The sequence below is a fragment of the Vombatus ursinus genome, unplaced genomic scaffold (assembly GCF_900497805.2).
Source record: "Vombatus ursinus unplaced genomic scaffold, bare-nosed wombat genome assembly UNPS02014158.1, whole genome shotgun sequence".
Lineage (NCBI taxonomy): Eukaryota > Metazoa > Chordata > Mammalia > Diprotodontia > Vombatidae > Vombatus > Vombatus ursinus.
This window is the reverse complement of record NW_020953936.1, coordinates 4,311,519-4,383,607: the sequence shown is the minus strand read 5'-3', so window position 1 is coordinate 4,383,607 and position 72,089 is coordinate 4,311,519.

The following is a 72,089-nucleotide window of genomic DNA, read 5'->3' as shown; positions in this document are numbered from 1 at the left end:
GTCAAGAATTCTGAGAAATGGGTTGATGACAATGCCAATAGAACTGAAGATGAAAGTTCTAGGAAAATCTAGGAAAATAGGAGTGCTTTTTGTGATAACAAAGAACTGGAAACAAAGTGTATGTCCATTGATTGGAGAAAGGCTAAACAAATTGTGATACGTGAATGTAAAGGAATATTACTGTGCCCTAAGAATGGACAGGTATGATGAATACAGAGAAGCATGTAAAATGCTGTAAAATGAAATAAACAGAGCTGGGAAAGCAATGTACACAATGATTACCACAGTGCAAATGGAAAGAATAGCAACCACTAAACAACATAAAATGAATGTGATAAATTATAAAAAATGAGCTTGATCCCAAAGAAGAGATATGAGAAGACAATTCCCTCTACTTCTATAAAGTAATGGTGGTGGTGGAGGTGGGCAGGATCATAGACATGGAACATTGCATATGTCAGATTTTTTTGACATATTGATTGATTTTTTGGATTTTTTTCTCTTCCTCTTTTTCACTCCCCCCACCCTTCTGTCTATCTGTCTCTCTCTCCCCTCTCACTCTGTCCCTGTCTCTCTCTGCTTCTGTCTCTCTGTCTGTCTTAAGTCTTTGTTATAAAGGATGGCTTTCTGGGAGGGAGAGAGCAGGGAAACATTAAGAAACTTTAGGCAATGTAAAAACAAAAAAAAATACAGATAAAAACTTATTTGGAAAAAGAACTTGACACATTGAATGACATTGACGAAAGTAGATGTTGGAGTTTCCTGTGACACTGAACAGTCAGCTAACTTGACCATGGCCTGCTCATTTGTGCCAGAGACAGAACCTGGACCCAGATCTTTCTTACTCCAAGGCTGGCCCTCTATCTGCAATGTCTTACTGCCTTTTGACTTTCCAATTACTGATGTTGAATATGGTTATGAACAAGACATCTCAAAAAATAGGTCACATCTTCAATCTAAGAATCTATTGTGCCCAGTTTATGAAGTAATGAAATCTCATTTTGCTTTCAAGTGGATTATAGCATCACAGAATGTTATCTCAAATAACTGTCAAGAATTCTGAGAAATGGATTGATGACAATGCCAATAGAACTGAAGATGAAAGTTCTGAGACTGAGAACTGAGACAGAAAGACTGAGGACACACAGAGTTTCTCTACCAGAAAATGTATCACTTCTAACTTGTTCTTCTGAGAGTAATTCATTTGAATGTTACAGTAATGGTGGTACTTTATGATTAACAAAGTATTTTATGTAATATTAACAATGGATATTCCTATGGCCCTTCAAGGTTTGCAGAACACTTTACATGATAATAGTTAATACTAATGTGAGGCTTTTTGGTTTGTTAAAGTGTTTTTCATATACTCTTTTACAACACCTCAGTGAGGTAAGTAGTTCAGGTTATTATTATCATGCCCATTTTACAAGGGACAAAACTGAGGTGCAAAGAAAGAAAATAACTTGCTCAGGGTCGTTCACCTAGGAAGTGATTTGCTACTTACAACCTATGTGACTACAGACACTCACAACCTGAGTACTTCATCTTCAATATGAGGCAGCTGCAATATGATGCTCTAAGATGATCCCTGAGGCCTCTTCTGGTTCTCACTGATTTCATTTTATCGTAGAGGTGATAGAGAGCCACTGAGGGCTCTTGAACTGAAAAGTGACTTAGTGGGATGTGCATTTTAAGAAGATTATTTCAGAAACTCTGTGTCAGTTGGATCAAAAAAGGTAGAGATTAGAATCAAGAAGACCAATTAGGACATTCTAGCAGTAGTCCAGGTAAAAGGTGATGTGAATATGAGAAATGTTTTGAAGATAGTATTGATAAGACTTGTCAAATAATTGGGTATGTCAAATGATGGATATTGGATATGGGGTTCAAAGAGAGTATGTAGTTGAAGATGACTTCAAAGCATCTGTGCAAATGGACGGTATTGCCCTCAACAGGGGGAAATTCATTGGAGGGGGAGGGATTGGAGAAAAGATGTCATTTCCTGCTTTGGACATAGAGAGTTTGGGGTGTCTATGGGAAATCCATTTGGAGATGCCAGCAGGCATTTGGTGTTGAAGGGCTGGATTCGTGAGTTATTTGCATATAGGTGGTAATTGATCCCATTGTGGATGGTGAAATCACCAAGAAAGAGGATACTGAGAGAAAAGAAATCTTTGTAATTCAGAGCAACATTAAAAGTTAGATAAAGCTAAATTTAAAAGAGAATGGTGAAACTTAGCTGAAATTCTGAGAAGAAGCCATGTCTCAAGATTTTAAGCCTTTCCTTGAGGATAAGGTCTTCAAGAAGAGCCTGAGATTATCTCATCCAGCCTTCATGTTCTTATCTTCCAAGGACTGATGATCTTCCATTTTTTTCTTAAAAATTTCCAGAGGTATAGATGCAATAATTTTCCTTAGTAACCAATTTTAATATATTATTCTTCCTTATGCACAAACGAAATGAAACCTTTCAAGCTTGTCCCTTCTCACAATGCATTACATTTGGTCCCCTTCTCAAATTCACATGCTCAATATACCTGGTGAGATCTTTGAATATTAAACATAATATTTAGGACACATCCTGTGTTCAAGGGATGATTCTGGTTTTCTGTTGGATTCTGTTATGTTTCTTATTCATATTCATGAAAAATCTAGCCAGTTTTGTGTTATGATGCTCAACTAACTCCAGAAGCACTGGGGTATAGAAAGATGCCCACCTAACTAGTAGCTAGAATACATCGGCCCAAATTCTCACTCAGTCTCTTATTACTACATCTTAGCATGTCATCTAATCTCCATTTCCTCAACTGGAAAATGAAGATACTACTACCACTAGAATGAATTTATGTAGCACTCAGAGGTTTACAAATCATTTTAGAAATATTATTTCAGTTTATCCTTATAAGTTGGGAAGATAGATGCTTTTATTACCTCCCTTTTTACAAATGAGGAAACTGATGCAGAAACAGGATACATGACTGGCCCAGGGTCCATATGGCTGGTAAATATCTGAAGCAGGATTTGAACTGAGATCTTCTTGACTCCAGGTCCTGTGCTCTCTTCATGGAGCCATCTAGCTTCTCAATATTTATTGTTTGTTGCAGGGCTGTTGTGAGATTTAAATGAAAGAATGAATACGAAAATGGGCAGCTAGGTGGCACAGTGAATGGAGCACTGGGCCTGGGGTCAGAAAGACTCTTCTTTTTGAGTTCAAATCTGGCCTCAGACATACTGGCTGTGTGACCCTGGACAAGTCATTTAACCCTGTTTGTCTGAGTTTCCTCATCTGTAAAATGAGCTAGAGAAGGAAATGAAAAACCACTCCAGTATCTGCCAAGAAAACCCTGAAGAGGGTCACGAAGAGTCAGATATGACTCAACAACAACAAATTATTTATATCATCTTATTTGAGCACTGTAGAAAACCTTGAGGTAGATACTATAATGCCTAATTTACAGATAAAGAAACTGAGTCTCAGAAATGTTGACTGAATTGCCCATGGTCACACAGCTAGTACATGTCTAAGATAAGATTTTAACCTAGCTCTTTGTGACATCAAGTTCCAGGGCTCTATTCACTCTACCACAGTATTCCCTTGATAACCAAGCATACACAGAGGGTAAAATTAGGTAGACCTGAGTACAAGTGGAAAGCACAAAGGAAAGATGCCATCAGAGCTGTGCACACTTACATGGCATGTGAGCCAGTGATGATGGGGCTTGATGTGCATCATAGAAACAAATGGTGTGATTATTGCTTTCTTTGGAATGGATTTTTATTTTCATATATATGTCTTTTTTTTTTTTGGAAGAGACATTCTATATGCTTTTAAACTTGCAGACCACTCTCCTCTCCTTCCCAGTTTATGATTCAATTATGTTTTCAAGCTAAAGATCCAAAAAGGAGAGAAGGTTGGAAAGCAATTCTGCATGAGATTGAGGTAATCTCAGATTAATTTTTAACAAGGGTTTAATTTTATTCTGGACAAAATGATATTTTTGATAAATGTAATTACATGCAACAATAGACTATTTGAAGAAACAGTTCTTTTATGATTGAACCATCATAGTAAATGAACATTTACTGTTTAATATTTACTAGATTTATAGAGTCGATCCTATTGTAGCAGGAGTTGATTCTCTATTCATAAATCTCTCTCCTGTTAGCCTGTGACTCCTATTACTCAAATTCCCATCATTTACAGCATGATTTGAGGTAGAAATAATCTCACAGATAAAATTTTAATGATAATTTAACTTTGATTATTCAGGTTAAAGGTATCTTTTTGATTAGCTATTTTTTTTTACTGAAACTGGAAGGATTTTGGTAGCCAAATTTTTATGTGGTTAGTTTCCTTTGTAATGCTATGTATTTTATTTTATGCATTTAAATCACTATTCTGAGAAGGGAACCATAGCTTTACCAGATTGCCAAAGGGGTCTGTGACAAAAAAAGGGCTAAGATTCTTGTTGTACAAAGAAGGTAAAACTGATTTTTTAAAAAATGTCTCTCTTAAGCAAACCCTAGTTAAGGGTCTTAATTGTTAGGATGGTGGCATATGGAATAGGGCCACAGTTCTTTATGGGACTGGACCAGGAGTTCTTAACATAGCGTTTCTGGACTTAAAAAATATTTTGGTGACTATTTCAGTACCATTGGTTTCCTTTGTAATCTCGTGTATTTTATTTTATGCATTTAAATTATTCTGAGAAGGGTCCCATAAGCTTTACCATTCTGCCGAAGGGGTCCTTGTCACAAAAGAGATGAAAAATCCTTGTTCTAGAGCAGAGATTTAGAAAGGGAAGGAACCTTGGAGACCTTTTGGTCTAATGCCCTCATTTTACAAAATAGGAAACTGAGGTCCAGGGATGGTAACTGACTTGACCAAGGTCACACTGGTAATACATGTCAGATGGGATTTGAACTCAAATCTCTGACTACTTTTTCACCAATTCAGGGTGAGTTGAAAAACAAATTCTGTTCAAGAATGGGGATAAATTCATGGAGAGGGAGTGTTAGAATAAGCAGTCACTGGCAAAAGTTATAGGTTGACAAGAAACATACTCAAGGTGCCAAAATTTATATTTGTATTTAAGTATTAATCTAATTTTGTATCATGTTTTTGAGTGAAGTGATCAGTGATGCTGGTTAATGATTTTTCTTACTTTTTTTTAATAATGGGATTTTTGAAAAAGAGTTATGAATATAATACTTTCCCTCAGAGACTCTCTATCACCAACCTTAGTGTTCACCCTATGAAACAATAACTTAAGCACCACTAATTTTAGCTTTTTTTTAAAAGCAAATATGTTATTTAACAAAGGTAATACATTAAATCATTATTCAATTAATACCAATAATTGACAGTGTTTTGAGGTTTATAGAACACCTTATAACCAATATTATCTCATTTGGTCCCCCCCCCAAACAATCCTGTGAGGTAATTCTTTTAGGTGTTATTATCCCCTTTTTCAGGTGGCAGCTAGGTGGTGCAATGCACAGTGTTGGACTTGGAGTCAGAAAGATCTGAGTTCAGATCCAGCCTCAGACATTTGCTAGGTGTGAGACCTCGGCAAGTCACTCAATCACTTTGTGTTTTTGTTTCCTCATCTCTAAAGTGGGGATAATAATAGCATCTATTTTACAGAATTGTAGTGACTATCAAATGAGATAATATATGTAAAGTATTTCACAAATCTTGAAGCTTCATATAAGTGTTATTATTTATTACTTGAGTCTCATAGAAACTAAGTGGCTTGTCCACGGTTACATAGCTAATAAGTCTTGGAGGCAATATTTGAATTCAAGCTTTCTCTAACTCCAAGGCTAATACTCTTTGTTAATTCATGAAGGATTCTGTAAGGGAATGTGACATTGACTAGATAAACACTGAAATAAAAAACCAGGCCACATTCTCATCAGAATGATTGATGAAAATCCAACATATACTTCTATTTGGGAATGATAAACCACTTTTTGTACTTTCTGTAGGCTTGCAATGGAGCTGGAACTAGATGGGGCTTTGTACCAGGGCTCCCAAAATTTAGAAGGTACTCCTAGCATTTAAACTCCTTCTGGACTATGGGAACTATTAAACTTTGTACCTACTTAGCAAGGATAATTAGTTAACATAGGAAGCTATTCCTCTTCCTAATAACTCTGCTTTGGATTAGTGCCTTTTGGTCTATCTTTATCTGTTTCTCTCAATACCATACCCCAGTAGTGGTCTGAAGATGTTCAAAGCTCTATATGCAAAGAATCTCAGTGTTTCTGTCTTCTCAATGTGGCATGGTGCTACAAGATCTCTGCCTTCAACAGGACCTTGTGTGCTGGGGTCTCTGTTTCTCCTCCATGGGGCAGTGTCCAGGAGTTTTGTTCCCCCTTCCTTCATTTGAATATGTCTTAAAAATTGGTTTGAGGGTATATTTTGTGAAGGTTTTTCTAGCCATTAGAAGTCCTAGTTAGAAGTCTAGCTTGCAAGCAAACCACTTTAAAGTTACATCTTTTTAAAATTTTGTTTACATGTAGACTTTATTTTTTGTTTTATTTTTAGGCATTTAGGGTTAAATGACTTGCCCAGGGTCACACAGCTAGTAAGTATCAAGTGTTTGGTCTGAGTCCAAATTTGAACTCAGGTCCTCCTGACTCCAGGGCTGGTGCTCTATCTACTGTGCCACCTAGCTGCTCCCATATGTGCAGACTTTTTTTTTTTAAATCTATATTCCATTGAGCTTGGATTTATTGTAACTATAAAAGAATATAGTCCCTTTAAAAGATATAATCTATGAGGAGGCAGCTAGGTGGCACAGTGGGATAGAGCACCAGCCCTGGAGTTGGGAGGACCTGAGTTCAAATATGGCCTCGGACACATGACACTTACTAGCTGTGTGACCCTGGGCAAGTCACTTATAACCCCATTGCCTAACCAAAAAAAAAAAAAAAGATGTAATCTATATGAGGAAGTGAATATATTTAAATCAAATTTTTGAATTGCAATCATAGAAAGATGATTAATGAGTAAACACAACTATTGTATTTAAAGTTTTTAAAGTAACACCTGGTATCTTGTATTCCCTGTTGGGAAGAGGAATCTTATTGTAAACTTAGACAAATCATTTCCCTTTCCTTGACCTCATCTGAAAAAAGGGTTCGATTATAGGATCTCAAAGTGCCCTTCTAACTTTAAAGTTCTGTGACTCTATGTACATTGAGATTAAGGAACATTCTTCTGATTAGGAAAGGCAGGCATAGGGAAATCACATTCTTTAGGCAGCTGAGTGGAGCAGTGGATAGGGTTCCAGGTCCTGCAGTCAGAAATTCAAATTCTACCTTAGACACTTACTAGCTATTTGATCTTAGGCAAGTTGGTTAACCTCTCTCAGCTCCTGTTTCCTCATCTTTAAAATGAGATTTAATAACCACACTTAACCTTACAACATGTTGTGAGGATCAAATGAGACAATAATGTAAAATGTTTTGCAAACCTTAAAGCTCTATATAAATGTTAGCTATTACTAATATAACATTGCTGTTGTGGGTATATTCTGCGTGGTTGTGATCTCCTGCTTTCTCTCTTTGCATGGAGAAGCTGGGAGCTAGGAGTAAGAAGAAATGACCTCTGCTTAGATCTACTGGCATAGCTGGGGAACTAGACCACTTGTAGTGATGACAGATGGAAATCATCGTCTATTAACTAAACAGACTCTTAGGACCTTTGATACGGCTGGCTCCTGAAGCCCTGGAGACAGTGAAAAGACTTTTGATTGGACAAATAAACAATTGAAAAACAAGTATTCAAGCCCAGGGATGAAGCTAGAATTAAATTAAACGGGGTAATGAAAATTAAATAGCAAGAAACATATCAAAATGTACCTAAGGTTTGTTTGTATTTGTTGGCATTTTGTATCATTGTTAATGTCTCTCTGCCTCTGTTTCTGTCTTTGTTTCTTTCTCTCTCCCCTCTGTCTTTCTCTGCCTTTGCCTCTGTCTCTCTTTCTGTTTCTGTCTCTCTTGCTTCTCTCTCTGTCTTTTTGTCTCTGTCTCTGTCTTTGTCTCTCTATCTCTGTCTCTCCTCTCTTTGTCTCTCTCTCCAGACCTGGCAAAGGGAGCTCCCAGTGAAGAATTTCTTCTATCAATTCAGATCAATACCGTCTCTGCAAATTAGAGTGAGAAAGAGTTGCCTCTGTCACTAAGAGGCTAAGTGACCTGCCCAAAGTCACACAGTCCCTATGTGTCTCAAACTAAATCTTTCTAACTCCCGCATATGTACGCATCTGCGTGGTATAGAGCATAAAGAGCTCATTCTGGAGTCAAGAAGGCTTGAATTTGAATATTGCTTTAGATGCTTATTAGCTATGTGATCCTGGGCATGTCATTTCTCTTCTTCTTTTCTTCAGTTTCACCATATGTAAAATCAGGGGATTGGATTCAATGGTCTCTGAGATATCTTCCAGCTCTCTAAATCTTTGATTCTACATGTGTAAGTTTTAAAATAAAAATACCTTTACTAAGGTACTTATCTTCTTACTAGAAGCTAAGCATAAGTGTTAAAAAGTATTACCACATGGTGTATCAGATTGAAATCTAGCCTCCATCAGGATAATCTGTTGTTGTTGTTGTTCAGTCATTTCCATTGTGTCTGACTCTTTGTAACCCTATTTGGGGTTTTCTTGGCAAAGATACTGGAGTGATCTGCTGTTTCCTTCTCCAACTCATTTTACAGATGAGGAAACAGACAAACAGGGTTAAGTGACTTGTTCAAAGTCACACAGCCAGTAAGGGTCTGAGGTTGGATCTGAACTCAAGTTCTCCTAACTCCAGGGTGGGTGCTCTGTCCACTGGGCCACCTTGATGCCCCAGGATGACCTGAGTCAAGTCCTATTTTTGATGCATATTGGCTGTGTGTCCTTGGGCAAAGCTCTTAACTTCTCAGGGTCCCAAGCAACTCATTGTGGAATAGATGAAGATTTTCATTGGTAGAAGTTGTTTCCTCTTCAGGAACTCCCTGCCCTGATGGAATTATAGGTTAGATAAATGTATTAGAGTGACAACACCTGGTGAGGAGAGGCCTTCTAGGCAGCACTGAATACCAAATGCTTAATGGAAGGTAGCCCTGATGCCATTCATAAAGCTGACTGGGTCAAAATCAGACTGCTCAGTTAGCTTTTACAAAGGACCTTGCCTTTATGTGTCTCCAAAAAAGAAGCAGTCTTTATTTTGTGATAGAGAAAGGAATCCCTGTCAAGTACATTTGACAGTTTTTTATTGCACACTCTTCATAGGGCTGGTTTCAGTGCTTGGTTTCTAAGACCTTATGTCCATATCTAGTTTGTAAATGACATAAATGAACAAATCTATTGAGTAGTGAATTAAACAAAAAAGTTCAAAACATTTTAAATATCAGTGACTTTCCTAGGGGCATTAAGAGGGTAGGTGATTGCTCTAGGCCATGTAAAGGCCATGGCCCTGCCTATAAACAGTTTTCCCTTCTACATTGTGACTTTCCCCATTGCAGTTCTGATCTATCTCCGGTTGCATAAGAAATTAAGTAGGAATTTTGTGGGAGTTTTGTGGAAGCCACAGATAACATGTGACAAAAAAGGTTTCAAAACTCCGAAAAGCATAAAATAGATACATAGTATTGTATAATATCAACATAATTTATCTTTTAATACCATAAATATACACAATTTCTTTTTAAAAGTTGAAACAAGCAAAAAGTTAAAGTTTGTGAAAAGAATGTGAAAACCAGCAGACAACACACAAAGGCTAGTATTTTTTTACTTAACATTGACCTACATCTAGTTTATGACCAAATACTTAACCCAAATTTTACAATAAACTACTGTAAACATCCCATAAAAGAAAAAGAAAAAATTCAGACTTCTTCTCTAATGTGAAGGGAGGGCTAAAAAATCTTATGTGGATTTTCCAGATCGTGGGGCAGCCACGCCCCAACTCCCTTGATGTAGAAGAGATAACTGTACATTACAAGGGAGAGCAGGTCATGGTTATCAGATAAAATTAGAGGGAAAAGTTTGTTGCCTGTGGAACAGAGAGAACCAGAGACTACTACTGACCAGTAGACTTGGCCACACAAGTAATTAGGGCACAACAGTTTCATTGTTTTATTTTTAGGTAATTGGGATTAAGTGACAGCTAGTAAGTGTTAAGTGTTTAGTCTGAGGCCGAATTTGAACTCAGGTTCTCCTGACTTCAGGGCCAGTGCTTTATCCACTGCGCCATCTAGCTGCCCCAGTTTCTTTGTTTTAAGCATACCAAAAAGGCTTTATACTGGTGAGATAGTGCCTGGCACTCCAACTAGATATAAAATTATGCAGTGGAAAGAGAAGGGGTGGCGGGAAATGGAGTTGGGATGGTCTGGCCTCTTTTAGCCCACTGGGTTTCCCCATCCACTGTTAGGACAATGGAGAGACAAGGTAGAGAGACTACCAGAACTGTCAGTTCAAAATAGGTTAATTCACAAGTTTTGATTAAGCTCCTACTAGGTGTTAAGCACTATGCTTATAAACACTTATACAAGTACAAAGAGGAAAGCAATCTCTATTCACAAAAAATTTACATTCTGATAGAAGATAACAATAATAATAACTAACACATATAGTGCCTACTATGTGCCAGGCACTGTGCTAAGAAGTTTATAAATTTCATCTCATTTGATCCTTTCAACAAGCCTGTGAGAAAAGTGCTATTATTATCCTCATTTTGCAGATGAGATAACAGAAGGAAATGAAGATTAAATGGCTTGCCCAGGGACCTGCAAGCACATAAAAATGTTGCTTGTTATTGTTCAGTCTCATTCTTCATGATCCCATTTGGGCTTTTCATGGCAAAAATGCTGGAGTGGTTTGCCATTTCCTTCTCCACCTCATTTGACAGATGAAGAAACTGAGGCAAACAGGGTCAAATGATTTGCCCAGGGTCACACAGCTAGTAAGAGTCTGAGGTTGATTTGAACTTAGGTCTTTCTGATTTTAGACCCAGCGCTCTATCCACTGCGTCACTAGCTGCCCCATGTATAAAATATATATAGCATAAATATAGAGTTAATAAATAAGTTGTATCCTTGATCAGTGTGTGTGACAACTGTATCCTTACAAGCTAAATAAATCTTTTCCTACTCCTTGCTTGTGTCAGATCATTCATTTATTGTCACTCCAACACCTGGGTGTAACCTGATTGCCAGAAGCCTCCTGTGACAGAGTCAGAGGCAGAACCTGAACTCAGATCTTTCTGACTCTGAGGTCAGGCCTCTATTAATTATCCTACAGAGTACATTGGTGAATGTTTATTCTTACCTTTTGAATTGAGCAGTATACTTTTATTTTTAAAACTATAACACACCAGAAAGTATGCTAATCTCTTTCTATGGGGAAAGAATCTCTCTCTTTCTACGGAAGGTCAGGACAGTTAGACCATCAGGCCTTGATGAACTTCAACTTCTACTATGACAAAAACATTACAGGACTGAATTCTATAGTATCATGGACTGACTTGTCTTTTTTTTTTTTTTAAGACAATCTGAGTTAAGTGACTTGCCCAGGATCACACGTATGGTAAGTATCTGAGACAGGATTTCAACACAGGTCTTCTTGACTACAGGGCCAGTGCTCTATCTACTGGGTCACCTAGCTGTCCCCATGAACTAATCTCTTAGAGATAATCATTGTCAAGAATTCTAGCATGGAAGAAAACTTCAAAAGTCATGGATTTTGGTACTTCGCTATCATTGACCTATCCTGTCTTCCACGTGCCCAGGGAAACAGGGATCATTCATAGAATTCAACTGGTCAACATGTTACCATGGGTAGCTGTGGAGAATTTATAGAATCATAGATTATTAGAGCTGGCCAGGGCAGGGAGTCCAAAACGGGAAGTGACTTTTCCAAGGTCCCATGGCTGCAGAGTTCAGTTCTCTCAATTTTTGTCCCAACTTGAATTTAGTTTTCTGTCTTAGTCTTGTCTACTATGTTGCCTGTCTTGCTTTATGGGTCAACATTCCTTGAGTGTTTTTGAATCAATTTCTGGCTACTTCCTTGGCTGAGCACCTATAACAATCCATTCCTAGCATTCTCAATACTTGTTGATGGGTCTTGGGCTCCTGGTGACCATCATCCCTTCGTGTTCTTGAGCTCCCTGGTAACTACTGAAAAGTCAAGGTAAATGCCACCCCACCCTCAGCACCCAGTGTCCAACTATTGACTGCCTCTTGCTGTATTGTCTTTTCTTACATGCTGACCAGTTTTTACCAGCCTTAAGCCAGTCACCACATCCGATTCAGATTGAGAAACAAAAAGTTGGAAGTTTGACACTAAACAAAGCAACTCACAGTCCAACCAAAGTTACCCTTGTTCCCAGGCTGCAGGCACAGAATCTCATGAAAACGTGTCTAAGAAAACTAATGGTTTAAAAACTCACTTTTGATCCTATCCTGGGATTTTAAGAACGCTTTCTTCAGGGATGAAAATCATCAGCTATGATTGATTTTCTTTAACTTTTGCATTGGAAACAAAATTCTTAGGAAGCAAAGAATCAATCGATAAACTTTTATTAAGTGCCTACTGTGTGCCAGGTGTGTACAAAGTTCTGGGGATACAAAGAAAGGCAAAAACCATCCCTGCCCTCAAGAAGCTCTAATAGGCATGCGAACAGTTACATACAAACAAGATCTATACAGGTTAAATTGAAGGTAGTCTCAGAGGGAAAGGGGAAGGGAAGGGAATGAATATTTATATAATACTTACTATGTGCTAGACACTGTTAAGTGCTTTACAAGTATTATGTCTTTTTATACTCACAATAGCCCTGTAAGGTAGGTACAGTTATTATCTCCATTTTACACTAAGATTGAGGAGTAAGGGCTGTTTGTAAGGATTAAATGAGATAATCTATGCAGGGGTGGGGAACTGAAGTCTCAAAGCCACATGTAGCTTTCTAGGTCCTTGGGTGCAGACTTTTGACTGAGTCTAAGTTTAACAGAACAAATCCTTTTATTAAGGAGATTTGTTCTGTGAGATTTGGATTCAGGCAAAGGGCCTCACTTGAGGACCTAGAGGGGCCATATGTGGCTTTGAGGCAACAGTTTCCCCATCCTTGGTCTATGTCAATGATACATAAATGGTAACCATTACATTTGACTTGGCCATTGGTAGAAAAAGTTAGAACGAAGAACTGGGAAGTGAGAAAGGCAAATTAGTTTTTCTTTTGAAAGTCAGAAGCAGATAGAAAATTGTATCTTGCTGAAGGTTTTAAAGCTTCTTTGTATAGAGGAAAAGGTTGAAAAGAATTTGATATCCTAGATGACAGGAGCCCTGGAGTTATGCATAGCCTACAAAAGACTTCACTTCAATTCAATTTAAATAACATTTATTTATCTAGGGGCAATTATGTGCAAGGCATCTTGCTATGTGCTGGGTATGCAAAAGCAAAATTTAACAGTCTCTGCCTTTAAGAAACTCATATTCTACATTCCATGCAAAAATAAAAGGGAGTAAACTGTAAAAGACCTTGAATGGCCAAGGTCTGACAATAAGATTAACAGCTGAAATAAATTGATAACATTTAAGGCTTAATGAAAAAGGTAGCTGTTAGTTACTTAGATGTTCATTTTATTTAAAAGCTTATTATTAAGTATCGTATTTTAAATCTAAAGCTTGGCAATACTGTTGAATGTTGAGGTTTATCTGCTTCAATAGCGAATTCTGGTTTTACAAAACAATAGTTTGTTTTTTATTGCCATTTCAAGTAAATCTAATTTCAGGCTAAGCCTATTGTTCCAAGGAAGACACCATCTCCACCTGGTGACATTTTACTCTAATTACAGTTTCAATTCTTTGGAATTACAAAGGTTACTTGAAAACTAAACATGCATATCTAAACATTTAAAGTGACAACACCATTTCATTATTCATCCCAAGATGATAGTAAGCTTTCCTACGATCATTTTATCTTTGTCAGTGAGGTCCCTACATAGAAGAAGGGCTGCTGGGGGTCAATGGTGACAGATGGCCAAGAAAGCTGCAAGCATCTGGTTCTTGATGTAAAGTCTATGACACCTATTAAGTGCTTCAGAGATTGGCTTGGCAGAAAAGGAGCCTCAGAGTCAGATACTAAGAAAAAATCCTGGTCCCAGCCTCAGAATTTTAATGGGGGAGGATGAGAATAGAAATGACCACTCTCTGGATCTCAGGTTCCTTATTTGTAAAATTGGGAAAATATTACTTGTCTCCAAAGTGGAGGGAGTAGGGGAAGGGTGAAAGAAGATCCATATATCTCTTGCATCAGTCTCTTCCTTCACCCACATTTCTAACATCCTTGTTCAAGCCTTCAACGTCTCTCATTATTATAATTATAATAGACTTCTAATTGATCTCCTTACTTCTAGCCTCTTCATCTGTAGGACCCTCTGTGGTCTACTCCCTCAATTCAGGACTTCTGGTTTTCAGATTGGTATTTCTAGGGGGTCTACTACTCCCATAGATTCTCAGGTATAATCTGTAGCTCCCTCACTAGTGTACTTCACATTAATTGTCATTTAATAAACACAATTAGCACATAACAAAGAAATTTCCTAAAATGGGATAGTAAGACCGGAAGCTACTAATCACTCCCACTATAAACTTGTCCATTCTCTCACAAATACACCCAGTGTCTATAATAAGAGTGGGAATAAACAACATACAGTGTGGGGGAAAATACTATAACTTCAATTTCTATGTATTTTTATTTAAAAAGTAAGAATGAAATTAAACTTTACTAATATTGAATATATAGACTGAAAATTAAATCCTTACTCAGTCCATATGTCAGGTTTTTGTTCTATTGATAAAAGAAGTTTATTTTATCTTTATTGAATCATTTTAATTTGAATTTTGTGTATGTTTTATCACACACAATATATTATTAATTCAGTAGTACATATATAATTTACAAATAAATATATACATATTTAAGTGCATCCTCAAAAAAAATTTTTTTTTACTGATAAGAATATGTGATCAAAAATTTAGTAATCACTGATTTCATATGGTTTAAATTTTCCCCTAAATCCTTCATCCTTCCTAACTGCCCTGTTTCTGTCTAGGGCACTCACAACCTAGGTGACATCTTTAATCCTCTCACTCACTCCATATAACCTAGCTGTTGCCATGCCTTTGAAATATCCCTTGTACACCATACCTTCTCTCCACCTTACATAGTCATCACCCTGGTACAGACCCTCATCCCTGTACTCCAGACTGTTGCACTTGCCTGCTGGTTGGTCTCCATGCTTGAAGTTTCTCTCATTCCAGTTTTTCCTCCACTCAGATACTAAAGGGACATTCCTGAAGCTTAGATTTGACTATTCCTACTCAGTAAACTCTAGTAGCTCCCTATTACTTTCAGTATCAAATATTAAAAAACTCACTTGGCCTTTAAAACCCTTCATAACCTTACTTTTTCCTACCTATTCTGTTTTCTCTACAACAGAGGTATCATACATGCAGCAACAATACCCCTGTCTGGGGTCAGAACTAGATTAACATGTAATTAGGAAATATTTAGCAAAGTAGACAAAAATACAATAGAACATAAATAATGTTAGTCTGTCATTTTCTAAGTCACTGCACACACAGCCCACAAGGATCCTCGTGCAAGATTTAGTGGCCCCTAATTCTGTTTGAGTTTGATATAGCTGCTTTGCATTCAGTAATGCTGGCCTTTGTGTAGTTCCTTGTATGTGACACTTTTTCTCTTCACTGTCTATCTTTTCACTGGGTGTGCCTTATGTCTGGAATGCTTTCCCTTCTCAACTCTGGCTACTGACTTCCTTGGCTTACTTTAAGATTCAGTTCAAATCCTACTTTCTGCAAGAGGGCTAGCAGAACCAACTCTTCCATCCCCATTGCTAGTAATTTTCCTCTGAGATTACCCTGCATTGTTGTTATTCATTCTTTTTCAGTTATGTCTGACTCTTCATGACCCTATTTGGTGTTTTCTTGGAAAAGATACTGGATTGGCTTGCCACTTCTTTCTCCAGCTCATTTTACAGATGAGGAAACTAAGGCAAATAGGGTTAAGTGACTTGCCCAGGGCCACACAGTTGGTAAGTGCCAAAAGCAAGATTTGAACAGTACTCTAACCACAGTGCCATCTAGCTGCCCACCTCCTATTTATCCTGGATATACCCTGGGTATACGTAGTTGTTTACATGTTGTCTCCTCCATTAGAGTGTAAGCTCCTTGAAGGCAGAGACCATGGTTTTGCTTTTGCATTCCAGCATTTAAGACAATGCATGCCACTTATTAATCACTGCTTTGCTAAGGTTTCCTAGCTTCTATTCTAGAAGATCAATTCAATTTTTTATTGCTTCCTTCAGTTTGTTTGTAACCTAGACACAAAAAAAATAATCATTTAAGGACAGAAGCAGCTTCAGCAAATGGCTTCTAGCAGCAAAGAAGATGAATGACTAAAGATTTGAGAGAACGCTAGCACTCACAATCAGAAATAGATGTGCAGAAAAGAGCAGATCTTGCTTTCCAGCAGAGATGCTAGACCCAGACAGAAGCTTTGTGAAGACTCCTAAGGAATGAAAACACTCTAAGGCTCATTCATAATGGAAGAGTAAGTAGTCTTGTCCACATTTGTTCCCTATGTACATGCTTTACTGCCACTGTACGTTGTTTATTCCTACTCTTATAATAGACACTGTGTGTATCTGTGGGAGAATGTACAAGTTTATAGTGGGTATTAATAGTAGCCTCCCATCTTACTACCTCATCTTAGGAAATTTCTTTGTTATGTTCTAATTAATATGAAATACACTAGTGACGGAGTTACAGATTATGCCTGAGAATCTAAGAGAGTAGTCAACTCCCTAGAAATGCAATCCGAAAATTCATGAGTGCTGAGTTCAGGGAGTAGACCAGAAAGGGTCTTATGGATGAAGAGGCTAGAGGTAAGGAGATCAATTACAAGTCTATTATAATTATAATAATGAGAGATGTTGAAGGCTTGAATAAGCATATTAGAATAGAATGGATGAAGGAAGAGACTGATGCAAGAGATATTATTAAGGTAGAATCAACAAGATATGGCGACTGATTGGATTTGGTGAATGAAGAAGGGGAAAGAGGCAAGGGTGACTCTAACATTATAAATCTAGGTGACTGAGGAACGACAGTGTCTTCAATAGAAATAGAGGGGTTTTCAGGAGAGACATGTTTGAGGGAAGGATTATCATTATGCCTTGGACATGTGGCGAAGGTGTTCAGCCAGCAGTTGAGAATGACAAACTGGAATTAAGGAAAGAGATGAAGGCTGACATGGATGTAGATGAAGGATGACATGGGAGTCATCACCATAGAGATGAAAACTGAATCATAATAAATGAAGGTGTCACTAAGGGAAAGTGTAAAGACATAAGATAAGAGGTTTCAGAACAGATATTTTGGGGAGCATCTCACTAAGAAGGAGGATTATGGAAGATAATTTAACATTGGAGACTGAGCTGTCAGACAGATCAGAGGAGAAGTAGGGGATTGCAGTACCTCAGAACGTAAAGGAGAACATCAAAGAAATCTTTGAGGAGAATGACAACTGGGAAATGGCCAGAAGTGGCCAAAGAGGGGCATCTTCATCAGAGCTAGTAGTTAGTAGATTATTGGTAAACTTAGACAGGAGTTTCATTGGAATGATGGGGCCATGGTGGGGCTAGATTTCAAGGGGTTTAAAAGTAAGTGGAAGGAAATAATGAGTAGAGACAATTCTTTCTATGAGTTTGACTGTGAAAAGGAAAAAAAGATAGGAAATGATGGCTTCTGGAATCTGTGATACATTCTCATTTTATTTCAGTTATCCACCCTTGGGACAAACTGAAGTATTTGGCCCTCATAGTCATCCAGCACAGTTCTTCAGTGGGAATAATCAGCCTCTCTAAGAAAAGACAAACATAATAAATGGTGGTAAATGACACACTTCTCCCTGAATAGATAGTTCATTGAAATATCTGGACACTTGGTTAATGTGATCTCAAACTCTGGGCGTTTGGATAAATCCATATACAATTGACTAAAATTTTTGATTTTCATCCAGATGATTGGTGTGATGTACATATAATGGGGGTGACCAATAAAAGTTGAAGGTTTGGAGAGCTAAGGACAAAGACATTTAAATGTAAAGCTGATCATTAAAGAGAAACACACTAGAGGCGACTTATGAACTAGTTTTAGAAGCATAGCTACCTATAGAATCCTAAAAGTAGTAGTATATGGGGACTCAACTGGCAAGTTGGGTCAGTGAGCCCCAAGCAGGAAATATATATGTATAGGCATATGTATAGGCATATGTGTGTGTGTATATATATATATATATACACACACATATAAATATATATTATATATATACAGATACATACATATACACATACAAACATATGTGTATATATACATATATAATTCATTCTGTTGTTATATTAAAGACTAAATCACATGCACATTTGATTTATACCCTGATTACATTATTAAAGAACCAATTAATTTTCCTTGACATGTATAAAGTGTTATACAAATCATTTTATAAATGAAATCATGGAGAACTGGGGGGACAAATTGGAGCTATTTCCTGAATGGTGGTGATGATATTCAGAGCCCAAGTGAGTCCTACAGTATTATGTCTCCCTTTTACTGTATGTCATGGTCTTGGAAAATTAATGTTCTCCTTGGTGAATATCATTACTTTCCCAAAGACAGTCAAATGAATGATTAATCTAGAAGAGGCAATTGCAGAATAGGTAGTGTAGAAGATGAATGAAATGATGATATCAATGACATATTGAATTTCTCTTGAAATAAGAATGTCATTAATATTAGAAAATCATTCATCAGCTGTGAGCTACTCTTGAGACAGGAAAACTGTCAGCTTGAGAAGGCTTTGAGGTAATAGCTTAAAGTAGAGTTGTGCAATAGCAAATCAGTAGATTTATTGGTTTATCTAAACTGAGCTATTATCAGTGGGTTAGTTAGACATTTTTCTTGTCTCCCATCTTCTGTCTGACTCTCTTACCTCTGTTTTCTATGCCAATGTATCTCATTCTCTGACATATCTCAGAAAGCTCATGCATACTGGTATTTTCAATCATTCCCTCTATGTTTATTATTCCCAAATCAGTATCCCTGGTTGTTGCCTCTCACTGGAACTTGACTTCTACATCTTCAGCTGCCTATTGACCAAAATTTCCACTTTGTTTTCCCATTGTCATCAGAAATTCAACAATTCCAAGGAAAACTTATCAATTTCCCACAAAATTACTTTTTCCTGTTAATTTTCTTTTCTTTGTCAATGGCATCACCATTCTTCCAATCATTCAATCTTATAATGCATCTTTGCATCTCTCTTCTTTATCTCTATATTCATTCAGTGAGTCATCAAGGTCTATCAATTCTTCCTTGAATATCACCATCACATATTTATTCTCTTCATTCCTGCTGCTAATATACTAATCCAGGTCCTTTTAGTCCTAATAATCACATCAGAAATTTTTATACACATAACCAAGTATTTTCCCCTCAAATTTTGCCATGTGGGGGAAGTAAATATAGAATCAATGTTGGAAACTACAGCATTTGGCAATATGTTCCACTATACTGGCACAGGGAAGTAATTATTGTAACACATTTAAAAAAAAAATCTGCAGGACAAGCCAAGATGGCACAGTGAGAGGAAACAGTATAGCCCAGTTCCCCTGACAACTAAGATCTTAGAAAAGCACCAGACCAAGTCAACATCTGAAATCTTAGATGAAACCATAGTGGGTCAACTTTCTAGCACATTATTACAATTTTAGTGCACAGGCAAGTAACCAGAGCAGGACCCATGGAATAGAGGCTGCCTGGGATTAAGGACCCATATCCCAGGAGTAGAATGTTGCTGTAGTACAATGTATCTGACCCCAGAGAGGGGATTTAGATCTCAGATGGCACTGTCACTCTAACCTAGGAAAGTGGATCTCAAAACCCTGGGGGGTAGATCCAGGTTACAGTGCTATCTTACTAACCCATGGTAAGAAATCTTAGGGCCAGACTCCAGGAACAGAACAGAGCCATAGCACTGTGACTCCAATTTAGGAGAAGGAATCTATGAGCTAGACTATGGGAGCAGAACAAGCCATAGTGTGCTTTCCCTTTGATCCAGAGAGAGAGAGATCAGGAATAAGAGAAGGGAATAAGTATTTATTAAGTGTTTACTATGCACCAAGTACTGTAATAAGCACTTTATAAATATTATTTCATTTGATCTTCCTGGTGAGGTACTATTATTAGCTCCATTTTACAGTTGAGGAAATTGAGGCAGACATGTTGACTGTGTTGACCAGGATTACACAACTAGGAAGTTTCAAAGCTGGATTTGAATTCAGGTCTTCCTAATTTCAGTCCCCACATTCTATCTATTGTGCCACCTAGCTGCCTTTGGAGGCAATGCTGTTACTGTGAATCTTAAAGCTTGCTAACAGGTTGATGTCAACAACTGTCTCCTAGAATACTCCTACGGCCAAATCTGCAGCTGTACTGCATAGACCCAAACTAGGGTTGGGAACCTGGAGATCTCAGGAAGGCAGGTAGCAGAGTGTGCCCTTGGTCAGACCACACAGGATCCTGTTAAAGTTTATTGCTCCTTGGCCCAAGCCACTCTGGTGGCTTGAAGAATATAGCAGACAGTACTCAAAGAGTGTAGTTGCAAGAGGAAACAGGGGCAGGAGAAAGGGAGGGGAAAAAGAAGAATAAGTTCAGGAATTAATCATAAGCATAATAAACTCTAAAATCAGAAGTGAGAGCATGAAAAGGAAAGAAAGAATAATAACCTGTAATAAAGAGGGGGTAGAGACCAAAAAGAGGAATAAAGTGTAAGAGAATTGAATAGAAGGAAATACTCAATTAAGACTTGTAACTGAATGTGAACAAGATGAACTCACCCATTAAAATGGAAGAGAAGAGCAGAATGGGTTAGAAAGTAGAATCCAACAATACATTGTTTACAAAAACCACACTTGAAACATAAAGATTAACATAGAATTAAAATAAAGGGTCAAAGCAGAATCTATTATGCTTTAATTGGATTCAAAAACACAGATCATGATCTCAGAGTAGGCAATAGCAAAAATTGCCTTATTTAAAAGAGATAAACATGGAAACTACATTATGATGAAAGGTACTTTAGGCAATGATTAATATCATTACCTAAGATATTTGGAACAAAAGGCATAGGATATAAGTACTTGAAAGAAAAACTAACTGGATTCCAGGGAGAAATAAACAGTAAAACTATAACAGTGAGGGACCTCAATGCATCCTTTTCAGAGTTATACAATCTAACCAAAAATGAAGGAAAAAAGAAGTTAAGGACCTAAACAGAATTTTAGAACATTTTAGATACACCTCTGGCAATTATTGAATTAGAATTAAAAGGAATATATATGTGTATATATATATATGTATATAGAATATGTACATATCATGCATATGTATATGCATATATGTATATATACATATGCATATGCATATATATGTTTCTTAGCTATAGTTTTAAAAATTGGCTATATTTTAAGGCATAAATCTTATAAATAAATGCAGAAAAGCAGACATTTTAAACATATCCTTTACTGATCACTATGAAATAAAGTGATATTTAAAAAAGAGCTGATGAAGAAAGGATTGAAAATTAAGTAAAACTAAATAATGTAATCTTAAAGAATTGGTGAGTTAAAGAACAAACAATAGAAATGATAGATAACTTCATTGAAGATAATTACAATGTTAAATCATATCTATATAAAACCAAGAGCCAACATTTTATGGAAAGGGAATAAATTAAAGTCCTTTCTAATTACTTCAGAAGTAAAGCGAAGCTGTCCATTCTTACCCACTACTATTTGATATAATGCTAGAAATGCTAACTGCAGCAATTAGATAAGAAAAAAGAAATGGAGGAAATAAGCATATGCCAAGAAGAAATAAAATCATTTATTTTTGCAGATGATATGTACTTGGAGAATCTTAGGGAGTTAACTAGTTTAAATAATTAAACTTCAGCAAAGTTGCAGGATGTAAAATAAATCTACATAAATCATCAGCATTTCTATATATTATCAATAAAACCCAGCAGAAAGAGAAATTCCATTTAAAATAACTATAATGTACAAAATATGAGATTCTACCTACTAAGATGCATCCTAAAAACACCTTTTACACAAATACAGACCTAAATATTTAGAGAAGTAGTAAATGCTCATGGATTGACCAAGATGATATAATGAAAATGACAGTACTACTCAAATTAATCTATTTATTTAGCGGTCGTACAAATCAAACTACCAAAGGATTACTTTTTTTAAAGTAGAAAAAAATCAAATTCACTTGGAGGAATAAAATTTGTTCAAGAACACATCAAATGAATGAAAGGAAATGAAAACGAATGAAAAAAAGTGGGAAAGAAGGGCGTCAAACAGGGCCAGATTTCAAGCTCTACTACGAAGCAGTAATCATCAAAAGTATTTGGTATTGGTTAAAAGATGAAGAACAGATTAGATACATAACATCCTGAAACAAATTATCCTAGTAGTTTGTTATTTGATAAACCCAAAAGGGTTAAGGTTTATCTCTTTTAAATGCTGGGAAACTGAACTGCAGTTTGGCAGAAATTAAATTAAAACCAACCATTCACATCACATACCAAGATAATCCCCAATGGGTATATGATAATAGACATAAAAGTTCAAATAACAAAAACAATTAGAAGATAAAGGAAGAAATTACCTTTCAGGTTTATGGATAGGGAAAGAATAAAGACCAAACAAGGGATAGGGAAAGTCAGTCACAGGAGATAAAATGAACATTTTGATTACATAAGATTAAAATGTGTTTGTACAAACAAATCCAATGCAGCTAAGATTAGAAGAGAAACAAATAGCTGAAAAATCTTTGACAGAAAGTTTCTCTGATAAAGCCTTATTTTCAAGACATATAAACAACCAACTCAAATTTATAAGTCTGTTTCCCAAAGTGATTAGGGATAAGGGAAAAGGACCTCTATGTTCTAAAATGTTTATAGCAGCTCTCTTTGTGGTGGCAAAAAACTAGAAATTGCAGGGATGCCCAACAATTGGAGAATGACTGAACAAGTTGTAGTATATGACTATGATGGAATACTACTGTGCTATAAGAAATGATGAGCTCAGTGATCTTAGAAAAACATGGAAAGACTTGCATGGAATAATGAAGTGTGAAATGAGCAGAACCAAGAGAATGTTGTATATAGTAATAGTAATATTGTTCAAAAGATAACTATGAATGACTTAAGCTATTCTGAGTATTACAAATACTTAATTCAACTACAAAGGCCCTGTGTAAGAAGATGCTATCCACCTCAAATGAAAAAACTGATAAATAAAAGTATACATAGTATGGTTTTACATGTTGATTGATTGTGGCAGAATGATTAATTGATTTACAGTGTCCACCTGAACAGAGGGAACAGAGGCACAGTTCAAGTGCAAAATCTGGAATCATTTATTGGAAAGTACAACATGCATGCATAGGGAACAGTAGAACCTAGTCTGCTGCTCCAAAGATTGGGGGTTTAGGAAATGGTTTATATGGTTTTATAACAAAGGGAGGCAGGAGAATAGGAGGAATACAGAGTAGCTGGCACCAGGATGTTTGTGCAAGCTCAGTCCATTTGGGGCTGGTGTGGACCAGTTTGAGCCAAGCCTGTGGTTGCTGGCACAGCAGAGACATTCCAGGTTCACCCAGTGGACACTGTAAAGGATCACTGGTATGTCAGACTTGAGCAACACCCATTCTTCTTCTTGATTGGCTGGTTTTGATTCCCAGGTCATTTCAGCCTCTCCTGGATAATAAGGGAGCTAAAGCAAATCAAGGTGATTAGCAAATTCATTATTTATTCTATTACTATAATACATATGCACATATACATATGTGCATACATATATGTTTATGTGTGTATATATGCCTATCTATCTATCTATCTCAAATGGTGGCCTTCTCTAGTGTGGGGCGGGGGAGGGAGGGAGAAAGACAGTTTGGAAGTTAAAATGTAACAAAAGAATTAAATAAAAAATTAAATAAAATTAAAAAAAGAATACCAATATGACATCTGTGGGTGTGATTGGAGAAAGGAGAGATTGGATGCAGGGAGACAAATTAGGAGGGCATTGTAATAGTTCAGTTAAGACATGCTGAGGGCCTGAACTGTGGAGGCTCTGAGGTGAATAGAGAAAAGAGTAAATGATATGGGAATAACTCATATTCCTACAGATTAGACAAAGTTCTTTAAATATTTGAGATATGAGACTTTCATCTGAGAAAATGTCTATAAATTCCACCCCCCCATTTTATGCTTTCCTTCTGATCTTGGCTACATTTGTTTTATTTCTGCAAAACCTTTTTAATTTAATGTAATTGATAAATGGTCAAAGGGTAAGAAAGAAATCCAATGAAGAAATCAAGACAATTTATAGTCATGTGAAAAAATGCTTTAAATCATTATTGGTTAGAGAAACGCAAATTAAAATGATCTTGAGATAACATTTTACACCTATTAGATTGGCTAAAATAATTGAAGAGCAAAGTGACAAATGTTGGGGTGTGTGGAACAATTGAGCTATTAATTCATTGTTGGTGGAATTGTGAACTGATCCAACCAATTTGGAGAGTAATCTGGAATAGCGCCCAGAGAATTATTAAACTGCCTATACTTTGACCCAGCAATACCACTACTATGTCTATTTCCAGAAATGATTAGGGAAAAAGGAAATGAACTTATATGTTATAAAAATTGATAGCAGCTTTCTTTGTAATGGCAAAGAACTGGAAATTGCAGGGATGTCTATAAATTGGGGAATAACTGAACAAGTTGTGGTATATAATTGTGATGAATTCAATGATCTTAGAAAAACATGGAAAGACTTACATAAAATATTGAAGAGCAAAATGAGCAGAACCAAAAGAATATTGTATACAGCAGGGGTTCTTAAACTTTTTCCACTCCTGACACTCCTGACCTTTGTGTGTTTTGGCAGCCTTTGTTGGCATTGCGTGGCCTGAAAGCATACTCAGTGCAGTGTGCACATGTGTGGTCAGAACCAAGGCTGCAATGAAGTTGCATCATGTAACATGGGCAACTGCTGCCAGAAATTCCTTGAATGCATTACATGTTTGATTTTGAATTAATTTTTGGTCGTTACATGTTCAGAAATGTTTTGCTGTTGCCAATATGGGTCACATGCACCCTTTAAGAGGCACTGGTATACAGTAACAGCAATGGTGTTTTAAGGACATCTTTGAACAAAAAAGTCATTTTAACTATTGTAAAGACTCAAATTAACTACATTATATTATATTTTATTTTATTCTTTGGCAATTGGGGTTAAGTGACTTGCCCAGGATCATACAGCTAGTAAGTGTCAAGTGTCTGGGCTAAGGTCGGATTTGAACTCAGGTTCTCCTGACTTCAGGGAGTGCTCTATCCACTGTGCCACCTAGCTGCCACCCAAATTAACTATAAAGGACATATGAAGAAACACATTATCTACATCCAGGGAAAGAAATGACAAATCGCAATATATAGAATAATTTTACACATATACTTATTTGTGTCTAATGGTAGCTATCTCTGAGGCAGGGGGTGGGAAGAGGGGAGAAAAAAAGAAGGGGAAAAAAGAAATTTACAAGATAAATTTGTTGTGTGTTTAAAAGGAATAGCAAGTTGTATGTAATAAATTTGCAGTTTCATCTGCAATCATCTTTTTTATTGTGCTATGTTTTTGAAATGCTTGTTTCATTCCATAAATTAAATTTTAATTAATTAACTAAAAAAAGAAAAAAAGAGTAAGTGATTAAGAAATGTTGAGAAGTCAAATAAAAAAGACACAGCAATTGATTGGATATATTACAGTTGAGTGAGGGTAAAGAGTGGTTGTGATTCTGGATGGCTGGAAGAATTGTAGTACCCTTGATGGAAATACAAAAGTTAGGAGAATAATGGATTTATTCTCAATAATGGATTTATTCTCTTATTCTAATGGATTTAGGGGAAAGACAATGAAATCTATTTTGGACTTGTTGACCTTCAAATGGCTAAGGGCATCGAATTGGAGATGTTCAGCACAGTTAGACATGCAGGACAGGAGCTTGGGAGATGGATGAGGGTTAGATATATAAATTTGGTAGTTAATAGCAAAGTCATAATCTGCAAGGGCAGAATTAGTTTCTTTTTAAAATTTGTGTCCCCAGATATCAGTACAGTGCCCAGAATGTAGGAAATTAATAAATTAACCCAATAAATTAATAAATTTAGGTACTTAATAAATTAAGGCACTTATTAAATTACTGTTGAATAGAATTTAATATCATATAGCGGATTTTTGTTCAGGGATAGATCAGACCAGTCTTTTTTTTTTTTTTTTAAAGGCAATTGGGGTTAAGTGACTTGCCCAGGGTCACACCCCTAGTAAGTGTCAAGTGTTTGGACTGAGGCTGGATTTGAACTCAGGTCCTCCTGACTTCAGGGCCGGTGCTCAGACCAGTATTTAAGGTTCTTCCTAACTCTGAGATTCTGTGTGATTCTGTGTGATTCTATGAAAATAATTATAGGAGATGAGAGGTTCAAGGGAAGTCCAGCTGATATGCCAATCCAGTGCATTGTTATTTTAAGATGATACTAAATTGTGGTGGTTGCTTTGCTGATAACTCACCCACAATATTTCAAATCATTCACTTTTTTATCTCTTCCCCCATCAGGAAATTTTATGTTAGAGTGGGGTCAGCCACATGCAATTAGTATATATAGTGTAGCAAGGCAGATGTATCTAGTAGGAGGCACTCACATAACAGCTTACATTTCTCTTGTCTCAATACCCTCTCTAGAGTGTTCTGATCATGTTCTGCCTTGCTCAAAAAGCTTAGTGGCTTCTTATTATCTCTAGGATAAGCTACAAACTCATCTCTTTTGCCCTGAAAGCCTTCCACAATGTAGTTGTAACTTACCTTTTCTAGGTTATTTATATATTACTCGCCCTCAGACACGTTACCTTACAGCCAAGGTGACATTCTTGTGGTTCTCTAAATAAGCATTCCATCTTCTACCTCTATGACTTAGCAATCTATCTGTTCTCCATCCCTCAACTGCTCTCCCCGTTCACTTTTTCATCTTGAAAATTCTAATTCTTTTCAAGGTTCAGTTCAAGTACAATATCCTTTAAGAGACCATTCCTGATTCCCCCAGAGCCTCCTATTCCTAAAATTACTTTGTATTTATATCTTGGAGTTACTGTGTGTACACACACACACACACACACACACACACATAAAGAGAGAGGATGTGTGTATATATATATATGATTTCTCCCAGTAGAATTTAAGCTCATTGAGGGCAGGGTTATTTTGTTTTTGTCTTTGTATCCTCAGGAAAAGGTATAGTCCCTGGCACATAGAGGTGACTTATTGGATTCTTGAATTATACATGTCCTGAGGTATAAGGGTCACATTAAACACCTTTCCTGGGAGAATTTGAGGTAGTGATTGACATAAAGTTAGAAAATGCTCTTAATTATTGATGAATTTAAAAATGAACCATGGGGCCACACTGATCAGCTCCTCGATGGGCCTCAACTGTGCTGTAGCAATTCTTAGGTGAAGATAAAAGGAACCCTGGCTGGTGATGTGACAGACTGGCACCTGTCTTTGTTTTATCTTTTATTTTAACATCTATACATCATGACTGAAAGCTGTATCTCTTGCTCTCCCAACCCAAATGGGCTATTATGCAATGCTTGCCTGGAAACCTCTTGCCATATACATTTCAGGTCCATATGTGATATGAATACGGGGGACAGGAATGACCGCCACTCCTTCAAGCTGTTTTTTCCCCATTTCTTTAACAAATACTATGTGATTGGCAACATTAATTATGGCTTGTTATGTTAAAAAAAAAAAGAAGAAGGTAGCAGACACCAAGAATAATACAATCTTCTTTGCCCTTGTTTCCTGGACAACCTGAACTCAAGTTGTGAGCACCAAACATTTCTACCCATGAGGGGTCAAAAGCAAGGGCAAGAGACATCCCTAGGATCATCTCCTGAATGTTCTGTGCTGGGTTGGGTAAGGTAGATTGGAGAACAGGTTTAGTTCAGGGATAATGGCCATGATATATATTGAGATTCTGAACTAGTTCCTGCTGTGTGGTACTGGACAAGTGGAGATGGGGTTAAAGATGGTAAATTGGGCAAATCTAGTTGGCAGCACTCAAATGAATACATATATATACATTTACACACACATATATAATTTTAACAAAAGAATCCATTATATGTGTATATGTATGTGTATATGTGTATATACATATGTATATATATACACATATATATTTCTAACAAAAGAATCCATTTATGAAAGACAATCTTTTGTTAGATACAGAAGTAAAATGTGAGAAAAGCCATCTCCACCAGATGGCTCCCATTTCTCAATTTTTATTTTTTCCTCCTGATGCACTAAAGCTCAGTTTCTGAAAGGAAGGCAGATGTTCATTAGTGTAGCAATTCCGCACTTATCATCTAGCATCCCTGAACATGCATGGAATAATAGTGAGGGACAATACAAACATGACAAACACTTTCTATCCTTACCACCTGAATCAATCAGTGCCTTTTCTTCCATTCCCAACCCTCCACCCCTTCACCCCCTCAAATCCTGGCAGACTTCCAGACAAGCGCTGCATTTTAGAAATCTAAAATACTCACATTAAGTGTTTAAAGCAAGGTCTTGAAATAAGTTAGGCAAAGGGGAGAATTCTTTTATCATGAAAATGAATAGCATCCCATTATCTGACAGAGACCAATGATTGTGATCTCATTTGTCCACATACCCTGTCATTTTCCCTAAAAGCCTACCATTCTCCCTCGACTTCTCAGGATGATTTTCTGGCCTATCAAGCTAATCTTATCCTTAATTGAGTGCTTTATCATTAAATGCACATAGTGGACATGTTAGCTTCATTTTCCCATAAAAGCTGGATTCAGTATTTCATGAATCTGAATTTTTTGAAAGCTGGGGAGGGACTCTCTCTTTACCTTACCCTATTTCTTCCCTTAGAGCTGAGTGTGCTCTCAGCTCCAGGAGGGAAAACCATCTAGTTGGGGTAGCTAGCTCATATACGTTCCTGTTTTTACCTGAGATTCCTGAAAAGAAGATCATATTGAGTTATTACAGGGCCATGAGGTTTACCATTCCAAATACTGGGATGTACACAGAATTCCCAAGCTCCCCACACACAATCCAAATGAGGGACAGTATTACTCTATGACAGTTCCAGAAGTAGGATCCCTATTCCTTACCTAATGTAAGATTTTAAATAACTTAAAAAATTTAGTCCGGCATATAAACTATAAATGGGAAAATCAAGAAGATCAGTTTTTAGAAATACTTTTATTGATAACTTCTATTTTTGTATCATCTATGCTACTCAATAAATTCATTGAGAATACATCTCAGCCATCCCAAAGAAGAGAAAATAAGGGAAAAAACAGGGCAAAATGAACCAACATATTGAAAAAAAAACCCTGACAGTATGTGCAATGTTCAACATTCATGATCCCTCAACTCTGAAAAGAAGCAGGCAGAAGCTCCTCCTAGCATCTCTTTCTTCAGGTTGTTCTTGAACATTATAACTTTGCAGCATTCAAGTTTGATTGTTTGTTGTTGTTGTGTCCAATTAGATTGTTTTCCTGGTTCTGCTTACTTTACTTTTTGTCAATTTATATGCCTTCCAATGCTTCTCTGCATTCATTGTATTTATTCTTTCTTATAGCACAATAATATTCCATTACATTTATACACCTCAGTTTGTTTTTCCATTCCCCAGTTGATGGGAATCTATTTTGTTTTCAGTTCTTTGCTATTAGAAAAAGTGCTGCTATAAAGATTCTGGTATATATGAGGGCTTTCATTTTATCATTGATCTTCTTGGGGAGTCTATGTGTAGCACTGAGATCTCTAGATCAAAGGGTATAGACATTTTAATCACTTTCTTTGCATAATTCCAAGTCACTTTCCAGAATGGTTGGACATATTCGCAGTTCTGCCAACAGTACATTAGTACCCCTGTCTTTCTACAACCCTTCTAACATTGATTATTCCCAACTTTGTTTTAATCTTTGCCAATCTCCTGGGTGTGAAATAAAATGTCAAAGTTATTTTGATTTTCATTCCTCTTATTTTAAGTTATTTGGAACATTTTTTCATATAGTTATTAATAATTTCCAAATCTCATTTTGAGAACTGATGTTTCATATCCTTAGACCATTTTTGTCCTAGGGCATATTTTTAGGTCATACATTTCTGTTGGTTGACTAAATAATTTGGAATTCATACCCTATCAGAGATAATACAAAGATCCTCCTCCAGTTGATTGTTATCCTTCTTGTCTGAGTTGCCTTAACTTTTTGTGTGAAAGCTTTTCAATTTTGCAAAATCAAAATGATGTATTTTTTTTGTAAATAAGGCAGGTTTTTTTTTAGAATTAAAGAAATATGAAATGAAGCACGGCAAAGTGAATAAGAGTCTATCCATAATATAAAGAAGGTATGTTCAGTTCTTGTCTCAGACATATACTGTAGTGTGTCTGTTTCTCTATAGTCCTACCACCACTGACAGTAATCTTTTTTGATTGTTTTTGTGAATTTCATGAGTGTAAGCTAGTTCTTCAGAGTTGCTTTAATTTACATTAATATGATTATTAGAAAATTTGAGTTTTTGTGGTAATCAAAAATTTGTGTTTATTCTTTCAAGAAAACAATCATATACAAATACATAGCACTTTTAGCTTTACAAGGTTTTGTTGTTTCAGCTTTACAAGGTTTTTGTTGTTTAGTTTTTCTGTTACATCTGACTCTTTGTGATCCCATTTGGGTTTTCTTCACGAAGATATTGGAAGATTTGCCATTTCCTTCTCCAGCTCATTTTACAGATGAGGAAATGGAGGCAAACAGTGTTAAATGACTTGCCCAGGGTCACACAGGCAGTAAATGTCTGAGGCTGGATTTGACCTCAGGAAGATAAGTCTTCATGATTCCAGGCCAGGATGCTACCCACTCTACCACCTAGCTACTTAACAAGGTACTTTCCCTAAATTATTTTTCTTGATCCTCAAAACAGTCTGGCTAGGTTATAGGATATATTAATATTATTTTACATATGAAGGAAAAGAGGGTCTGATTCATTAAGTGACTTGCCCAAGACCACTCAGCTATTAAGTGTTAGAAACAGGATTTGAGCATCACTAGAAGTCCACACTCACTCACTGCCTGTTGATGGCCTTTGACTACTTATCCATTGAAGAATGAATTTTATTCTTATGAATTTGTTCCAATTCCTTATAGCTTTTGGATTTCAGATTTTTATCAGGAACATTTATGTTGAAGATTATTTCCTCATGATGTATCTCACCATTTGATTTTTAGATGCTTTTTCTTCTCGGTGTGCAAAAATTATTTATTTTTATGTCAATCAACAAGAATTTATCAAGTGCTGACTGACTCCATGGCAGGGGCCAGGTATACAAAGACAGAAAAATAAAACAATTCCTACTTTTAAGGAGGGCAGTTTGATGATGCAGTGGATGAGGTAGGAAATAAAGTGTTGAGGAAGCTAGGTGGTGCAGTGGATAGAGCACTGGACCTGAAGTCAGGAGGACCTGAGTTCAAATACGGCCTCAGACCAAACACTTGACACTTACTAGCTGTGTGACCATGGGCAAGTCACTTAACCCCAATTGCCTAAAAATAAATAAATAAATAAAGTGTCATAAGTGAGGAATGACCATATAGTTCAGGAAAAGGAGTAGTACATAATAAGACTGGAAAGATTGGGTGGAGCCATGTGATCAAGGGATTTGAAAGCCAAAGAGCAGAATTCATATTTCATCCAAGATGCAATAAGGAGCCACTGGAGTTTATTGAGTAGGGGAATAACATGTGCTAAAGAAAAATTACTGTGGTAGTTAGGTAGAGCATGGATTGAAGAAAGGATAAATGAGCTTGGCAAGGAGACCGATTAGAAATCCATTGATATAGTCTAGGTAGGAGGTGGTGAAAGTCTAAGTTAAGGCCTCTTGTGATTTCTTCTATTTATTCAATAGAAAATAATTTTCTTCCTCTCTACAATTGTTATAACTATATTATTGACCTACACTACACATTTTGTGGCATATTTTAAAAGTTAATCATTGATCCACTTGAAATTTATTGCACTATATTCTATATGATGTCTCTCTAATCTTATATCTTGACAGACCAATCTAATTTTCTTAGCAATTTATATTGGACAATTATTCCATTTTCTAATGTTTTATAATTTTGAATGTATTCTATGCCATTGGTCCTAATTCTGGATTATCTATTCTGTTCCATTGAGCTATTTTTCTATATTTTAAATACCATATGATAAATCAAACAAAAAATAAACAAGGAAGAAGTTACAAATTTGAATGAAATGCTGCAGAAATTGGATGTGCTAGACATATAGAGAGAAATGAATGAAAATATGCATACATGCATTCAAAGAAGTTGATCACATATTTTGGCATGAAGAAACTAGTGATAAATGGAAAAAAACAGATATTTTAAGCATGACATTAATAGATCATAATGCAATAAACAGTAACAAGGAAAACATGATGAAAAGATGTAAACCTATAGACAGTCTAAAAAATGTATTATTGAATAATGTTTGGGCTAAAAAAAACAAATTATAGTAACAATAACAGATTCTGTTGAAGATCACACAGCAAGAGAAATATGGCTTATCAAAATTTGTGGGATGTAGCCAAAGTAGTACTCAGAAGTAAATTTATATTCCTGAATGTTGATGTTAACAAAAAGGAAAGAGAGAGACTTGTGGTTTACTTCGCAATTAAAAAACTGGAAAATCAACAAATTATTTCACAAAAAGCAAGAACTGATAAGGAAATCTCAAAATAAAAGGATAAATTTGTAAGATGATGATTGAAATAACAACTGAGTTGATAAATACACGACAAAAAGTTGGAAGAATAGGGAAATTAACAAACTAAATTTAGAAAAAGTAGACAGAATGAAGAAATTACTGAAACGAGAGGTCAGAAACAAATACAAAAGTAGCATACTTTTGGAGGCTGCTATATACAGTTGCATGTCAAAACTGAGACTATGAAGTATATGAATAAAGATTAACAAAAATTTAAAAAACCCAATAGACAAAAAAAAATAAGTAAACCAATTTCATGAGGAGAAATTAAACTGTTCATTAATGAAGTGCTAAAAACAGCTCAAGAATCTCAACAGGACCAGATGGGTCCATGGGTAAATTTTATCAAAGAACAAAGGATACTTTATACAGAATTACAGAAAAATTATTTTTAAAAATAGAAAAAGACAAGACAGGGGCAAATGTTTTGTATCCTTAAATCTAGCAAAGATAAGGCAGAATAATAAAAATTTAGACCAACTTCATTAAATATCATTAATGAGTATTGCTGCAAAAATATTGAATGAAACAATGGCTGATACAATGTTGTAATTTGAGGGCAGGGAAGTGAGGCAGCTTGGTGGTACAGGGTGTACATCAAGCCCTGAAGTTTGAGTCAGGGAGAATGGAGTTCAAATCTAGCCCCAGATACTTACTAGCTGTGTGATCCTGAACAATTCACTTAACCTTTGTCTACCTCAGTTTCTTTATCTGTAAAATGGTGATAATAATGGCACCTATCTCCCAAGCTTGCTATGGTATAAAATCAGATAATATTTGTAAAATGCTTTACAAACCTTAAAGCACTATATTACTATTATTGTTGTTGTTGTTGTTGTAATTATTATTCCCATGACTTCAATAGTAGAGAGAAATATCTCTACTGATACAGATTGGCGCCTAAAACTTATAGCCTTAAAAAGTTGCTTTGAGGCACTGAGGTGTTAAATGATTTTCCTAGATCACCCAACCAATATGCATTAAATGCATTACTTGAGTCTAGTTACTTAGGGGCCAGCTCTTTTTCCACTACATCAGAAGTATCTAACATTATTGTAGCACTGTGGCCTGAAACACTCTGGTGTGCAGCCTGAATCAGATTAAAATATAATTGGGAAATATTTAGCAAAATACATAAAAATATAATAGATTAGAGATAATGTTAGTATGTAGCTTTCTAAGTTAATATGTGGCCTTCAGGGATCCTTATGCCTAGTGACCCTCCTCCCATTTCTATTAGAATTTGACGCCATTATACTTATGTCATGTTGCCTCTCATGCTTCATATATCATAACAAAAATTATTCATTATCATTCAGGAGTCTTTATTTCTTATATATTTTTATTCACGACCTTCTTCTTTTTTAAGAACCTAGCACTAAGCTGAACATAATGTTATTAGATAAATTTTTTGTTTTGATAATAAATAGATAAGCTATTCATGGACAATGGAGATTATTGTAGTTGTTATTCAGTCATTTAGTTGCATCTGACTCTTCATGATGCCCATGGACTTGTCCCCTGGGTTTTCTTGGAAAAGATACTGGAGTGGTTTGACAATTCCTTTTCCAGCATTGTCCCTGTGACAAAGGGTGGATGAAGAACTGAGGCAAATAAGGGCTAAATAACTTGCACAGCGACACACAGCTAGTGAGTGTGTGAGTACAGATTCGAAGTCAGGTCTTCCTAACTCCAGGCCCAGTGTTCTCCCTGACGCACCAACTAGCTGCCCCATGAGATTATTACAACATGTGTTAAACAACAATAACTCACATTTATATAATGCTTTAAGGTAATGAAGTCTAATCCTATACATTAATGAACAGAGGTCTGAGTAAGTGGCTTATCCAGTCATCTTTTGTTTTGTGGGTTAAAAAATACTCTGGGCAACCTTCAAGACTGTTACTAGAGGTGTGAAAGACAGAGCAAATGACAGTCCTTAGGTCCTTCTACAATTTACTTGGTTAAACTTTAATATTTCAGAGGAACTGTGGTAGATAAGTGGCATGGTGAATAGAGTCCTGGGTCTGGAGTCAGGAAAACATGAGTTCAAATCCAGCCTCAGACACTTATGATTTGTGTGACCCAGGGCAAGTCACTTAACCCTGTTTGCCTCAGTTTCTTCATCTGTAAAACTGTAGAAGAAAATGGCAAACCACTGTTGTATCTTCGCCAAGAAAACCCCAAAATGGAGTCATGAAGAGTCAGATGTGAGTGAAATGACTCAACAATAAAAATGACCTCACTGTTGTGGGTGCCTTCCATTAGATCAGATTGCAGCCTGCTCTTGGACTGTTGGGCAGTTCTTATCCAGGGTTTCCAATAAATACTCAACAGAGGTTCTAACCAATATGCTTGGACTTCTAGATAATTGTACATGTTAGGAGTACCAATGCAGTATTCAAGCTCATTCTTCTGGTCACATGATCAGTGAACTTTCTTTTCAAGTCAATCATCTATGTCCCTTCTTTTCTATGATCATAGAGGCAGCCGGACAACTAGCTAAAGCTTTGATTTAGAATCCTGTCTTAGACACTTATTAACTGTGTGACCCTGAAAAAGTCCCTTAATACTTTCAGCCTCAGTTCCTCATCTATAAAATGGGATGAATGATAGCACCCATCTCACAGGGTCATTTTGAGGATCAAATGAGATTTTATATAGATATATGTATATATATATATATATATAGTCAGTCAACAAGCATTTATTAAGCACCTACTATGTGCAGGCACTGAGTTAATCACTGGGGATGCAAAGCAAGGCAAAAGACTGTCCTTGGTCTCAAGGAACTTGTAGTCTACTGGAGATAACATTCAAATAACTATGAACAAACATGTTACATACTGGATAAATTGGAGAAAATCAACAGAGGAAAGAGACTAGTATTAAATGAGATCAGAAAATTATTCATGGAGAGGGTAGGATTTTAGCTGGAACCTGAAAGAAGTCAGGGAAGCCAAGAGGTGGAGACGAGAAGAGAGAGAATTCTAGACTGGGAGACAGTCAGTGACATCGCCCTTGCCTGAGGAACAGCAAAGGGTACAGTGTCATTGGATCACAGAGTATGTGGGTATAAGTAAGATGTAAGAAGACTGGAAAGGTAAGAAGAGACCAGGTTAGGAAGGGCTTTACAAGCCAGAGGAGTTTATATTTTATCCTGAGGCAAAAAAGAGTATCTAGAGTTGGGTTGTCTGTGTGTGTGCGTGTGTGTGTGTGTGTGCGTGTGTGTGTGTGAGAGAGAAGAGAGAGACAGAGACAGAGAAAGAGACAGACAGAGAGAGAGACAGAGACAGAGAAAGAGAGAGATGAGGGATGGAGAGAAACAGAGGAGACAGAGAGGCAGAGACAGAGAGACAGAGACAGAGAGAAAGACAAAGAGACAGTCAGAGAGAGAGATAGAGAGACAGAGACAGAGAGAGAGACAGAGACAGAGAGAGACAGACAGACAGACAGACAGACAGACAGATGGTCAGACCTGAAATTTAGGGAATTGGATATGAATGAAGATGATCTATGGTGAAGAGACACAGCAGTTATCACTTCCACATCTCTGGGCATAGGGTTGTGGTGCCCTCACCATCTGGAGAATCTGCACAAATTTTTTTGGCCTTCTCTTAATACCAGAGAAGAGGTCTGAATTAGTGTGGTATTAAAAGATAAACTATGTTGATATTATACCATACTATAAATATATTGTATTTCTGTATATATGTATTTCTGAGTTTCTAAACTTTTTCTGTGTCATCTGCTGGCCTTCCTGTGGCATCTGTAGCTTTCACAAAACTCCCAAAATATTCTCATTTAATTTCTTATGCTGACCCACAGTATATCAAAACCATGATGGGGAAAGTCACTATGGAGAAGTGATGACTGTAGAAGCTAGGATACCAGCCAGAAGGCTGTTAGAGTAGTCCAGGTGAAGTGATCAAGGTCTGCACCAGGGTGGTGGCAATATCAGAGGAAGAAAGGGGTATAGATGAGAGATGTTATGAAGGTAAAATGGACAGGATCTTGTAACAGATTGGATATGGTGGAGGGGTGGAGGTGAGGGAGAATGAAGAGTCATGGATGACACCTACATTGTAAGCCTGGGTGACTGGAAGGATTGTTTTACCCTCAATAAGTTACAGGGAGAGTTTCAAGGGCTGGAAAGACATGCTTCTTTGCAAATCTTCAGTGCTATACAAATGCTAGCTAGTATATTTTCTTAAAATTATTATTATTAAAATCTCATAAAAGTAAATATTAGGTGGAGTTTCAAAGGGGAAAGGTACGTCATAAAGGCCAGGAAATGGGACAAAATAGTAATGTGTAAGCTGGGGAGCTGCCAGAAGAGGGGAGTCAAGCAGACAGACTCCAGGGCCTAAGGGGTTGAAACTGCATCTTGAGGTGTTTGTTTTTAAAAATCAGGAAGTTAATATGAGATAGAGAAATGATTCTCTCAAAGGTTACACCAGAGTCCTACCCAGGAATGCCAAGGGAATTGTTCAGAACTTAGACTTAACGATTGTAGGCATATGCATGAAGATCCTCTAGTTGTATGGAACTTATACCATTAATATACATGCCTTGCCTGGCTAATCATAGCTTTGGAATGCAGTAAGGTATAGTAGAAAGAGTACTACACTTAAAGCAGACCTAGAGAAGTCTGTTGGGATTCCTCATAGCAAAGAATAAACTGTGAGCAAAACAAATTGGAGAAGGTATCAGGACTCAAGCTCGGTTCTTCTTGCTCCAAGACCCATGCCATTTCCATTACACCATGCTTGCTGTTTCTATTACCTCTTAAGTAATAATTATAATGATAAAACTTCACTTTTTTTTTTATTTTTTTGTGAGGCAATCGGGATTAAGTGACTTGCCCAAGGTCACACAGCTAGGCTGTGTCAAGTGTTTGTTCTGAGGTTGGATTTGAACTCAGGTCCTCCTGACTTCAGGGCCAGTGCTCTATCCACTGTGCCACCTAGCTGCGTGCCCCCAAACTTCACTGTTTTAAAAATAATTTTCACACTTTTAATTTCATTTGAGGCTTGCAACATCCCTGTGTTATAGGCAAGGCAAGTATTTCCATTTTGCAGAAGAAGAAAGTTGAGCCACAGAAAGATTAAGCTCTTGCTTAAGGTCATGTGGCTAGAAACACCGACGAAACTAGAACCCAGGCCTCCTGAATTCTAGTCCAATTCTCTTCCCCATCTCCATATAACACCAGACATCAGTGCCTTTTCTAAGAGCTTGTTTACAATAAGAAGCTAAAGAAAGTCAATACATCTAAGCATTTTAATTCCAGAGGCCAATACTGTCAAAATCCCAGGATCAACAGCAGGTTGAAAGTAACTGGTTGGCTAAGAGAGAATTTTTCCTAGGCTATTGGCTTGGGGATGGCAGTGTGGCAGGGCCTGGATAGGCTAACCTGACTAGGTTACTTTGTTTGCCATAAAACTTCTAATTTTGTTTCTCTTTCTGAATCAGATACGGAGACTGGATTGATTGTTGGTGAAAGTAGATGAATGATTGAGACAGCTAGGTGGTGCGGCGGATAGAGTAACCAGCTCAGGAGTCAGGAGGGCCTGAGTTCAAATCCAGCCTCAGTGTGACCATGGGCAAGTCACTTAACCCTGACTGCCTTGCCAAAACAAAACCAAAAAAACAAACAAAAAGTTGATGAATGATCAATAGTTGAATGTGGCACCTGGGAGAAGAAAACAGAGCTGGAGGAAGCTCCAGATTGGAATATTATCAAAACTTCTAACAAATAAACCCAATTCTTGCTACCTGTTCTCTGACGTGACATTCCAAGAAAGTGGACTACACTTGCAATTTTTCATTTATTCATTCATGTATTCTACAAGCACTTATTAAAGGTCTATCATTTATTTGCCAGGCACTGGGGTCAAAAAGAAAAAAATGAAACAATTCCTGCCCTCAAGGAGCTTATATTCTATTGGGTCATTTCATAATAACAATACTAGGTAATCACAGCCTGTTCCTACTTTAGCTGATGGATGTAAGGTCAGGTAGGCTTGTAGAAGTATAATTCCTAAGCTAGGAAATAAAACTAGGATGTGGAATTTGGAAGACTTGTTTTATTCTGGAATATTTGTCTCAGTCACCATCTAACTTACACCAAGATATTGGAGTTGTAATGGACTTCAGAGCTCATCTTGTCCAACTTTTCCATTTCATAGATGAGGAAATTGAGTCCCAGAGAGATAAAGGGACTTGCTCAAGGTCACACAGATAGGCAATAGCAGAATCAGGACTAGAATCTAGATTTCCCATCTCCTACTCCAGTGTTCTTTTTATTAGTCTTTGTTCTTGCCAATCTGTTTGATCTCTTTTGTCCCACCTTCTTTGACACCGTCAGGAGTTAGTACTGTTGGGTTTATCTGGGGAAAAGTGGTATTAGAATTTTTATTATTTAACCTCCTCCATTCAAAGTGATTAGTATGTTATTCCATTTTCCACCATGCACAGTACTGCAATATGATGCTCTACAGGGATTGGCCATGAATATACCAATAAAACTGATGATGGGATTATTGAGTGAAAGGAGATAGTTGCCCTCATAGACTTCTTTTTTAAAGTTTTTTGATGTATTTTGTTTTGAAATTTCAAACATTTGCTCATTGCTCCCACATTGTAAGAGGTCTTTCATAACTAAGTTAAACAATTAAGTAAAACCAATAATACAATGAGCTCATCTCAAAGTGCTGCAACATTTCACATCTTATAGTATTCCTTTCTCTATTTTTTAGTTAATAAAAATCTATTTTCTCTCCTTCTCACCCATTCCCACTCTATTGTAAAACAAAAGAAAAATAAATTCCTTGTAACAAATATAGATAGTCAAGCAAAACAAATTCTACACAAAGATATAGATGTCTCATTCTTTACTTTAAATCCATCACTTGTCTATCATGGAGAGCATGTTTCATCATTGGTGCTCTGGAATCACAAATGGTCATTGTCTTGATCATAGTTCTTGCAGTTTTCAAAGTTGTTTTTATAGTGTTGTTGTTATTGTATGTATTATTCTCCTGGTTATGCTCATTTCATTCTTCATCAGTTTAGAAAAGTCCTCCAAATTGTTTATTTTTATTATATGAATTGTTGTATTGGTTCTGTTCATGTCACTCTGCATCAGTTCAAATGTCTTTCCATGTCTTTTTGGAATCATCTCTTTCCTCATTTCTTATAGCACAATAGTACTCTGGGGATTGTGTGGTACGTAAGTACAGCTAATTTAGAAAAAGACACCTCTTACAGCACAGAGAACAACATTTAGTAGATACAGTCACCCCAGAGAGACAATTTGGCACAACAGATATCATGCTGGGCTTTTAGTGTCAAGAAGACTTAGGTTTGAATTCTGTCTCAGATATTTACTAGGTGTGTGACCCTGCGCAAGTCTTTGTATCTCTTTTTATATTCTTTGTATCTCAATTTCCTAACTTGTAAAAGGCAGATAATAAGAGAGAAGCAAATGAAATAATGTAAGTGAAGTACTTTACAAACCTTAAAATGCTATATAAATATATGTATATATACATATGCATACATATATATGTATATACATATACATACATACATATAGATACACACACACACATACACACATATATATGTATATAACAGGATCATAGATTTAGAGGTAGAAGGGATCTTAGAGGCCATATATCCCAACATTCTGATTTTATTGATGTAGAAATTAGAGTCCATGATAAATGTTGGAGAAGATTGGGAAAATTGGAACACTAATGCATTGTTGGAGGAGTTGGGAACTGATCCAACCATTTTGGAGAGCAATTTGGAACGATACCCAAAGGGATCTAAAATTGTGCATACCCTTTGACCCAGCAATAGCACTTCTAGGGCTATATCCCAAAGAGATCATACAAATGAGAAAAGGACCCACATGTACAAAAATATGTATAGCAGCTCTTTCTGTGGTGACCAAGAATTGGAAATTGAGGGGATGCCCATTAATTGGGGAATGGCTGAGCAAGTTGTGGTATATGAATGTAATGGAATACTACTGTGCTATAAGAAATAATGAGCAAGCTGACTTCAGAAAAACCTGGAAAGACTTGTAAGGACTGATGCTGAGTGAAGTGAGAACCAGGAGAATGTTGTCACAGTAACAACCAAGTTGTGCGATGACTAATTTTGATAGACTTGGCTCTTCTCAGCAATGAAAGGATCTGAGATATCTGCAAAAGTTTCAGGATGGAAAATGCTATCTACATCTAGAGAAACAACTATGGAGTCTGAACGCAGATCAAAGTAAACTATTTGCTCCTTTTTTTTTTCTTCTGTTTTGTTTTGTTTCTTCTTTCTTGTGGTTCCTCCTATTGGTTCTAATGCTTCTTTACAACATGACTAATGTGAAAATATGTTTAATAGGAATGTATATGTAGAGCTAATATCAGACTGAACACTGTCTTGGGGAGGGAGGGGGAGAAAATTTAAAACTCAAAAGCTTATGGAAGTGAATGTTGAAAACTAAAACTAAACAAATTAATTTAAAAAACGAATTGGAGTCCATAGTAGATAAATGACTTGCTCAAGGTTACATAGGCAGGAAGGGAGAGAGGCAAGATTTGTCCTCTGATTCTTTCCAATGTACTTCCAACAATGGGCACCTCGCAAGGTTCTATTATCTTTTATCTCAGAGTCCATTCCTGTGAAGAGCAACCTCTCCCCAAAGAGCTCCACATAAAGATTATCTTACTCCATTGAGGTTTCTTTAATCTTTAGCATTTTATTTTAAGATTTTATGAGTGTTTTTCAGGCTTGGAAGCCATCATGAACCCTGAACAAAAGCAAACCATTTAGAAATGGCTTTCACTGAACATGGGGAACCACAGAAGTTCTTTAGGGATTGACTGGCCAGGTTGCCAGCATTTACCAGTAGCACCTTCTTGATGTATCAGTTGCAGGCTTGGATTTAGAAACTGGGATGAGCGTCATCTTATGCCCCAGATCATCCTCCTAGAACTGAATATAATGACTTGTCCTATTGGCTACAGATGATTTTCTCCAGAGTGCGCACACACACACACACACACACACACACACACAAACTTACACACACACACACTCATACACACACACGCACACACACACACACACACACACACACACGCATGCACACAGAGCATCTGGCTGGCTGGCTGCTTCCCAGAGCTCTTGTGTATCTATCTCCAGATCTCATTTTCTTCCTCAGACAGGATTCAGATAGAGAAAAACAATACAATTCCTGCACAGCACATCGTTATCTTGTGATCATGCATAGGCATTACCGAGCTCCCTGCCAAAGGGAAGCTTTTTTTTTTTTGGGTTAATCATGGGGCACAATGTGTGATTAGTGTAGCTTATTCTCTGGGCTGCTTTCCTTTGTTCACTTTCATAAATAAGCCACCAAGACACAAAGTGCGAGAGTGAGTTTCAAACTTTTGTCTCATTAGGTCTAGATTTGCATTTTGCTCCCAGAATAGCAAGAAATACCTCCAGGCCCAAATGTAATCACCTCTGCTTGGTGTCTCAAGTTCTTCATAGCCCTGTGCCTTCTTAATTTTTTAGTTTTCCAACGCTATTCCCATTCGTACACTATTCGGCTACATTGTCCCATTAGCAGCAACGGGCATATAACACTCGATTTCCCCAATCTGTGCCTTTGCCCTGGCTGTCTTCCAGGCCTGGAATGCTCCCCTTTCTCATCCCCACCCATGACTTTCCCCAGCTTCCTTCAAGGCACAGCTGAAAGCCCATCCCTGTGCCCCCCAGGTAGTAGTGCCATCCTCCCTCAGAATGCCTCCCATTCACTCTATATGCATCTGTATGTGTAGTACCTAGTTATTTACACATTGTCTTGCTCATGTAAGCTCCTTGAGAGAAGATACTGGGCTCTTTTTCTTCTTTTCTTTATGTTCCCAGGTCTTAGCACACTTCCTGGCACATAGTAAGTACATAGTGAACATTGATCAATTAATTGACTGACTTAGTATTAGGAGAACTGCACTTGATCTGGCTGTGCTCCATATATAGTTCAGTGACCTTGGGCAGATAGCTTCCAGGGGTGAGAAACCTGCATGTGGCCTTGAGGCTGCAGGTTCCCCACCCCTGGACCTCTCTGAGGCTCTGCTTCCTCATCCTCTCAGAGTCAAACAAATTAATATGTATGAGATGTTTTGTTTTCTAGCTGTCAACCACACATGAAGTCTTATGTCTTACCTTCATGCTTTTGTACAAGTTGGAACACACTCTCTCCTCACCTCCATCTTTCGCCATTTTCTATGATGCACAATTAAGGAGGCTCTTCCTACATGGGTCCTTTTCTGTTCCCCCAGGCATTAGTGTTTTCTCTTTCATTCATGAAATTACTTTGCATAATTTTGTACATCGTATTTGCTCTCCTCCCCATATTTTTAATTTAATTTAAGCTACTTGAAGTAGCCCCAGCAATGTATCCTTTCTCCCTTTTTGTATCTCTTAAGTCTTGTATACTAGCTAGCATTTATATAAAAACATTTTGCGCTTTTGCAAAGTGCTATCCATATATATGTGTGTGTGTATATATATGTATACACACATATACACATACATGCATATATACATATATATGTACATAAATATACACACATATACATAAATACTTAGTTGTTATTCAGTCATTTCAGTCATATGTGACTCTTTGTGACTCCATTTGGGGTTTTCTTGGCAAAGATGCTGAAGTGGTTTGACGTTTCCTTCTCCAGATCATTTTACAGATGAAGAAACTGAGGCAAATAGGGTTAAATGACTTGCCCAGGGCCACATAGCTAGTAAGTGTTTGAGGCTGAATTTGACCTCAGATTTTCCTGACTCCAGGCCCAGCACTCTATCCACTGTCCCACCTCTTTCCATATGTAAAATATATGTGTGTATATATATATATAATATGTGTATATGTGTGTATGTATACATATATATATACACACAAACGATATCTATCTATATAGTTTTTTTTGTGTGTGTTTGAGATTCCATTTGGTATTCGTAACAACCCTGGAAGGTAGGTATTATTATTATTATTATTTATATTTTTAAAGTTTAGGAAACTGATGCTGATAGAAATTAAGTGACTTATGCAGGGTCACATAGCTAGTGCCTGGGGCAGGATTTGAATTCAGATCATCATCACTCCAAGTTACTGTTACCCACTATACCACTTAGTAATTGCTTGCTGAATTGAATATTAATATGAGCTCTTACGTTGCTCATTTATTTTAAGTCTTGCCATATTGAGGCTCATTCCATGAAATTCATGAGCTCAGAGTAATACCATTCATAAGCCATACCATAGACAGCACTTACCCTTTATCTCTGCATAAGGGCTTCCTCACTTCTCTTTGTCCTGTTAGATCTGTAGCCTGATTCTGTCTTAAATGGATATAATCATCCAGTTACCCACAGAGTGACTTGGATCCATAATGTGGGGGAAGGCCAGAAATGACAGGCACTATTTATCACCACCAGCCCAAGTACCTAATAGAATATCATCCTGATTAACAACAGACTTGAGGCGTTTCTCCTATATGTGGGTGTCCCAGATTACACATGCCTTAACCAGGCCCCCAAGATGCATAATGTACTTGGGGAACCAGAGTGAGGCAGACAGTATTCTGTACTATTGTATGTCAGAGAGAAACTCAGAGATTCTATCACAGTAATCTGACTGTCTGGCTACCCCCACCCTCTACCCCCAAAACTGTCATATATTGGAGCTGAAAAGCAAATGAGACATGCCATTCACTTCCCTCTAGAGTGGTTCTCTCCATTCTTGCTAGGCTGCAGTGCTCCTAATCTCCCATGCTGCATGCATGACAGAGAGAACCAGTACCAGAAAACCCTGGGGTTCAGGGTAGTGTCTTTGTCACATTGCCCTAGGTAGTCTCAATATTACATCTGTCATAACATAGCAATATAATATCCAATCTAAGTCTTTATTAGATGCTTGGTCCTTCAGGGATAGTCATAAATCTATAGACTGACACTCCTAGAAATCCTCCCCAGTGGCAAATAGAGCAAATGGGCTTTTATTGGATCCCAGTAATTTCCACCATATTTTCCTAGCAATGATGTGTTTTGTTCTTGTGGTAACCACTAGAGGGTACTATGGAAGTGCATATGAAAAATTGACAACAGAAAGCTATGTATGTCTAGAGATGCACACACATAGACACAGATATGTATTTGTTGGGCAGATACATCTACCTCTTTAGAGACGGAATTAGTGAGACTATACAAAGAAACCGGCAACATGCACCTTTCCACAGACCCAGAAAATTGAACTGGCAGAGGCTTTTTGTGATTGATACTATTTTCTCAGTTTAACAAAGCAATGTTCCAGCCCATCAAATATATACCCATCACGCAATAGCTTGGAAACAGATAAAAAAATTCATCAGGCAGCCAGTTTCAATTATCATGTCACACTGAATGAATGTATTTTAAAATTTTCCCTGACAAGAAAAATGTTCTAAATAGGTTCCTTCAAATTAGCTGTGAAATTCAGAAAATTCAGTATTGTATTAGACATTTGGAAAATTATTTCTGTCCTGGTCCTTGTGAATTCCTTGGGTTTAGTTTGTGCAGTATCCATAAATTGTACGTTACTCCTGGGGGCATTTCTGTTTGTGTGCATTTGTACGATCTCCCCTGGAGAATGACAAAGAGCCTGCCACACAATAGGAACAGGTTTCCTTGCAGGGAGCATGTGTGTGTGTGTGTGTGTGTGTGTGTGTGTGTGTGTGTGTGTGTGTTTAGGTTGAGGTGAAAGGCCACTTGGGCTCCTCATCCTTTATGCACTGGGCTATTCCTATGCACCCAATCATGGAATCTTAGGGATAGAAGGCACTTTGGTCTAACATAGGAGGAAATTGATGTCCAGAAACGCTAAGTGATTTTCTGTAGTCACATAGTTAGTTAATATGTATGTAACCCTTTTGTTAGAGACTCCCTCCTAACATGAAGGGCCAAGTGTATTTTGTGTGACTTCTCATTTACTCGACTTTTTGGAGTTTCCAGACAGGAACAATACACCTCACAACTTCTCTTTAAGCTTCCCAACTGGTCACTGGAACTCCGTTAGGTTTGCCTCAATTAACAGCAACATGACAGATGAGACATTTGAGGGCTATGTCAACACAAGTCATTGACCCTAAACATTCTAATCCCCCATCTTCATCAGGCAACCTCACTGTTATTAGACTTCTTGGGTTCACTATGGCTGGCAGCGGTACTCCCCACCCCCTCCCTTCTATTGTCCCCATCCCTGGTATACTGAGCCCTTTCAACTCCTATTGAACAAACCCCCTGTACAACCTCAGCTATCTCCTTCCTCACTCCCTCAATCTAACTGTTCTAATGACCTACTGCAGGTCTGCCCACCACTTCCTTAATTAACAAACTTTCTTTCATCTTAAACTTTTCCTTCATCCCTCCTTCCATCTTTTGGTACTCACTAACACCTGCCTTCCTTCTCATGACATTCCATCCCTGGTCACTCTTTCCAGCTTTTGCACTTTCCCCTTGTAGCATGGTCAGGGTGATGGAGCCGCAATACTTCTCAATAATCATTGTTACTTTCACACTCTTCCCATAATGTCATCACTTGGTGATCTCTCCTTTGCATTTCATTCAATTTAACTTTATCACCCAAACTAGATTCTAGTAATTGTTATTTACTCACTCCCAGGATATTTTCCCTCCTTTCTTAAAGAGTTCAGTGCCTGGCTCACAGTCTTCCTCTTCACCTGAACTGTCCTCATTTTTGGAGACTTCAATATGTATGTCAATCTTCCCTCAAATACTCTGACTTCCTAGGTCCAAATTCTACTCAGCTGCCGTGACCTACTCCTTCATTCCACCTTAACTACCCCAAAGGATGGATAAATCTTTGATTTTGCCATCACCCACAAGTGGTTTACTTCAAGAACACTCAAGAATATCCTTTATTTGATCATAGAATTTTATCTTTACATCTCCCCCTATGCCTCAGTCCTCCTAAAACTCTCTTTTGTCCTTATTGTGACTTCTAATTCCTTCATATCTCAGGACTATCCCATTCCCTCACACCTGCTCTGGCTACACTCGCCTCCATTACCAGCCTTGACCCCTTGGTGAACCAGTTCAACTTTACACTGTCCTTTACTCTTGAATCTCCTGCTCCTTTGTCCTATTGCCAATCGTGCCTTGCCAAACACCAACCCTGGATTACTCTCATCATTCCCCTCCTCCACCTCTTCTCATGTGCTACTGAATGGAACTGTAGGAAATTACAGGCTGAACTCATTATGTTGGCTAATTTCACCTCACTATAGCAAGGTAATTGTGTTCTCCTCTCTAACTGATACCCAATCACACTCACTGTTCCAAACCTTTTCTTCTCTCCTTAAGTCTGCCATGTAACATCCTCCTCCATGCTCCCAGCTGAGAACCTTGCTTCATACTTTCCTGAAAACACTGAGGCCATTTGCAAAAAGATCCCTTTCTCCATTTCTCCTTTCGTGTCACTCTGTCATTGTTTCCTGCTATCATGTCCTTCATTCCAATCTCTGATGTTGAGATGTTCCTTCTGTTTGTAAAGTAGTTTGACCTTTCTATATGTACACTTGATCTCAACCCCTGCTGTCTTCTCAGTGTTGTCTCCACTCTGACTTGAATCTTCAATATTTACCATCTGTATCCCTGCTGGCTACAAACTTGTCCAAGTCTCCCCAATCCTAAAAAAAGAAAACAAAAAACAAACACTAACTAGATTCCACTACATTTGCCAGCTATCATCCTATATCTTACCTTTCCTTCTCAGATAATCTCCTTGAAAAACACCCTTAAAATTGATTTCTCATATTACTTCTCTTATTCTCTTCTAAACTCTCTGCAATAGGGTTACTGACATCATTTGGGGCACATGGGGTATTCAAAAAGGACTAGTACCTCTGGTGTGAGTACTTGCCGAGCCCTTTTCAGGGCTGTTCATCATGTTTACCTGGCACTTAAGTCTCATTGGAGGCTTGAAAAGGCTATAGCAGGCACAGCAGCCAAACCCTAGTTAGCCATCTTGGCTGACAGGCTAAACCAGGTTGATGGTAACTGACCATCCCCAAACCTGTCAGTAAGTTAGGGGGTATTTACCCCAAGCATGTGAAGACTTCCTCTAGCAGAATGGGCAAATGAGAGCAGTTTGTTCCAATGGTCATGAAGGTAGCTGACTCAAGGTGCTAACACAGTGCTTAGACATTGGTCAGACATCAAAGACGCCAAGGTCATCCACTGCATCCTGGTCGTCTTGACTCTTGTCTTGCCACTGGACTTCAATGATTCTGAAAGAGAGAGGAAGACTGTCAACTTTGCCCCACTCTGCTTTACTTGAATCCAACTCATGCTTAAGTCAAGACGTCACCCCGTGATATCATTGGTCCTCTTTGAAAACGAAGGACAAACAAGGCTGACATCATCACTCAACTGAAACAATTCTCTTCAAATTTAGCAATCATCTATTAATAGCCAGATCTAATTGTCTCATCCTGAACCTCATCCTTCTTTCTCTCTCTGCAACATATTACTCTGATGATTACCTTCTCCATCTGGATACTCTCCCCTCTCTGGAATTTTTTTTTCCATTCTGCTCTTTCTTTGTTATTGTCCTATCTCTCTGATTTATACTTCTCAGTCTCTTTCACTGGATATTTATGTGTACCAAGTCCACTAGCTGTAAATGTGCCCCAAGGTTAAAGGTATGCTGGGAAATGTTTAACAACTAGATCTTTGGAAATTTTTTTTTTAAAGTACACAATTCTCTATTACCTTCTTAAGTTTAGATAATCATCAAAACAATAAATCAAGCCCCAAATTGTAGCATTTACCATGTGCCGCCTCCAGTTGAGCACTGCCTAACACTCTGCCCTGATCTCCTTAATCTTTCCTTTCTATACCTTATCACTTGGTGATCTCATCAGCTCTCATAGGTTTGATTATCATCTTCTTGTGAATGTCCCAGATTTATATGTCCAATCCCATTTTATCTCCTGAGCTCTAGTCCTACATTACCAACAACTGCCTGTTAGAATCTCTAACTCAGCGCATCCAAAATCAACTCCTTATCTTCTTCCTCATGCCCTCCTCTCTTCTTAACCTCCCTGTTACTGTAGAGGGCACCATCATCTACCCCTCATAATCTAGGTTTCGCTGTTAACTCTTCTCAATCAGCTGCCAAGTCCTGTAATTCCTTTACTACAATAAATCTTATTTATCTTTCCTTTTCTCCATTCACACAGTCACCATCCTAATTTAGGTACCCATCCTCTCTCACCTGGACCATTGCAGTAGCCTTCTAATATTTCTCCCTGCCTCAAATCTCTTGCCTCTCCAATTCATCCTCCATTCAGCTACCAAGGTAATTTTCCTAAAGGATAGGTCTGACTGTGTCACACTCCCCACTCAATAAATTTCAGTGATTCATTCTTATTTCCAGGATTGCATATGAAGTCCTTTGAAATTTGACATTCTTCAAAACCTGACCCCTTCCTATCTTTAATCTTCTTGTGTTCTACTCCATTCATGTGCTAAGTACTTGCTAACTAGGTGTTGCTAGTATATGATACTATATCTCCAATATCTATGCCTTTACACCGAGTATTCTGAATACCTGGAATTCTGTCTCCTACCATCCTCTGGTATTAAAAATTCTTGGCTTCCTTTAAAACAGCTCAAACACTAACTCTTTCAGGAAGTCTTTCCTGACCCTCCTTCCCCACCCCCCGGCATCTAGCACTATCCCCTCTAAGGTCACTTTGACTCTATATTTATACTGCACGTTTCAATTTATGATGTTGTCTTTCTCTTTATGATGTAAACTCAGTGAGGGAAGGGGTTGTTTTTGCTTTTTTCTTTGTATTCTTAACACTTAGTACCTGGTATATAATAAACCCTTAATATATACTTGTTAATAGATTGATTGAAACCAGCTGGTATATTCTGATTCTTGCAGCCCTTTTGCACACAAGAGATTTCCCAGGGTGCTAGAGGAAGCAACCTCTTCTTGATAGCTGCAAGCAAGTCTTCTCAATTTTGTATTCGGGTGACATCACAATTTGATGCATTTTCTTCCCTAGCACCAGGGCAGTGCACCTTTTGCTCATGGGCCTTCAGGGGTTCTTAACTTGAGGTCTATGAACTTATTAATATATATATATATATATATATATATCCATATATACATACATATGTGTATATATATTTTATATATATATATGTTAACTATTTTAATATAATTGGTTTCTTTTGAATTCCTATGTATTTTTAAATGCATTTAAAAACATTATCCTGAGAGAATATCTATAGGATTTACCAGATTGCCAGAAAGGTTCTGTGACAAGAATATCAGAAGAAGCTCTGGCTAAAGGCTTAGGAGAGTACCTCAGTCTCCACAATTGACTCCTGGTCCATTGAACCTTTCTTGGGTAGCATCCTGCATTGCTCCCTGAAATATCCAGGGGAAGGATGACGGCTACCCACTCCATTAGATTGTGACATCCTCTAGGGTAGGCATTGTCTTTTGCCTTTCTTCATATCCTCAGCTTAGCATGGTGTCTGGTACAGGGTAGTCACTTAATAAATGCTTATTGACTGACTGACTGACCTCCCCAGTGCTACTGTGCACTGTGGGAAGAAAGATTTGGTGACTCTTCTACATGTATATGTGCAGATCTTGAGAAGGACTGAATTTCTTTGGTTTCCTCAAAAGACTTGGGGTTTTAGAGGTTTTAAAGGAGATAACTGTAAAGCCAGCTATCTTGAGTGCCAATGCCCTTCAAACCATCAAACAAACAAACAAACAAGCAAAACTGAGCTTCTGTCCATAGTAACCTGACCTAGAACAGGGCCGTTTTTGCAAACAAGGGAATCTAACTTATTCTATCTGATTGTTCCTGATTGTTCATATATCTCTGTTTTGAGTGATGTTATATAGATCCAGCCATATGATTCGACAGAGGCAATGATCATTATTCTATCTGTAAAGAAACAATTCTCATTCTCTCCTCTGGATGTCGGAGGCAGGCAGGTGTGCATCTGGAGCAGTCTTTATTTAAACAGCCAACCTGTCTTGCTGTCCTTGGTAAGCTCAGCCAAAGCCACTCCTTCTCCCAAACCCTGATGATTCCTGTTTGATGAGCATGGCAAATCAAAATACCTTAACAGTAAAGTTCCTTGCTCTTTTCTCATGTCTCTTTGTTTCTAATAAAGGTTTGTACAAATTTTCAATTCCTTCTATGATATTGTTTACTGAGGTAACATGAGTGAGGTCGAAAGTATGCTAAACTTGGACTCAGAAGATATAGGGGCTTTGACACTAATGAGTTATATGACCTCCCTGAATCTCAGTTTCTCCCTCTGTAAAATGAAGGTAACTATACTGAAGCATTAATGTAATTCTCCCCTGCCCTGCCCTGCCCTGCCAAATGGCTTTGGAGTGGTTTCCTGAAAGATAACCCTATATTAGGGTCTCATTTTTAGTTGGTTCCAAACACCTTTGGGAGATGTATGAGAAGAAAGGGCCTCCTTGGACTTCCTAGAGATTGGGAAAATTTTCGGTCTAGCTCCCATACATGCTCCTGGCTCAGAGGACTCCCATCCACTATTCAAATATTTTTCTCTTTCAACTCTCTCCCAGGAGGTCCTTTTTCCATGTGTCTCTTCTAAGAATGTCTAGAACCAAGTGCAGTAAGTGAATCCCTTACACAAAAATGTGGACTTACTCTCAGCATTCTCTCAGTCAATCAAAAGTCATATCTCTCCCCCTCTACACAACTCAGAGGTGTCCTTCAGGGAATTTTCCCAAATTCACCAAGGTGGGGTGGGACATACAAAAATGGGAATAATTATTATTACCCTGAATGTAATGAAAGCTTCCACCTATAAAAATTCTATATAATTCTACATACTTCTATAAGACAAGAGCAGAGAGTTAAGTGGCTAGACTGTTCGATACAACCTGTCCCAAAACACATTAACCTTATGTATATGTCAGTGCTCTGGTAATTATTCAGAAATACTAAAGCTAGACACACTATGACTGTTTTTAAATTTATGAATTACATGAAATGATTCTGAAACAAATCTCTGTTACCCAATGCTGGCCAGAAGGGAATTAAGTTCAATAGATTGCCCTTGTTCCACAGAGCTAAATTATTGTTTCTAACCTTGTTGCTGTTTGTAGATCATACTATAACCTTTTTGTTTGGTTTATTTGCAGTTGTCACTGATCCTGTTTTGCCATCGTATATAAAAAAGAAAGCATGTGGTGAAGAAAAGCCCCTCATTCTGTTGGTCTGATGAGAAATTGAATCAAATGCAAAGACACCAATAATTCACAAGTCCTATTGAGCTACAGTGTGGAAATTTGAAAATGCAATAGAAACACTTGTTTAATGGAGAAAAGATTTGATTCAGGAAATTATTTTGCAGATGAAAAATAGAAAGATGAGTGTCTACTTCCCACATTGAAAGAAAATGCTGCCTACCAGGTGTATATAAATGTACATGTGTATAAGATAGAATATCCATGAGTTTTCTCTCTCTATGGCTATATATGTGTGTTTACATACACACATGTATACATGCGCACATATGCATGTTTATGTATAGGTGTGTATATGTATATATATGTGTCTATATATTGTATACATACACACTTATGTGTATGCACATATATGCACAAGAATACACATGTATACATGGTATGTGTATGCACATATATAGTTTCTGGATGTATATACACATGTCTATCTATGTATGTATATACACATGCATCTGCACATGTGCATATGTATGTGTATATGTGCATATATGCATGTGTATGTGTATATAACACATATACTCACATACATATAGCTTCTGTATGACATAGATAGGTTCTCTTGAGTCTGGCCCACCTCTGTCCAAGACAGACCATAATTTCCACTTGAAGGGGGCAGGAGAAGGTTATCTTTCTTCTGAAATGCACATATACAGTGCTCAATTTGGGAGACCACAAAATTCTGTTCACAAGAATCTGGAACAGGATCTGCTGTTTGGTAGTGGTCACACACGTTGGTTTCCATTACCTTGGGAAATTCCTAGATGCTATTCCGGCTAAATTGACATATGAAAAACAACAACAAAAACAACAACAACTGGTTGATTGACTGGTGGTTTGGTTCAGGATGTGCTCTGGAGAGAATCAGTGGGAAAGCTACACTGAATACGAATCTATGGTTCTGTAAGTTTATGATTCAGTTTTTAAAGTTAAAGTCTTGGTTTCCAGCTTGCCTCAGATATTATTCCTCAACTATAAAATGAGGAGATTTGGGTTGGATTGATTCTAAGATCACCTCCAGCTCTATATCTATGATCCTGTGTGTTGGAAATAATGGATTCTATTTTCCAAATATAGTCCTGCAGGGTGTTCCCATATCAGCTCATATCCCATATCCCAGTCCCTGTCCTCAGTTAACCAACATGAATTTATTAAGCACCTGCTATGTCCCAGGAACTGGGATACTGATATAATAAATCAAACAATCCCTACTTACGAGGAACTTCCATTCTAGCAGGATATATCAGAACTTTTAGAATAAATATAGAGGCAATAAAAACACAAATTAAAACAAGAGGACAGCTATGTGGGGGAGTGGATAGAGGTCTGGATTTAAGACAAAAGAGATCTGAATTCAAACCTAGCCTTAGATCCTAGTTGTGTGACCTCTGGCAAGTCACTTAACCTCTGTCTGCCTTGGTTTTCTCATCTTCTTGCATACATACACACTTATGTGTATGCATATATGTATGCATGTGCACACATGTATATGTATGCATATATGTATGCTGTGTATATACACATATATAGCTTCTGGATGTATGTACCAGGATTTTTGTGAAGATCAAATAAGATAATATTTGTAAAATGCTTTCCAAATCTTAAAGCGATATATAAATGCTAGCTATTATTGTTGCAAAGTCTTTAGATACAAGGTAGCATGAGAGAGAGGACACTCTCTTTGTCAGTTGAGGGGATCAAGCCTTCATTTATTTTCTCCTTTCCAATCCCTTACTTTTTATCCCTTCATTCTTCCAATGAAAGGCAGAATGAGGTCACTCTGCTTTATTGGCACATTGTCATTTCCACCTAGGGCACCTACCCTGAGATGAGCACACCTCATTTCTTGCAGAGGAGCTGGAAAGAATGGTCAGAAGATTCCCTGCCCCACCCCATTGACTCAAGTTGGAGAATAATGGTGGTTTCCATTAAATCCAGTTTTCTTTGGTTAAGTGTTTACTAAAGGCACTATGATAGATGCTGGGTAAACCATTTCCATCTAAGAAAGATTTAGGGGAAGAGACCTCATTTTAAGTCAAAATAAGGGAGGCTCCATGGTGGTCTTGATAGGGGGAGCATGCCAGGAATAGGGAGCAACCTGTGAGGTATGTTACGATTAGGTGTAGGAAAAATTTAAGAAGTGGGTAGTAAGGAGGCTAGTGTGGGTAGAACAGAGGCACTGGGGTGGTTCAAATGGGAGAGGTCAGATAAGTTGGAAGAGGGACCAATATCAAAAGATCAGAACGTTTATTTTGATAAAGATGAGGCATGGAATTGTCTGACCTTAATGAGGTGGTTGTTGGGAGTTTTATTGCTGTGATTTTTGTAATTTTGAGTTCTTAAAGTACAAGTGGTACAGTAGATAGAACACAAGGCCTGGAGTCAGGAAGACTCAATTTCCTGAGTTAAAATTCAGCCTCAGACACTAGCTGTGGGACCCCGGACAAGTCACTTAATCCTGTTTTCCTTAGTTTCCTCATCTGTAAAATGAGTTGGAGAAGGAAATGGCAAACCACTTCAGTATCTTTGCCAAGAAAACCCCAAGGAGTCTCAAAGAGTTGGACAGATCGAAAAGGACTGAATGACAACAATGAATTCTAAATTATATAGGAGTGTTCTCTCACCCAGAAGAGAAGAGAGGACCCACTAGAACAGAATATTGAGAACATTTTCAGACAATGCTTCTTTATCAGATGGTTTTCTTAATTGTTTTTCTTCACAAGTGAGGATTCGGAGTGAAGGGTGGATGGAGAGTGATTGTGATGCAAAGACAGATGGCATCAATAAGATATAGGAAAAGCACTAAATGGGTGTGCATTTTCCATATGAGTCACCCAAAAGAGGGAAGGAGATAAAATCTTATTGGGAAATGAAGTATGAGCTGCATTTGGAGATTTTCCAGGAGTTCTTGATGGGGGCAAACTAATGAGCCAATTTTGTCAGTAATTTAGATAATATTGAATGTGAGATACATTTTAAACCCTAAACAAAGGATTCTCAAACTCTTTTTCAGTCCCTATATCCCTTCAATAGGAAATTAAATACATTCTAAAGTATGCCATGCATATGCACATAAGAAATAAAACAGGTTACTTTTTCACATAGGAAATGTATGTGGTATATAACATTTTTAGCATCATAAGGCTGTTAAATATTTTCAGAAAGCAAATAAATTAGGGAGAACCTTGAATCTGTTTCTCATCAACCAGTTTTATTCTTGTTATAGTTTTTAAAAGTAGTATCTGCATATCATGTTTAGTCTGCAGTTTGTTTCTGGCATTGTATTTGATCGAGAACAGGATTGAGAATCCCAAGAGTCACAGAAATTAGCTATAAATGGAATTAAAGCCTTGTTAACATGTTTAAAAACAAGAGAGTATGTTTCTCTAGGGGTACATCAAAAATTGTGTCAACTTCATTGACTGGAAATCAATTGAAAATACAATAAAAAAGATTTCCTTAACCTCTTACTAAGACTGTTGTACTCCCTAAGGGCACATATACTATATGTTGGGGACCCTGCCCTATCCTAAACTGGGAGCATTTGGGGCCAAAGTGGGAGAGTGGAGGTGGTGAATTTTGAGGGGGAACAGGTGCTCTTATAATTAAGAGAACTCAATAAATCAGCAATTCTTTTTGGTCTCTGGACCCCCTTTATACTTTGAAAAATTGTTGAGGGCCCAAAGAACTTTTGTTCATGTTGGTTATATATAGAGGTAAGTTAATAAATGTTTAACCAGGGGATCTCTGGAAAAAATATATGTGCATGTGTATGTATATATGTATATGTAATTTGTATACATATACATATATGTACATATACACATGACACATTTTAAAGTTTAATCTGTGTTTTTAACATTTTCTTCATCATTTTATGTCCATGCAATCAACAAAACAATAAATCAAGCCCTAGCTTGTAGTCTTTGCTGATTTTTGGAGGTGTAAATGCTCACACTGTACTTAACAAAGCCACTGGGAGCTGGTTGGAGTAGGTTCTGGTGCACCCTTGGATATCTATCAATGCTTACCATATTAGTAATTGAAACTAGTTAAATTTAAAAATACATATTTAATTAATTTAAAATAATAAGCCCTTTTCATATTAGCATAAATAGTATATTTTTATGAAAATGAAACATTTTCTAAAACAAAAAAATTAGTGAGAAGATTGGTTTTGTTTTACATATTTTTGCAAATCTTTTTAATGTTTGGCTTACTAGATGATAGCTGGATTCTTGTATCTGCTTCTTCATTCAGTCTATTGTAATATGTTATATGGTTCAAGTGTAGGATATCCCAAAAGTTAAAATTTAAAACTATGCTTAGAAAACTGGGACACCCTGAATATGAGGAAGATCTGGCCTCAGATAAGTAATTGGACGAGGGGAAGTATTTTAATAGGAAAATAATATCTTATTATTGCTATGAAAGCAGTTTCAACTCATGGACTCCCAAAAAGGGGCTAGGAATTCCCCAAAGGTCCTTGGATCACACTGAGAAGAACTGCCCTGAAGTATCTCTGCAGCTATGAATCAATCCCTTCCTCCCTCCTGGTTCTCTTCCTACTTCTCTGACTTCTCTATCGCAATCTCCTTTGCTGGATCTTCATCCAGATCATAACTTCTAACCACAATTTCCCTTAGGGTTTTGTTCTGGGCTCTCTTCTCTTCTCCCTCCATTCTACGTCACTTGGTGATCTCATCATCTGCCATTAATTTAATTATCATCTCTATGTTGACAATTCCCAAATCTACCTATCCTACCCTAACCTCTCTGCTGACATACAATTTTTTTATCTCCTTTCAGATGCCTTTCAGACATCTTGAACTGGGTGTCCAGTAGACATCTTAAACTCAACATGTTCAAAATGGAACTCATTATCTTTCCCCCTCTCCCTCTCTACCTTTATTGCATTATGTTGGAAGAGGGGTAAGAAGCAATGGGTACACAGATAAGTTTATACACACACACACACACACACACACACACACATATACACAGTAATATAGGAGAGGGCATGCTATAGGAAATGGTACTTGAACTGAACTGTGAAGAAAGCTAAGAAACAAATGTGAGGATACAGAGTTTCCCAGGCATTAGTGAGAATCTGTGCAAAGGCACAGTTAGGAGGTGGGAAGTTGTGTTGAAGGAATGTCAAGCAGGTCAATTTGTCTGAAATATACAATGCAGGGCTGTATGGGGTGTTCAGGAAGGAATGGTGCCTCTGGTGTGAGGGTTTGCTGAACCCTTTTCAAGGCTGCCCTTTGGTGTCTTCCTTTCACCCACTTTTACCTCTGGCTCTAAAAAGCTGTAGTAATTGCAGTGACCACACCCTGGTAAAATTGTAAACATGTGAAGACTGCCTCTGGCAGAATGGGTGGATGAGAACAATTTATTCCAATGGCCATAAAGGCAGCTAAAGAAAGGGCTGTGGAGTGCTTAGAGCTTGGTCAGACATCAAAGATGTCAAGGTCATCAAATGCGACCTGGCCCATAGCCCCTTATCTTGACTTTTGTCTTGCCACTGGATTTCAATGACTTAGGAAAAGGGAGTGAAGCTGATGACTTTGTGCAACTCTGCGTCGCTTAAATCCAGTTCACAGACAAGTCAAGATATCTTTTGTGATGTCATTGGTCCTTTTTGAAAACTAAGGGTGAACCACAATCCCAAATGTAAGAGAAACAAACCAGCCAAGAGACAACCACAGGGAGGATCCTACCCTGCCTCAGCCTTACTTCAGTTTGTGTTTTCTTAAATTTAAAGAATATATTTTTGGAATTTAAAATTATTTTTAATAAACACCTTTGGTTGATAGTGTGCTTATATTGCTGAGTATCCCTTTGTTTGCTTTTTTTACTGGAAACATTTCATAACTACCCTTCTAAATGTGTAATTAATATGAATTTAAGCCTCATTTTATAAATCTACCTAATAGACATGAGTCAAAGTTACACTTTGAAAGGCAGTTATTAAAATATAAAAAAGTTAATGATCCTCAGGTTATGAACTCATGCTCTATGACACCTCTTTAAGTTGGTCATCCAAATGAAAGGAATCAACATCTCCTGTTTAGCCCCTGTGTCCATGGAGCCACCTGCCCTAAAGTGTGCAATAGAGAAAACATCATGAAAACAAAACAAAACAAAATATAACAAACCTACAATAGCAACATGATGCTTAAATGATTACATTAACTTGTCCAATTGGAAAATGCTAAGGTACTTAGGTCACTCTCTCCTGAATAATCTTACATTCCTTGTCTTTTTGTTTTGAAAAAAATTTGACATCTTTTTAAAATTTATTTTATTTTTTGACATCTTTTGTTTTTAAACCATCTACATTTCTTAAAGTATCTTTCCCTATCCCCTCCCATAAAGCCATCCTGTACAATAAATTTTTAAGTTCTTCAAAATTGATTGACATATCAAAAGAAATGACATCATATACAATGTTCTATACATGGTCACCTGCTACTGCCAAAGAAGCAGATCCCATATTTTTTAAAATGCTACACTTGGCATCAAGAAATCAATCAAGATACTGACACTCATTAACCATGTTACCATAGGCAAGTCGGTTAGCCTTCCTGAGGCTGTGGTTGTTGTTTGTCCTTAGTTTTTGAAAAGGACCAATGACATCAGGAGGGTAATATCTTGCCTTGAAAGTGAATTGGATTTAAGTAAGAGCTGTGCAAAGTTGTCAGCCTCATTCTGTCCTCCAGAGTCATGGGAGTCCAGTGGCAAGACATAAGTCAAGATTATTGGCAATGACGTAGAACCTTCCTGAGACTCACTTTCTAAAACTATAAAATAGCTTGGTGTGAGATTATAGCATATTCACAAATATTCAAATATATATGACCTCATCTGCTTAGGCATTCTCTCTGATCCTACTGATTACAATTCATTCCTGGCCCTCCAATTGGTGAGTTCTTCCCCTGAAACTCTGTCTTTGTCTTTTCTCTTTCCCTCCCCTTCCCCCACCCCCACCCCTCCCAGCAAGGAGTGTAATATAGAGCAATGGAGTGATGCTTGCTGGGCATGAGCAAGCTGCAACATGTAAACAAGGAGCAACTCCAAAGAAAAACAGAAGTAGAAGATACCATCAAAGACTTGTAAGACAAGAAGAGAAGAAGGGCTGGTCCTGTGGCAAGAGTTTCAGGTGGTGATCCTTGGTCAGCCAGTGAACTCCACTGATAACCCTCCCATTTTCTAAGAAAGTCTTCTACTGCAGTAAGTGGAATCCCCAAATGTACCTACACATGTAAAACTTTTTGCAAACTTTTAAGTGGCAGGAAGATAACTCTAGTAATTCTGAGATTGGCTAGAAAAGGTGGGCAAGGTAAACATACTGAGGTTTTACCCCAGAGAAGTAGGGGTATGGATTCCACAGTGATGGAGCCAGACTGAGCATGGAGATACACCAACCATGAAGTTTTGTGGATAGAGTCAGCTGAACAACACCCTGATTCCTTGTCTATTGTTTGGAGCATGACGATCATTTTGTAGTGATTGAAACTCATGATTCTGTATTATTTGGTGAAGCTAAGATGGTGCAGTAGATACACTGTCAGGCCTACAGTCAGGAAGACCTGAGTTAAAATTCAACTTCAGACAGTTACTAGCTGTGTGATCCTGGGCAAGTCACATGTTTGCCTCAGTTTCCTCTTCTGTAAAATGATCTGGAGAAGGAAATGGCAAACCACTCCAGTATCATTGCTAAAAAAAACCCTAAATGAGGTCACAAAGAATCAGATATGACTGAATTACACTCAAATTCTGCCTTTAACAACACTAATGGTATGACTATGATCAACATTCAAAGACAATTTTATGAACAAGTCGCAAATCTACACCGGTGGAGAGAGTTTCCAACCTGGAACTTCCTTGTGCTGAAGAAATCACAGGTTAGGTTTCCCACTGCCCTGCCTCTTTCCCCACACCCAGCCAAAAAAGGGAAAAATTAGCTGGTGATTATGGAAATAGTAGTTAGGTGATAACAAACAAAAATATACATATATTTCTTCTCTTGTTCACAAGCTTGAGGACTTTGGGGATGACTTCCCTTTAATGGTTGTGCAATGGTGTACAGCAAGACCATTGCAAAGAGAGGGTTGTTTTCATACCATTTATCAGTCTACCCCAAACAAAACTCAAGGACTCGGAGAGCTTGGAAAATGACTGCAATCACTGATTCCAGGTTTGCAATGTCTAATTTTCACACCGGAGGAGGAAAATTATAATATTTTGAATTAATTTACATCAAATTATCATATACCGACCAAACATCTGCTACATATAGCAAGAGACTAAATGTTTCTTAATGATTATATTTGTATATATGATAATGAGGACCTGCTAACAGGGCCCCACATTCTCTCGTAAATATAAGAACTATGATTTCATCGGTACAGTTTGTGGAATTTCACCTTTTAAGTAGGTTCCTTGGGGGAGCTGCTCCAGAGTAAATTTCTCCTCTTTGTTTTAAACACCATTCCTGTCATGATTTGGCCCTCTACCTCCTGTCCCTGTTCCTCCTCCCCCCTCCTACCCCAACTCCTGACCCAGGTTATTAAAGCCTTGAAGTGCTTCCGAGCGGTAACGAGAGCCAGAAGGCCTTCAGTTTTGAAGCTAAAAACATTTGAAATTAAGAGGCCCCTTTAAACTCCTTGTTATCATTCTTCTGTATTGGAGTCAAACCATCTAGCTTCTTTCTAATAGTTTTAAGTAATATTGCTCCAAATTCTACTATTAAGAATCTCCTTTTCTCTCTCTCCTCTCCCCATCCCCTCCCATCACCCCATAAATACAGAATTTAGCACTCGGCAATGTCAATATATCTCAGTATGTGTGTATATATGTGTATTTGCCAATTAGGTTGCATAGATAGAGTCAAGTGTTTGGTGTGAAGATACTCAGGGTTGGACTGCATTCTATATAGGGGACAACAGACACAGAGGAAGGTTATTATTTTTTAAAGAACACTGGAATAAAGTGAGGAAAAACATGGTGATTGAGATTAAATCCAATCTACTAGCTTCCTTCTAGTGTCTTAATTTTTTTTGACATTTTAATAGTGAGGCAGCAGTATGTCCTTTTGAGGACACTAAAGAAACTTTGTTCTGGTACTGAAGAGAAAGGTAGCTATAGATAGTGGTATAGAAGTAATTTTATATATATACATATATAGAGATAAAGATAGATGATATAGATTAGCCATAAATTAGATTTAGATATAGATTTTATGTCATATAGATTATCTATGGATTTGATTAAAATTAGATGTATATTATAATTAATATAGATGACATAAATTAGCTATAGATTTAATTTGATTTAGATATAGATTTGATATGTATTACATATATATAAGATATAGATGATATAGATATAGGGATGTAGGAAGCTGGTCTCATGTGAGGAAGATGAGACTTGGAGCCAGGGAAGGAAACTGCTATCCAATGTCTCCTTTTCTGCATTCCTCTCCAACATGGGGTCCAGGAGTAAGCCCAAGGCAGCCTGTTCTTGCCTTCACAAATTCATCTGAGTGATCATACCTGTTCCTAAGTGAACTGCTCTTTGCCTAACTCCTGGACAAGCTAAGAGGTAGGAGCTGGAAGCAATTGAGACTGAATTTCCAGGCTCTTGCTTTCCCTGCTTTTTGTGGGGATGGGACTTAAATGATCATCACAGTCAGTGAGTGATTGGACATTAACATGCTTATACTTTATCCTGACACTTGGATGAAATGCCTTCTAAAGTTATGGTTTTGGGACAAAAGATTAGATGAAGCACATTCCCTAACAGAGAGGAAGGAATAGCAAAGTAGATGGGGGCATGAGCTGAGAGAGTTGATGGGTGGACTGATGTCAGATTTCAGGGCAATGTAACACAAGATGAGGAACTAGTAGGGGAATTGATAACCAGCTACCCTGAGAAAGGGAGATAATATTTATTAAGCACCTACTAAGTGTCAGGAAGCACACAAAGCACCTAGCAAATATTTTCTCCTTTGATCCTCACAACAACCCTTTGAGATAGGTACTATCATTATTATTTCCATCTTACAGTAGGAGAAACTGAGGCAGTCAGCAATTAAGTGATTTGCTCAGAGTAACTGTGCCAGAAAGTGCCTGAGTCTGGATTTGAACTCTGGTTTTCTGACTCCAGGTCTAATGTTTTATCCATTACACCACATGAGGCTCCTGACTGAGAGAAAGAGGTAGCTTAATAAATAGCCACAGCACCCCTTGGTTGTTTATTAACTTCCCATTACTGAAGGCTGACAAATTGGAATTGAGGAAGATATAGCTGCTCTTCAGGAAATAGTGGCTAATAGCCACCATTTTTATAGTGCTCACTATATGCTAGGCACTGTGCTGAACACGTTACACATATTATTTCATTTGATCTTCACAATAACCTAAGAGGTAGGTGCTATTATGTATTATAATCCTCATTTTACAATTGAGGAAATTGAGGCAAACAGAGGTCAAATGATTTATCCAGAGGCACACAGCTAATAAGTGTCTGAGGCTAGATTTGAACTCAGGTCTTCCTGACTCCAGGTTTGGCACTCTATCCACCCACCTGCCCTAAAAGTGACAACAATGAAGTTATGCACTAATTCATATTAATGAAAGTATTCAGAGCAATATGCTGTGCTCTAGGTGAGCTCCAGTCAGAGTGGGTTAAACACAGTTTGTTGTTCAGTCATTTTTCAGTGATGTCTGACTCTTTGTGACTCCATTTGGGTTTTTTGCAAAGATAGTGGATTGGTGATGAGGAAACTGAGGCAAACATGATGAAATGACTCGCCCAAGGTCACATAGCTAGTAAATGTCTGAGGCCAGATTTGAACTCAGGAAGATGAGTCTTCCTGACTTCAGGAAGGCTTATATTAAAGGATCATAGAATCATAAGATGTCAGAGGGGGAAAAGATTTTAGGGATGATTAGATCTAGTCTAATTGTCCCATTTGACAAATGAGACAGTTTATACATGGGAAAGTTAAATGACTTTCTTTCTCCAAATCTAGGTCACACATCTAGTAGATGGCAGAGCCAGCATTTGAACACAGGGTTTCTGGCTCAAAGGCCAATATTCTTTCTACTTTATCATGGAAGCACACAGGAACCGGAGTCAGCCTGACTAGAAACATCACAGTTATCAGAGAGCAGAAGAGATCATGATTTATGGTGGGATAGGGCTCAGTGACTGTTGTCATGGTTACTGGTAATCAGGTCAGTCACACTAACAGCAGGTAGAGACCACAGTGAAAATGATTTGCTTTTTTCATGGATGAAATTGTGTAGGAACAATGGGTAATAGGTTGTCATGCATTTTTGTCATCTTGAGTCTCTTCCCATCTCTGGGTCTAAGTTTCCTCAATTGAAAAATGTAAGGATTATGATAAATGATCTCTAAAGGTCCTTCCACTTCTGACATTCAATAGTTGCCTAAACTCTAGTGGTCAACACTTTGCATGATCCTGTCCTACCTAAACAGGGTACCTGGTGAGAAATAACATCCTGGAGAATTGGACAAAAATATTAGAGCTGAAGAGTAAGAACTTAATTCAGGTCTGAAAACCATTAACCATCTTGCAGCTGCTAACACCGTACTCCCTAAATGCTGCTCTTGTAAACATATTCCATCTTGATACTAACACTGTCCTGTCTGGATAAAATCCACTCTCTCTGTTCTCTGGGCTTTTGGAAGAATTATTTTTTCACTGTGTGATTGTGCTTTCATGTCTAGTACAAATGTCCAATTTACTTTATCCTAAATCCTGATGGCTCTTTCTCCATATAATAGAAACACCATTTGAGTCTTTTAAATTTTAAATTAAAAAAATTGACAACTTTTGTATTCATATCACATTTGTTTCCAAATGTATTCCTCCCTGCTCTCCTACACACTGTGCTATCCCTTGAAACAAAGAATTATACAGAAAGAGAAAAAAAAAACCCAGCTCATCAAACTAATATATCAACTGTCAGGCAGCAAATGAAATAGCCTACACCTATAGGTTGTGGACCAAGCGTGGTCATTATACTTACAGGACTTTCAGTTTCATTTTTTTTCCATTTACATTGTTGTAGTCATGTATACCATTTCCTGGTTTAATTTAATTTGTTAGTTTCAGTTCCTATGATTCCCCATTTTTCTCTGATTTCTTCATCTTGTCTCTTATGGAGCAATAATTTCCTATTACATCTATAAATCATAATTTGTTTGAGCACTTCCCAATCAATGTGCACATACTTTGTTTTCAGTTCTTTAGGACCACAAATATTCCTGTTATGAACATGTTGGTAAATACGGGAGCTTTCTTACTATCCTTGATTTCCATGAGGTCTCTGCCTCACAGTGGGATCTTTGGGTCACTTCAGTCACTTTTTAGGTATATTTCCAAATCGGTTTACAGAATGGTTGAATTAATTCCCTGCTTTACCAATAGTTTATTTTGTCTCTTCCCCTCAGGCCCTCCAACATTGGCTATTTTCCTATAACAAATAAAACTAACTTTTAGTTTCAGATAAATACTTTTTATTATGTTTTTTAGGGTTTCTATTATTATAAGTAAGCACTTGACCTTGTCAAAAACTTTTTGTGCATCTATTAATATAACCATGGTGTTTTCATTGACTGTTTTTTAAATATGTTCTTAAATGTTTTAAATATGTGTTATGCCCCAAGGGTTAACCATTGTTGCAGTCTTGATTTAACTCTAAGTTGTCAAAATGAATGATTTGGGGGCTATATTGCTGGAGTCATCACATATTAGAATTGTAAGGACCTGAAAAAGCTGCGTAGTCCAACCTTCTTACTTGATGAATGAAGAAACTGAGTCCAATGGATGTTAAATGACTTGTTTAAGATCATGCAAGTAATGTAAAAAGCTAATGCTTTTTCTTTTCTTTCTTTTTTTTTTTTTTTGGTTGGGCAATGGGGATTAAGTGACTTGCCCAGGGTCACACAGCTAGTAAGTGTTATGTGTCTGAGGTCGGATTTGAACTCAGGTCCTCCTGAATACAGGGCTGGTGCTCTATCCACTGTGCCACCTAGCTACCCCCATTTTTCTAAAAAACTTTAGTATTACCATTCATTACATAGGTAGCTTGGTGGTGCAGTGGATAGAATGTTGGCCCTAGAGCCCTGAGGACCTGAGTTAAAATCCAGCCTCAGACACCTTCTAGCTGTGTTACCCTGGGCAATTCACTTCACCTTGTTTACCTCAGTTTTCTGATCTGTAAAATGAGCTGGGGAAAGAAATGGCGAACCACTCTAGTATGTTTGCCAAGAAAACCACAAATGGGGTTGTGAAGAGTCAGACATTACTGAAAATTATTGAAACCACCATCATTAGTGACATTGGTCTGTTCTTCCCTGGTTTAAGTATTAGGACCACATTTGTTCCATTAAACAAATTTGAGAGAATTCCCCACTTCTTAAATGTTGAAAATAATCTGTATAACAGGTTCTAATTTCTTTTTAAAGATTTGATAGAATTTACACATAAATTCATCTGGACAAGGTTTCCCACTCCATGCCTCTTTGGCAATTTATTTATGATTTGTTCAATTTCATTTCCTGAGATTGGATTATTTAAGATTTCTGTTTCATGTTCTCTTAATCTGAGTATTTTATATTTTTGTATTTTTTTATATTTTTGTATTTCTCAGATATCCAAATCTATCTCTGAGTCCATCAATCTGGAAATTCCCTCTTATACAGATCACAACCAAGCTATGCCTGTCTAGAGGCAGCTAGGGACCCAGTGGATAGAGCTCTGGGTCTGGAGTCTCTTCAAGGTTCTTGCCTTATACGACATTCTGACTTTCCCAGAAGAAAGCTTCCCAGGATCCTACACGTAGAGAGATTACATTAGTTAAGCAAGCTGATAGGGCCATTGCATGCACCAGCTTGCCATTATATTGGCATATTTTTCCTCTAAGCACTGCAATAACTCACCATTATAATTCTCTTTTATACAGTTGGCAATTTTTTTTCTATTATTTATTCTTTGACCCACTTGTTATTCAGGATGCCATCATTGCCTCCATTTAATTCTGTATCATTTGCTTGTGTTCCCCATATTAATGACTATTTCTACTGCATTATGGTCTGTAAAGAATATATTTGGTATTTTTATCTTTACATTTATTTAAAATTTCTGTGTGCCCAAGCCCATGTTCTACTTTTATGAAGGACCATGTAGTTCCAAGAAATGCATACATTTATATTCTCTATTGATTTAATTAATAATATACCATAAGTCTTTCAGATCTAAATTATCCAACAGTTTATACAATTCTTCATTTTCTTTTTCATTTATCTTTCTGATATATATTTCCAGATCAAAAGGGGGAATAATAAAGTGTTCTGTAATTATTGTATTATTAGCTCTGTCTTTTTGCAATTTCATTCACTTTTTCTTTATGAATTTATGTGCTATGCTGTTTGGTATTTTAGTATCAGTATTGATTCATTGTCTATGGCATCTTTAAGCATAATGTAGTTTCTCTTTCGTCTCTCTTGACAATGTGAATTTTAATTTTAGACTTGTTCGATTACACTCTTGCCTTTTTGTAATCATCTGATGCACAGTAAATTTTGTTTCAGCCTCTCATTTTCTTTCTGTATGTTTTTATATTTTAGATATATTTCTTGTAAGCAGAAACTTGTTAGGTCTTGTTTTCCTATCCATTCTGCTACTCCCTTTCATTATTTTGCATTATTTAATCCATTCACATTATGATTACCAGGCTTGTGTTTCCTCCATTTATTTCTTGTGTATTGATTTTTAGTCCCTGCGTTTTTAAAGTCAGGACTTTATCTTGGTAATTCATTTTGTTTTTTTGTTTTTTGTTTTTTCAATTTTTAGGCAATTGGGGTTAAGTGACTTGGTCAGGATCACATAGGTGTCAGGTGTTTGGCCTGAGGTCAGATTTGAACTCAGTTCCTTCCTGACTCCAAGGCTGGTGCTCTATTCACTGCACCACCTAGCTGCCCCCTTGGTAATTCATTTTGCTTGCACAACTTCGATGCTAGTCTATTCCCATGGGTCCTCCCAATATACCTATTTATATGCTTTATTCCAATTTCCTATTCCAATTTATTAACTTCTCTCTCTTTCTTTTTCTGTGTTTTCCATTAATTTATTCATTCATTTTTTTTTAAATTTGCCTGTTTTTCCTTATTTTTTGACCCTTCTTTCCTGTGGTTTAAATTTTTCTTTCTTCACCTTCACTCCAATCCCTTATTTGAAGTAATTGTCTTTTCAAGTGCCCTTTCTGAGAAACTTGTTTATTACCTTTCTTTCCTTCTAGTCTATACTTTATACTCCAATTTTCATGGACCATCCTCTTACTTGTTTCTTCTTAATTTTTCTTGAGAAAACTAAACTTCCAGAATGCCCATTTTGAACATCTTCCTCTTTCTGGGCATTTTCTCTGCTTGTCCCTCATGCCTGGCATACTCTTCTTCCTTGTCTCCATCTGGCTTCCCTGGATTCCTTCAAGTTCTAATTAATATCACATCTTCCACAGAGAGCTTCCTCTTAATTCTAGTGTCTTCTCTCTTTTAATTATTTCGAGTTTATCCCTTACATAGAGTGTTTGTACATATTTGTGTGCTTATTGTCTCCCCCATTAGACTTACCATTTCTCAGGTTCACAAGAAAAGTATATATACATAAAGGAGGGGTCAGAGGGAGGAGGCACTCCATGAACTTCACTCAGTTGAAATTAAAAAAGGAACATGGAGCATATGTGTGTTTTTATACACACACATATGTATCAAATGAGTTTGGTGTAGAAATACATTAAGCTCAACAGGGAAACACATAGGAACAGGAAGAAGGGAGAGAAGGAAGTAGCATCAGAAGGAATAGTCACAAGCAAAACAAATTTTAGCCTTCTAAGGTGTATGATTAAGTACAGATTAAAAGGAAGAGGAAGGATAATTATAAGTGATCAAAGTCTGGATGAGGAGAAGAGAGGAGGGGCAAAGGAATGTAGGCAGATGAGTCCATTTAAAAATCCCTGGTATCATGTCACTTTTCTTTTACCACTATCTTTATCTTTGTCAAGAGGTGGTTTGGGAGCAATGAGGAAAAAGTATGAGTATAACTCAGAGGGAAATAAAGAATTAATAATTATAACTATGAACATGAATGAGATGACCCCACCCATAAAACAAAAGAGTATAGTAGAATGGATTATAAAGCAGAATCCAACAGTATTTGTTTATAAGAAACATATTTGAAATATAAGGATTCATGAAGAGTTAAAATAAGGAGCCAGAGCAGAAATTATTATGGTTCAAGTGAACTCTAAAAAGCAAGTGATAGCAATCAGAATCCAGAAAAGGCAAGAGTAAAAATTGGCATGCTTAAAAGAGACGTACAGAAAAACTACAATATATTTGAAGGTGTCAATTCTTAAAAGATCAGTTCTTAATATACATAAACCAAATGACATAGAATCTTAATACTTACAGGAAAAGTTAATCAATTTAAAGGGAGAAGTAGGCAGTAAAACTATAATAGTGGGTGACCTCAATGTACCGCTTTCAATACAAGACAAAGCTAAAGATACACAACAAAGACATTGAAGATCTGAATAGAAATATAGAAAATTACATGTATTGGTCTCTAGAGACTACTGAATGACAATCAAAAGAGTATATATATTTTAACTGTATATATCACTTTCACAAAAATCTATTCATAAACAAATGCAGAAAAGTAGAAATATTAAACATATCCTTTACTGACCACAATGGTGGTAACTAATTGGGACTTTGAAGAAAAAAATTAAACTACAATAAAGACTAAATAATTTAATCTTAAAGAATATACAGGCCAAAGTTTTTTAAAAATAGAAAAAATAGATATTTTTCTCCAAAAAATGACGATAATAAGACATTATACTCAAACTTTTGGAGAGTAGCCAAAGCAGTCATTCTGTGGAAATGCAAATCTCTATTTCATCAACAAAAAGAGAAAATAAATTAATTAGGTATGCAACTAAAAACAAGTAGAAAAGCAAAACATTAAAAAAAATTAAACACCAAAATACGAATTCTTAAAGTTAAAGAAGAGATGAACAAAATTTAAAGCAAAAACACATTACTTTGAAAAAAAGAAGTTATTTAAAAAAACAGTAAAATTGATAAGCTTTTAGCTAACATACTTTAAAAGAGAGAGAAGAAAACTAAATTGCCAGTATCAAAAATGAAAAAGGATAATTCACATGGAAAGGACAAAAGAAAGTGTTAGAAATTATTTTGGCCAATTGTAGAGCAACAAAACAAATTAACTTAATAGAGAAATAGAGTTTAAATAACCTAATCTTTTAAAAGTTGAACAAATCATAAATGAAAAGAAAAAAAATCCAGGCTCAGGTGGATTCAGAAATGATTTCTATCAAACTTTCAAAGAACAAGAATGTCAATGTCACATAAACTGTAAAAGATAGGGGAAAAAAAGGATAACAAAATCCTTCTATGATACAAATATGATGTAAATACCTCACTAGGAGGAGACTGAGAATCTCTTCTTAATATCATAGACCAATTTGCCTAATGAATATCAATAGGAAAGTATTAAGTAAAATTTTAGCAAAGAAACTGAAGTGAAATATTAAAAATATTATACCTTCTGATTAGCTTGGATTTATACCAGGAATGTAGATTCTTTGCCACCCCATTTGGGGTTTTCTTGGCAAAGATACTGAGTGGTTTGCAGTTTCCTTCTCCAATTCATTTTATAGATGAGGAAACTAAAGCAAACCGGTTAAGTGACTTGCGCAGGGTCACACAGCTAGTAAGTATCTGAGTCCAGATTTGAACTCAGGAAGATAAGTCTTCCTAATAACTCCAGGCTTGGTGCTCTAGCCACTGCACCACCCACCTACCATCATGCCCTCTTACCAGGTTGGATTTATGCCAGGAGTGTAGAGTTGGTACATGATTAGGGAAACTATAAACACAACAGACCATTTCAATAGCAACAACAACAATAACCACAACAAAAATCACATGATTATCTAATAGAGGTAGAAAAAACTTTGGACAACATATAGACTTCAGGTATTTGGCACTGATTAAGAGATAGAAAAGTTAATCAATAGAAAAGTTAATCCAGTTAATCCATAATGTCAGAACTTGGTAATTTTTGGTGGAAAGGGGCTGCTGAAGCCCCTGCCTCCCTTCCACCAAAAATTGCCTTGTATTTACTTTCCATATATTTCATCTTTTTTTTTTTTTGGCTAGGCAATGGGGTTAAGTGACTTGCCCAGGGACACACAGCTAGTAAGTGTCAAATGTTTGATCTGAGGTCGGATTTGAGCTCAGGTCCTTCTGACTTCAGGGCTGGTGCTCTATCCACTGCACCACCTCGCTGGCCCCATATAGTTCGTCTTTGCGTGCATATTTACACATGAGGAATAGAATGTAAAACTCCTTGAGTGCAGGAAACATTTCTCTTGCCTTTGCATCTTCTCTGCTCAGCACAGTGCTTGGCAATCAGAAAGGGCTTAGCAAAGGCTTTCTTATTGATTGATTGAAGGGAGATTGGATTGGAGAATGGAGAGACTGGAGGTAAGGAGATCAATCAGAGGTGAGCTGGTCTGGTGAGAAAAGTGCTGGATTTGGAATTGGAGGATCTCAGTTCAAATCCTGACTCTGCCACTTATTTTCTATGTGACCTTAGACACTAAGGCTACTTAATGTTCACCAAGCAGGCTTTATGCAAATTTATTTATTACACATCATTGCTTTTAGCAGGGAAGGTGAGAAGGATGCCTCATGAAGTCCACCATTCCAGGATGTTCTAATGGGAACATTAATAATCTAATAATCTTGGGAGTCTTGGGAACAGGCAGGGTGATCCGATCTTAGTAGTGCCTGGATGTTCTCCTTCTTAATCATTTGAATATCAGTTATGGTTTCTACAACAGCCTTTCTGAAACAGAAGCAGAGAGTATGGTGTCTTTGCTCCGCCCACAGCCCTCCTGGGAGTGGTAAGAAATTGGGCCAGCTTCATTCCATCATTTAGAGTTTTACAGGCAATCGAACAGAGATTTGGGAAGATCCTGGGAGATTAAGTTCATGAAATACCTAGCCTCAGGCCTAATACCACTTCAAAGGGGCCTGAAATGAGATTAGAATGGACACCTGCTCATGTGGGAGGTGAGGTCAGGAAGCTAAGTGATACTGTGGTTTAAATGGCTTTCATCGAGAGGGAAGTTATTAAAGATCCATTACTGAGGAACTGAGCTATGGATAAGCATCCCAGATAAAAGACAACAGAGTGGCATTCAGACAGTGGCAAACCTTGTCATTTCGCTAGCACCGCTGTGACTACTACCTTCCCCTCCCTGCAGAGGGTTGCAGCCCAGAGAGCTCACATAACCTAGCTTTTAGGCATACAAGACTCATAAATATTCCACCCTTTGGAAAGTATTTTTGTTTGCTTTTGTTGATTTAAAAATATATTCGCTTTTTGTTTTGGATTGAATTTGTAAATTTCAGATATAATCCCTCACCCCATCCCTAACAGCAACAAATCTTCACTCATAACAAAGAAAGACATTTAAACAAGC